The sequence below is a fragment of the Triticum aestivum genome, chromosome 6A, assembly GCF_018294505.1.
Source record: "Triticum aestivum cultivar Chinese Spring chromosome 6A, IWGSC CS RefSeq v2.1, whole genome shotgun sequence".
NCBI classification, from domain to species: domain Eukaryota; kingdom Viridiplantae; phylum Streptophyta; class Magnoliopsida; order Poales; family Poaceae; genus Triticum; species Triticum aestivum.
Genome location: NC_057809.1, coordinates 36,274,317 through 36,346,405, shown reverse-complemented (window position 1 = coordinate 36,346,405; position 72,089 = coordinate 36,274,317).

Genomic DNA, 72,089 nt, shown 5'->3' with positions numbered 1-72,089 from the left:
TGCTCTTCTCGAAGAGGTCGATCCATTACATTGATTTCTTCATTCCTCTGTTTCAGGTCCTCATGATGAAGTCGGCTCTTTTCTTCGGGAACTCCATCATATTTACGAATAGGTAATGGGGCAGCTTTACGACAATTGAATGGTATAAGGGAAAGTCATCTGGGCGGGGGTATCCCAAGAATGATCATAAGAGTATCTCTCGAGTTGAACAAATGAAAAACACCGAGAGCAAGGTAAGAAGGTACCATAAGAAGTTTCAAGCGGATAGACAATCGTTCGATACCCGTTATAGGGCGTGAAAGCGGTTCAAAGCAATCGGGAATAAGTATTGCGTCTTATACCAGAATAGATCAACAGGCAGGAGGCCCATGAATTACATACAAAGTCAAGCACGAGGAATAACTTTGACAACAGGGTGTACACGAGAGTCAGGTTTCGATCCTGTGGAACTGTGGGTTATGGGCCCACCATGTGGGTTAAAATAGGGATGGGCGTTGACATCTTGCATGATCATCTAAGCAAGGCATGTTAGAGGATAGCCTATCAGCTATGTCGGCAACAACATCGATACCAAGGGCGAGGGACGAAGAGAACCATTTTCCTGCTCGTTGAACGAGGCGGACCAATAGGCAAAGTTCTCGTCCATCGGCGGTTACCAGAAAGTCATCAACAGTAGAAACAGGGTCTCACTGACAGAGTTGTACACCGAGGTGTTTACATAAGAAGTGAATTATTACTGCTTAGATTATATAGATCACAAGAAAAGGTCAATCAAACCAATGGAAAGGAAAATATGATTATCAGATTAAACAGAACAATGGAAAGGAAAATGTGTTGAAACACATATTCCAGGGGTATATCTTTCCCAAGGATAAGCAGAGCATGATATCCACGACATGATATAACGTAGAAAACCCTTTTAGATAAGGGGAGAGGAATTTCATGACATTACCCATACAACGGTGTTTGGATAATTGAGCAAAAAAACATTTAGCATTGGGCTTCAAATGTTCTTGTTAAAAATCGAAGTACCAGTGACATTCTTCGAGATAGCATTGACATGGCCTTCAAGCAAGGTCAGACCTTGGATACACAAAGGACCCATCAGGAACAACTTATAGAATAAGTCTTACAATTTCCTCATGGAAGAATGGATAACCTTACTAAAATGGAAACTATAACAACAGGTCATCCGGCTAGGTGTGCTGGGCATGCCATCACCTTACCGGGTCATAAAAGACCAGTTCTATAACTCTTGGAAAAATGTTCCAACCATCATATCTGACCGAGATTCAGATTCGATTGGCGTCAGGATGCTCGAGAAGAAAAGGTGCAACGCCAACTGACAAGATGACAATGTAAGATTCTCGGGAAATGACTATGGAAGTGAGTTCCGAGACAAGGGTTCATCATCATTAAACCAAGGAGAGGATGAGGGGGGGGGGTGGCTGATAGACTCAACGACCATTCGAGGATTCTAAAAAGATGGATTTCCACAATCATGTGAACAAAGAGATAACACTTGTCAGATCAAATGATATAATGAGGTATGCTCGAGGAAAACATACCCAGTTAAACATTGGTTGAAAGGTGCACCCGAAATATGGACTTAGGTAGCATGACCAATGTTAGAATGGTGATTCGATAATCAATAGTCTAAGAATGAAATATCGACCATTAACTTCAAACAATAGGGTTGCTAGAAGTTTTGAATTCACACATCATAGTCCAGTAGTCGGTATTCCGGTTAGAAACAACAGGGAGGGACTAAGGAATGAACGGAGATGGCGAGAAGTAATAATATATCAAGAATTCTCAAGAGGTGGAGAAATTCTCATGACATTCTTGACATAACAGATGTTAATACTTCAAGGTAAAGAAAGACAATTGCTGGATAGCATGGATCTCAAGGGACAACACGAAACTCGAACAAGTTTGTGTTGAACGAAAGGCAATAAGGTGGTCGATGATAACACAAATCATCGAGGGGCAAGGATGGTATTTCCCATCATGAATTCGATTGATATGCTGGAAGAGTTCAGAAGGTTAATGATGATCGCGACACAATTGTCGAGAGATTTCATGAAGGTGTAATCGATCGATGATGGCTTCAAGTCAAACGAATGATGAAGTGAAAGGTTAATGGAACCATGGGTACGACACAAACTTGAAATCAAGTTTGTTGTTTGAGGTGAAATGATAAGACAAGGAAGATCGACGTAAGCTTAGCTCATCGTCGAAATTGTGCTCCGGAAAGAAGGACCAGGTAGCACAGGTAAAATTTGGCACGATAATGATATAGCCGAGTAGGCTCGGAATGACGTGATCGCATTCAGACTCGTAAGTAATGAAGGTTACCAAGAGTTGTTGAATCGTAGTGTGGACTCAATTCAGTTGTCGGTGTCCTTGAGGGGTTCTAACAACTGAGAACCCGTTGGAAAAATGGAATCAGCAAGAACATTGGTTGATGAAGAACTCATAAGAAGTTATGTATTCCGTGGTATCCTCGAGATACCAGGGGGTAATACTCGACGACAGATCAAAGTAGAGGTTGGACTAGGGTATTGCTCTATAGAAGACAAGTGCTCATACTTGCACGAGAAATGGAATCAAGGAGAAACATGGTCAAAACCACGTCCACAGATACAAGATGAACTTATAACAAGGGGATAATTATTTTAAGAGAAGCTTCCATGATAAGGTATACATCGTGTCCATGGGCATGAACACAGGGTTCAAGGTCGACTCCCACTTGTTCAACACATAACCTTTCACGCACCTCTCGTATTTCAAAAATGACATTAGTTCTTGAAAGTTTTTACCTAGTGCAATACCAGATACGTATGACCCGTGAAATCTTTCAGGTTCACACGGATTAGGGAAGGCGTAGGTTCAACCCATCAGGGCATCTTAGGAACATATACCACAAACTTCGGAGTAAATAATACAAGCTCGAAAGTAGAGCATGGTTGACAAAAAGGAGAGGATACAATTTACCAAAGGCATTATGTATCGGAGAAAGAACTCACAAGAATTTTGGTTGTGAAGGACATTGTCGGATAATAACCCGGCAATGGGTATGGCGATCCACAACGGGGCTGATGTGAGTATCGGTACTCAATCAAAGGAAGAAGGAATGCCATGGCATCGGGTTATAGAAACAACTGACTAATTCAAAGCTTAATGCAAAGAAACTTTATGATCTCCAAATCAAGGGATCAGAAGCAATCGTTCTGATCGAAAATGAATAAGTTCAACAGACTTGGAAGCACAAACGATCAAGGCATTGATTGGTCAAGAACCAGCTCATATCCAAATGACGTCTGAGCCGGAAGGATTGTAACGCCCCATATGTAACCTTCCCCAATTGTACTCCAACTCTTGCCGTTTCCAGCATTAAGTTATATTTAATTCTTGGGTTCGGGTCTTTGTCTCCGTGTGTTGTTTTGTTTTTCGTGCATCTCATATCATGTCGTCACGTGCATTGCATTTGCATACATGTTCATCTCATGCATTCGAGCATTTTCCCCGTTGTCCGTTTTGCATTCCGGCGCTTCGTTCTCCTCCGGTGGCCATTTCTGGCTTTCTTTCATGTGTGGGGATTAAACATTTCCGGATTGGACCGAGACTTGCCACGCAGCCTTGGTTTACTACCGGTAGACCGCCTGTCAAGTTTCGGGTCATTTGGACTTCGTTTGATACTCCAACGGTTAACCGAGGGACCGAATAGGCCTCGTGTGTGTGCAGCCCAACACCCCTCCATTTTGGCCAAACCCACCAAACTCAGCTCCATCGTCTCGGTCGTTCGATCATGATCGTGTGGGCGAAAACCGCACCTCATTTGGACTCTCCTAGCTCCCTCTATGCCTATTTATACCCCCTCCATTTTCGGATCCCGTCTCCCACCTCGAAACCCTAATTTTTCCCTCGCGACCGGCCGGACGTGTCCGACCCGGCCGGACTTTGTCCGCTCCGCTCCCTCCCGCCAGTCAGCCGCCGCCACATGGCGCTAACCACCGCCGCCGCCGCCGCCACGGGCCGGGAGGCCCAGATCCGGCCCCCGCCGCTGCCTACCCGGGCCGAGCGCCCCGCGCCTCCTCTCCCGTACGCCGCCTCCTCTTCCCCGCGGCCGGCCGCCGGCGCCGCCGCGCCCCGCCACCGCTCGCCGCTCCGGTGACCTTCGCCACCGGCCTCCTCCTCGTCGGGCGCCACCGGATCCGCCTCCCCGCCGCCCGCGCCGCCCCGGACCTCGGCGCCCGTGCCCGCCGCCGCCTCCTCGCCGTCCGGCCACCGCCCTCGTCGCCGGCCCACCTCGCCGTCGCCGGATCCGGCCGCCGCGCCATTTCCGGCGAGCCGGAGCTCGTCCTGCGACAGTGCCCGATCGCGCGAGCTACAGTAAAACCTAGATCTACGGTTGACTTTTTCCCTCTCCCGTTAATTTTTCGTGCTACCTTTGACCTGCCATATCTCCTCATCCGTAGCTCCATTTTGGGCGTATGATATGTCAAAATCTTCATCTCGACGAGTACATCATTTCATTCCATTGCATCATTTGCATTTGAGGTCATCTTGGTGTCCAAAATGCTGTTGGAAGGAGGCATCATGAGTTAAATTGCAGATCTGTTAGTTCAACATGCACTTTTGTCATTTTTGCCATGTTTAATCCGTGCATGATATGCCTGTGCCCCTTTGGGATGAATTGTTAAGCATGTTGTCTTCTTTCCAGAGGTGCCTTCCATGTATTTTTAGGATGTGTGTGTTGTCTTGTGCAAGCTTGCGAAGAGGGCTACCTGAGTTTACTGATTTCAGGGACTTAGTGAAAATCACTAAGTCTGGGACGTTTTAGTTCACGATGCTATATGTCCGGCTTGTTTCCTAGTGATCCGTGCCTCTTTTGAGGATGATCAGTCTGAAATCTGTTTTGCTTATTCAGTTTTGCCATGCTTGTTTGAAGCCCTTAATGGATGAATTTGCCTATGCCTCAGTCCTGATGATTTGTTAAGCTTCTTGAGTAAATCACTGCCATGCAATTTGTTTTCATGTTGGGTGGCTGTAGCATGTTCATTTTGTTGCATTTAGGAGCTTACTTGCTGTAAATCGCAGAACGGTTCGTTTAGTTAAACGCTTGCCATTTCTAAACCGTAGCTCCGATTGCCATGATCTTTATATCGTTTTTAGGGGATTTCTTCCCCTATATCCAGTGGCACACTTGGATTTCCAAGTTGAGGCCAGGTTCATGCATTTCCTGTTACATCTTGCATTTGCATCCCGCATCGCATCCCGCATAGCATATCATCTTTGCATCTTATTAGTTGCCCTTGCACGTGGTTGATTGTATCCTTGTTGCTTGTTTGTGTTGTTGGGTAGAGCTAGAAGACGAGTTCGCTAACGAGGAGCCCGTTGAGTTTGCTCTTGAGGATCCAGTCAATTCTGACAACTGTGTAGGCAAGATGATCACACCCTTGAAATCACTACTATGTTTGCTATGCTAGTTTGCTCGCTCTCTTGCTTTGCCAATGCTACAATGCCTACCACTTGCGTGTCAGCCTCCCAATTGCCATGATCGAGCCTCTAACCCACCTTTGTCCTAGCAAACCATTGATTGGCTATATTACCGCTTTGCTCAGCCCTTCTTATAGCATTGTTAGTTGCAGGTGGAGATTGGAGCCGTTCCTTGTTGGAACATTTATTTACTTGTTGGGATATCATTATATTGCTATGTTATCTTTACTCATCTATATACTTGGTAAAGGGTGGAAGGCTCAGCCTCTCGCCTAGTGTTTTGTTCCACTCTTGCCGCCCTAGTTTCCGTCATATCGGTGTTATGTTTCCGGATTGTTGCGTCCCTTACGCGGTTGGGCTATAATGGGAACCCCTTGATAGTTCGCCTTGATTAAAGCTTTTCCAGCAATGCCCAACATTGGTTTTACCATTTGCCACCTACCCCTTTTTCCCTTGGGTTTCCGGAGCCCGAGGGTCATCTTTATTTTTAGCCCCCCACGGGCCAGTGCTCCTCTGAGTGTTGGTCCGAACTAGAGCCCCTTGCAGCGCCACCTCGGGGGAACCCGAGGGCTGGTTTTAGTTGTACGGATTGCTTATCTGAGTGTGCCCTGAGAAAGAGATATGTGCAGCTCCTATCGGGATTTGTCGGCGCATTCGGGCGGTGTTGCTGGACTAGTTTTGACCTGTCGAATCATCTTGTTGTATCGGGATACCGAGTCTGATCGGTGGGTCCTGGGTGGAGGTCTATTCCTTCGTTGACCGTGAGAGCTTGTTATGGGCTAAGTTGGGACCCCCCTGCAGGGATTGATCTTTCGAAAGCCGTGCCCGCGGTTATGGGCAGATGGGAATTTGTTAATGTCCGGTTGTAGATAACTTGAACTTAAATAATTAAAATGAATCAACTGAGTGTGTTGCCGTGATGGCCTCTTCTCGGCGGAGTCCGGGAAGTGGACACGGCATTGGAGTTATGTTTGCGTAGTCTGCTCTATTTAGTTTTCCGCTCGTGCTTTGCCTTCTCTTCTCGCTCTCCTTTGCGAATAAGTTAGCCACCATATATGCTAGTCGCTTGCTGCAGCTCCACTTACATTACCCCTTTCCTACCTATTAAGCTTAAATAGTCTTGATCGCGAGGGTGCGAGATTGCTGAGTCCTTTGTGGCTCACAGATTACTATTACACCAGATGCAGGGACCGATGATACTCCTCCGGATGGCGCGCTCGAGCTGAAGTGGGAGTACGACGAGGACTCTCAGCGATACTATGTGTCTTTTCCTGATGATCAGTAGTGGTGCCTATTCGGGGTTCGATTCAGGGTTTAGTCGCTTGTTGGGGGTCTTTTCTATTTTGGCGCCGTAGTCGGGCCATGAGTGATTGTATGATGGATGTTATTTATGTACTTTGATGTGACGTGGCGAGTGTAAGCCAACTATTATTATTATCTCCCCTTTATATTATATTGTACATGGGTTGTGTAATGATTTCCGACTTGCGACATTGCTTTCAATGCGCCTATGTCTCTAAGTCGTGCCTCGACACGTGGGAGACATGGCCGCATCGAGGGCGTTACAAGTTGGTATCAGAGCCTTCCCCGACCTTAGGAGCCCCATTGCTTGATCGTTTTTAGCAGCCGAGTTGTGTCTAGAAACATGTTTTGAGTCCTTAGGAATTATATATCGGAGAGCTTAGGAATTCTTTTTACTTCCCAGTCTCCTCATCGCTCTGGTAAGGCATCCTGACGTAGAGTTTTGACTCTTCTCTTCTCAAATTTCACTAAATTTTTTTTAGGATCACGCGAGTATCTTAGTTTTGTTCCGATGGCTTATGATGAGAAAACTGTCTTGGTGCCTCCTGTCAGGGGTTTAGTGGAAGTGTCCCGGGGAGTTGAGCTCTGAGGTGTTGTCATCATAATTCTATCGTTGCAATTCTGGTATACTTGAGATATGTGCGCGACATCGAAAATCTCCTTTATGCAGTTCGTTGGTGAGATAACCTCGACGCCACCCAGTACTGGGGCGGGAGTTCGGGAGTATCGCCATAACTTGTATAACGGATGCTTTTCGAAGGTTGAGATAGATGGTTTCCGAAGGTTTCTTGGTTATGTGTTGAAGGATGGATGCAGCTGGATGTAGGATTTGCTAGCTTGGGTGAGATATTATGCTTCCCCTGTATCCTCAACACCTGATTGCATAACCGGAAAGTTTCGGGAGTTTCATAGGTGGGAATTCTAGTAGCCTCAGGATATCTTTCCAACAGATGTGTGATATGAAATTGGGGTTCGACGTCTAGTGGTTCGCCTATTCACGGTCGATTTTACAGTGGCCTCGTTGTGTCTTAAAGAGTCCTTGGCTATGCTGACTCGGGGACGCTTCGTATGTCATGTGCACTGCCTTGTACATGATGGTGCTGTACGGTCGAGCCCGTGTAGGTCCTACCACAAACACTTCGGACGGAATTTCTATCATGTGTTTGTTCCGGCTTATTCCGCAAGCCAACCCTTGGTTTTATTTCGAGTTGTGGTATTCGTTCTTCTTCGACGTCATATGTTGATTCCATCCCTCGTTGTTGTACCTCCTCTACCTGATTCTTCGTGGCTTCGCAATTTAGGAATATGTGACCACTTCAAGAGAAGTGCATTCGTTCATTTTGTTCGGATGTGAAGACTTTATGTTGCAATTTCATTCCGTTGTTTTCACCTTCAATATTTCTCTATTTGTGTGCTAATGGTGGTCAACCTCTTCACGATGGCTCCCGCTAAGAGCACCAGTCAGAACCAGAATCAAGATCCTCCGCCACCTCCGCCTCCTCCGGAAGCATGGCAGGCTGTGATGGCTGCTACTAATGCAAATACTCAGCTGATCATGCAAATCATCCAAGAGCGGAATCAAAGCAGTCAAGCGAATCAAGGCAACAACCAGAACCAATTTGCAACTCTGAATCAGTTCCTCGCAAATGGTCCAAAGACGTTCAGCAACTGCGTTGAGGCTACCGATGCTGATGATTGGTTAGTCGATCTGGGCAAGCATTTTGAATGTAGCAACGTCAGACCTGAAGATTTCGTCAAGTTCGTGTCTTTCCAACTCAAGGATCAGGCCGCAGAGTGGTTTCAGCAGTACCGGGATTCCAGAGGTGGACGTTTGATCACTTGGGATGATTTCCGTCGTGATTTTCGAGCTCATCACATTCCTCAAAGTGTGACTGAAAGCAAACGTGAAGAATTCCGCAATCTGAAGCAAGGCTCTTTGTACGTCTATGACTACAACAAGTTGTTCCAGAAGCTCGCCCGTTTTGCCAAGCAGGATGTTCCTGATGAGAAGAGCATGATCTATCAGTTCAGGGGTGGTCTTCGTGAAGAAATTCAGCTCGCTCTTGTCCTCTTCGAGCCGCTGAGATACGATGACTTCTACAACATGGCACTGAAGCAAGAGGCTGCTCAGCTCAGGTGTGATGCTTCCAGGAAGCGAGTCAGAGACACTACGTCTTCGTCCTCTACTCAAGTGGCCAAGCAGCAGAAGTATTGGCTTCCTCCTCCTCCGTTCCGTCAGCCGTATCAGCAGAAGAGCAAAGGTGGCAGTGGTTCGTCCCACCCACCCAACCCAGGCTTTCAGAACAAGACTTCGTCTCAAGCTCCAAGATCAAGTGCTCCATACCACCGTCCACTCTCAGAGGTCACGTGCAACAAGTGCCAACAGAAGGGTCACTATGCCAACAAGTGTTTCAACCAGAGGCGTCTTCCTCCTCCTCCTCCTGTCAGATCGGCAAGTTCAGCTATGGTCAAGCATAATCCCAAGCACGCCAAGGTCAACTTGATGAACGCAGCTCAGGCAGAGGATTCGTCAGATGTGATTATGGGTAATCTTCCTGTTAATGATATTCCTGCAAAAGTTCTTTTTGACACAGGTGCATCACATTGTTTTATGTCGAGACCTTTTGCATCTAAGCATGATTTTGTTACTCAAGTGTTGTCGAAGCCGTTGGCTATTGTTTCTCCGGCCCGTCAAATGACATCTCGAGTATGTGTTCCGGATGTCACTATCACTTTGGGCGATCATAAGTTCTTGGCTTCTCCAAATGTTCTTGGCGATTCTGATATTGATCTTATTCTTGGGATGGACTGGCTCTCTAAACACAAGGCTCACCTCGATTGTGCAGCCAAGCAGATTCAACTGACTCATTCCTCTGAAGATGTCATTGTCTTTGCTGCTCGGGATAATACCATCCGGTTGTTCTCTCTCAATGAGAAGGGTGAATTGGATGCTATTTCGCAGATTCCGGTTGTTTGTGAGTATCAAGATGTCTTCCCTGAAGAACTCCCAGGCATGCCTCCAAACCGGCCGGTTGAATTTGTTATTGAACTTGAGCCCGGTACGGAACCGGTGTGCAAACGGCCTTACAAGCTCGGCCCCGAAGAGTTGAAGGAGTTGAAGAAACAGCTCGATGTGCAAGAAAGAATGGGTCTCATTCGGCCTAGTACTTCTCCGTGGGGTTGTGGTGTTCTTTTTGTGAAGAAGAAGGATGGTACGGACCGACTTTGTGTTGATTATCGTCCATTGAACAAGAAGACCATCAAGAACAAATATCCACTTCCCAACATTAATGAGCTGTTCGAACAACTCAAGGGTGCCCAAGTATTCTCCAAGCTTGATCTCCGTATGGGTTATCATCAAATTCGCATTCGTGAACAAGATATTCCAAAGACGGCGTTCAGAACAAGCTATGGGTCATATGAATACACTGTTATGTCTTTTGGCCTCGCCAATGCTCCTCCGACGTTCTCTCGCATGATGAACTTCATCTTCAACCCCTACACCAACGACTTTGTTTTGGTCTATCTCGACGACATCCTGGTTTTCTCGAAGAACAAGGAAGATCATGCCAAGCATTTGCGTTTGGTTCTTGACAAGCTAAGAGAACATCAATTCTATGCCAAGTTCTCCAAGTGTGAGTTTTGGCTCGATGAGGTTCTTTATCTTGGTCATATTATCTCTGCCAAGGGCATTTCCATGGATCCTGAGAAGGTGTCTGCAATCGTTAATTGGGAACCTCCTCAGAATGTGAAGCAACTCCGCAGCTTCCTCGATCTTGCAAGTTATTGCCGAAGATTCGTTGAAAACTTCTCCAAGATCGCGAAGCCTCTCTCAAATCTTCTTCAGAAGCACGTCAAGTACGTTTGGTCTCCGGAGTGTGATGTTGCTTTCAACGCTTTGAAAGAGAAATTGATCACTGCTCCAGTTCTAACTCCGCCTGATGAAACCAAGCCGTACGAGGTCTTTTGTGATGCCTCTCTCCAAGGTCTCGGTGCAGTACTGATGCAAGAGAAGAAAGTTGTTGCTTATACCTCTCGCCAGTTGAAGCCTAATGAGAAGAACTACCCCACTCATGATCTCGAGTTGGCGGCAGTTGTGCACGCATTGTTGACTTGGAGACATCTTCTCTTGGGAAGGAAAGTGGACATTTTCACTGATCACAAGAGTCTCAAGTACATCTTCACTCAGCCTAATATCAACCTCAGGCAGACTCGATGGGTCGAGATGATTCAAGAGTACAATCCGAGTATCGAGTATACTCCAGGCAAGGCTAATGTGATTGCTGACGCTTTGAGCAGAAAAGCATATTGCAACAGTCTGATTCTCAAGCCTTTTCAACCCGAGCTTTGTGAAGCCTTCCGCAAACTTAATCTGCAAGTTGTTCCTCAAGGTTTCCTCGCCAACCTTCAAGTTTCTCCTACCTTGGAAGACCAGATTCGCCAAGCCCAGCTTCTTGATGCTATGGTGAAAAAGGTGAAGATTGGTATTGCAAAGAGTCAGTCCAAGTACAAGTGCTACCGACTTGATGACAAGGACACTCTCTTCTTCGAGGATCGAATTGTTGTGCCCAAAGGTGAACTTCGTAAAGTGATCATGAATGAGGCTCACAACTCTCTCCTCTCCATCCACCCTGGGAGCACGAAGATGTATCAAGATCTGAAGCAAACTTATTGGTGGACTCGAATGAAGCGCGAGATCGCTCAATTCGTGAATGAATGTGATGTCTGCAGAAGAGTGAAAGCAGAACACCAAAGGCCAGCAGGTCTCCTCCAACCTCTCGCCATTCCAGAATGGAAGTTTGACCACATTGAAATGGACTTCGTGACTGGGTTTCCAAAGTCCAAGCGTGGCAATGATGCTATATTCGTTGTCATCGACAAGCTCACCAAAGTGGCTCATTTCCTGCCTATCAAAGAGTCAATCACTGCAGCTCAATTGGCGGAGCTCTACACCTCTCGCATTGTCTCTCTGCACGGTATTCCTCAAGTGATATCTTCAGACCGTGGCAGCATCTTTACCTCCAAGTTCTGGGATTCTTTTCAGAAGGCCATGGGCACCAACATTCGCTTCAGCACTGCTTTCCATCCTCAAACAAGCGGTCAAGTCGAGCGTGTCAACCAGATTCTTGAAGATATGCTCAGGGCTTGTGTTATCTCCTTCGGCATGAAGTGGGAGGATTGCCTTCCTTATGCTGAATTCTCGTACAACAACAGTTTCCAAGAAAGTTCCGGCAAGGCCCCGTTTGAAATTCTGTATGGCAGGAAGTGCCGTACACCTCTCAACTGGTCTGAAACCGGTGAACGTCAGCTGCTGGGTAATGACCTGATCACAGAGGCAGAAGAAATGTGCAAGGTCATTCGTGATAACCTCAAAGCAGCCCAATCTCGTCAGAAGAGCTACTACGACAGCAAGCACCGTGATTTGGCCTTCGAGATCGGAGATCATGTCTACCTCCGCGTCTCTCCTATGAAAGGGACTCGTCGCTTCGGTATCAAAGGGAAGCTTGCCCCCAGATACGTCGGGCCTTTCAAGATTGTCAGCAAGAGAGGTGACCTCGCCTATCAACTCGAGCTTCCTGCAACCTTTGCCAATGTTCATGATGTGTTCCATGTCTCGCAACTCCGAAAGTGCTTCAAGACGCCTGAGCGCACCGTCAACTTCGAGGACATTGAGCTCCAAGAAGATCTCTCCTACCGTGAGCACCCAGTTGCAATCCTTGAAGAGACTGAACGCAAAACTCGCAACAAGTCAATCAAGTTTCTCAAAGTCAAGTGGTCACACCATTCCGACCGTGAAGCTACCTGGGAACGCGAGGATCACCTCCGTTCTGAGTACCCGGAGTTCTTTCAGTCCTAGATCTCGGGACGAGATCTTTTCGTAGTGGTGGAGTGTTGTAACGCCCCATATGTAACCTTCCCCAGTTGTACTCCAACTCTTGCCGTTTCCGACATTAAGTTATATTTAATTCTCGGGTTCGGGTCTTTGTCTCCGTGTGTTGTTTTGTTTTCGTGCATCTCATATCATGTCGTCACGTGCATTGCATTTGCATACATGTTCATCTCATGCATTCGAGCATTTTCCCCGTTGTCTGTTTTGCATTCCGGCGCTTCGTTCTCCTCCGGTGGCCATTTCTGGCTTTCTTTCGTGTGTGGGGATTAAACATTTCCGGATTGGACCGAGACTTGCCACGCGGCCTTGGTTTACTACCGGTAGACCGCCTGTCAAGTTTCGGGTCATTTGGACTTCGTTTGATACTCCAACGGTTAACCGAGGGACCGAAAAGGCCTCGTGTGTGTGCAGCCCAACACCCCTCCATTTTGGCCCAAAACCCACCAAACTCAGCTCCATCGTCTCGGTCGTTCGATCACGATCGTGTGGGCGAAAACCGCACCTCATTTGGACTCTCCTAGCTCCCTCTATGCCTATTTATACCCCCTCCATTTTCGGATCCCGTCTCCCACCTCGAAACCCTAATTTTTCCCTCGCGACCGGCCGGACGTGTCCGACCCGGCCAGACTTTGTCCGCTCCGCTCCCTCCCGCCAGTCAGCCGCCGCCACGTGGCGCTAACCACCGCCGCCGCCGCCACGGGCCGGGAGGCCCAGATCCGGCCCCCGCCGCCGCCTACCCGGGCCGAGCGCCCCGCGCCTCCTCTCCCGTACGCCGCCTCCTCTTCCCCGCGGCCGGCCGCCGGCGCCGCCGCGCCCTGCCACCGCTCGCCGCTCCGGCGACCTTCGCCACCGGCCTCCTCCTCGCCGGGCGCCACCGGATCCGCCTCCCCGCCGCCCGCGCCGCCCCGGACCTCGGCGCTCGTGCCCGCCGCCGCCTCCTCGCCGTCCGGCCACCGCCCTCGTCGCCGGCCCGCCTCGCCGTCGCCGGATCCGGCCGCCGCGCCATTTCCGGCGAGCCGGAGCTCGTCCTGCCACAGTGCCCGATCGCGCGAGCTACAGTAAAACCTAGATCTACGGTTGACTTTTTCCCTCTCCCGTTAATTTTTCGTGCTACCTTTGACCTGCCATATCTCCTCATCCGTAGCTCCATTTTGGGCGTATGATATGTCAAAATCTTCGTCTCGACGAGTACATCATTTCATTCCATTGCATCATTTGCATTTGAGGTCATCTTGGTGTCCAAAATGCTGTTGGAAGGAGGCATCATGAGTTAAATTGTAGATCCGTTAGTTCAACATGCACTTTTGTCATTTTTGCCATGTTTAATCCGTGCATGATATGCCTGTGCCCCTTTGGGATGAATTGTTAAGCATGTTGTCTTCTTTCCAGAGGTGCCTTCCATGTATTTTTAGGATGTGTGTGTTGTCTTGTGCAAGCTTGCGAAGAGGGCTACCTGAGTTTACTGATTTCAGGGACTTAGTGAAAATCACTAAGTCTGGGACGTTTTAGTTCACGATGCTATATGTCCGGCTTGTTTCCTAGTGATCCGTGCCTCTTTTGAGGATGATCAGTAAGAGTGATTTGTTATGCTTGTTGTGCTTAATCCATCCATGTCTTTACTTGTTATGTTGGAGCACCCTAGGTTGACTCAATCGAGCTCAACTTTTGGATAGTTGTTGTTTTGGGCAGATCGTGAACTCTTTTGCGATTTTGCCGGAGTTATTGCTAGTGATCCATGCGTGCTATGCCATTGTTCTTGCCATGTCTAGCTAGCATTTTGTGCCTTCTTAATGGATATATGCTTGCCTTGCCATGACTTGCATCGTAGTGAGAGCATCGAGCTCGTTTACATGCCTCTGTGAGTTATTATTTCAGCATGTCCCAGTTTTCACTAAGTCTGAAAACTGATTGTGTTTCATCGATGTTTGTGTGCTCGGTAGAGTATTTTGTGAACCCTTTTGGCCCCAGGTCATTTTGGGTGTTTTGTTAAGCTTGTTGAGTAGCTCCCTGCCATGCTCTTACTTGCCATTTTCAGGTTTTGCATCATGTTGTTTTGCTGCTCCGAAGAGAGCATCGTGGTCTGAAATTTCAGACTAGCGTTAATTTCGCCAAGTCTGAAATCTGTTTTGCTTATTCAGTTTTGCCATGCTTTTTTGAAGCCCTTAATGGATGTATTTGCCTATGCCTCAGTCCTGATGATTTGTTAAGCTTCTTGAGTACATCACTGCCATGCAATTTGTTTGCATGTTGGGTGGCTGTAGCATGTTCATTTTGTTGCATTTAGGAGCCTACTTGCTGTAAATCGCAGATCGGTTCGTTTAGTTAAACGCTTGCCATTTCTAAACCGTAGCTCCGATTGCCATGATCTTTATATCATTTCCAGGGGATTTCTTCCCCTCTATCCAGTGGCACACTTGGATTTCCAAGTTGAGGCCAGGTTCATGCATTTCCTGTTACATCTTGCATTTGCATCCCGCATCGCATCCCGCATAGCATATCATCTTTGCATCTTATTGGTTGCCCTTGCACGTGGTTGATTGTATCCTTGTTGCTTGTTTATGTTGTTGGGTAGAGCCGGGAGACGAGTTCGCTAACGAGGAGCCCGTTGAGTTTGCTTTTGAGGATCCAGTCAATTCTGACAACTGTGCAGGCAAGATGATCACACCCTTGAAATCACTACTATCTTTGCTATGCTAGTTTGCTCGCTCTTTTGCTTTGCCAATGCTACGATGCCTACCACTTGCTTGTCAGCCTCCCAATTGCCATGATTGAGCCTCTAACCCACCTTTGTCCTAGCAAACCATTGATTGGCTATGTTACCGCTTTGCTCAGCCCTTCTTATAGCGTTGTTAGTTGCAGGTGAAGATTGGAGCCGTTCCTTGTTGGAACATTTATTTACTTGTTGGGATATCATTATATTGCTATGTTATCTTTACTCATCTATATACTTGGTAAAGGGTGGAAGGCTCGGCCTCTCGCCTAGTGTTTTGTTCCACTCTTGCCGCCCTAGTTTCCGTCATATCGGTGTTATGTTCCCGGATTGTTGCGTCCCTTACGCGGTTGGGCTATAATGGGAACCCCTTGATAGTTCGCCTTGATTAAAGCTTTTCCAGCAATGCCCAACATTGGTTTTACCATTTGCCACCTACCCCTTTTTCCCTTGGGTTTCCGGAGCCCGAGGGTCATCTTTATTTTAGCCCCCCACGGGCCAGTGCTCCTCTGAGTGTTGGTCCGAACTAGAGCCCTTGCAGCGCCACCTCGGGGAACCCGAGGGCTGGTTTTAGTTGTACGGATTGCTTATCTGAGTGTGCCCTGAGAAAGAGATATGTGCAGCTCCTATCGGGATTTGTCGGTGCATTCGGGCGGTGTTGCTGGACTAGTTTTGACCTGTCGAATCATCTTGTTGTACCGGGATACCGAGTCTGATCGGTGGGTCCTGGGTGGAGGTCTATTCCTTCGTTGACTGTGAGAGCTTGTTATGGGCTAAGTTGGGACCCCCCTGCAGGGATTGATCTTTCGAAAGCCGTGCCCACGGTTATGGGCAGATGGGAATTTGTTAATGTCCGGTTGTAGATAACTTGAACTTAAATAATTAAAATGAATCAACTGAGTGTGTTGCCGTGATGGCCTCTTCTCGGCGGAGTCCGGGAAGTGGACACGGCGTTGGAGTTATGTTTGCGTAGTTTGCTCTATTTAGTTTTCCGCTCGTGCTTTGCCTTCTCTTCTCGCTCTCCTTTGCGAATAAGTTAGCCACCATATATGCTAGTCGCTTGCTGCAGCTCCACTTACATTACCCCTTTCCTACCTATTAAGCTTAAATAGTCTTGATCGCGAGGGTGCGAGATTGCTGAGTCCTTTGTGGATCACATATTACTATTACACCAGATGCAGGGACCGATGATACTCCTCCGGATGGCGCGCTCGAGCTGAAGTGGGAGTACAACGAGGACTCTCAGCGATACTATGTGTCTTTTCCTGATGATCAGTAGTGGTGCCTATTCGGGGTTCAATTCAGGGTTTAGTCGCTTGTTGGGGTTCTTTTCTATTTTGGCGCCGTAGTCGGGCCATGAGTGATTGTATGATGGATGTTATTTATGTACTTTGATGTGACATGGCGAGTGTAAGCCAACTATTATTATTATCTCCCCTTTATATTATATTGTACATGGGTTGTGTAATGATTCCCGACTTGCGACATTGCTTTCAATGCGCCTATGTCTCTAAGTCGTGCCTCGACACGTGGGAGACATGGCCGCATCGAGGGCGTTACAAGGATGAATCCTAGGATTCGACTGAGAAATGCGAGCATCCTCAACATATTGAATCAACGGACTTAAAATGATAAAGACAAGGGAGGCCAATAAGATTACGAAACTTATGGGATTAACCATAATGCAAGAAAGCGAGAATTTCAAGAGCAATAGGCTGCTCGGGATTTTCGGAAGATCGATTGATATTCTGAAGTCTTTGGCGAAACACCTGAACAACTGGTAATGAGCGGATACCCGATAAGTGCGAGAATTATTCGTAGGGGGTGTATATGTGGAAAATGAACTGCAAGGCAGTAGGCACAAAGTATTCTTGTAACAATAGAACGAATTTCGATGTTTCTTGTAATAACAAGACCAACTGGGGATGAATGTAAGAATAACAACTGTAAGTAGTTATCCTTAAGGGTTTACGGTGGAAGGGGAATTGCCAGAGGGATGGCACAAAGTCTCGAGAGGAATAGCAAAGAGTATCTTCGGAACCTTCTGGTGAAGCAGGCCATCATCTGGAATGAAGGGGCTCTCTGGGAGAAAGTATTTACGAGATCCTAGAGTCAGAGTTAGTAAATTCATTTTAACCCGAATAGAAGAGAGATCAGAGCCCCAGAGTAATGATCGAGGAGTAAAAGATCCTATTACCTCCCAAATGGCGACGTGGGTCCGTAAGGCACACAGCCATGTTAGCAGAAAGTTTTGCAATGTCTAGACTCGACTTCGGCCAAGGAGTATGGAAGGGGGATTCCTACAGGCAGTCGGCTCTGATACCAACTTGTGACGCCCCCGATTTGACCGTACACTAATCATGCACGCAAATGTGTACGATCAAGATCAAGGACTCACGGGTAGATATCACAACACAACTCTACAAATAAAATAAGTCATACAAGCATCATATTACAAGCCAGGGGCCTCGAGGGCTCGAATACAAGAGCTCGATCATGGATGAGTCAGCGGAAGCAACAATATCTGAGTACAGACATAAGTTAAACAAGTTTGCCTTAAGAAGGCTAGCACAAACTGGGATACAGATCGAAAGAGGCGCAGGCCTCCTGCCTGGGATCCTCCTAAACTACTCCTGGTCGTCATCAGCGGGCAGCACATAGTAGTAGGCACCTCCGGTGTAGTAGGAGTCGTCATCGACGGTGGCGTCTGGCTCCTGGGCTCCAACATCTGGTTGCGACAACCAGGTAGAAGGGATAGAGGGAAAAGAAGGAGAAAGCAACCGTGAGTACTCATCCAAAGTACTCGCTGTTGGGGAATGTAGTAATTTCAAAAAATTTCCTACGCACACGCAAGATGATGGTGATGCATAGCAACGAGGGGGAGAGTCTGATCTACGTACCCTTGTAGATCGCAACGGAAGCGTTGACACAACGTAGAGGAAGTAGTCGTACGTCTTCTTCCCGATCCGACCGATCCAAGCACCGTTACTCCGGCACCTCCGAGTTCTTAGCACACGTTCAACTCGATGACGATCCCCGGGCTCCGATCCAGCAAAGCTTCAGGGAGGAGTTCCGTCAGCACGACGGCGTGGTGACGATCTTGATGTACTACCGACGTAGGGCTTCGCCTAAGCACTGCAACAATATGATCGAGGTGGAATTTGGTGGCAGGGGGCACCGCACACGGCTAAGGAACGATCACCAAGGATCAACTTGTGTGTCATGGGGTACCCCCTGCCTCCGTAAATAAAGGAGCAAGGGGGAGGGGCCGGCCGGCCTAGGAGGAGGCGCGCCAAGGGGAGTCCTACTCCCACCGGGAGTTGGACTCCCTCCTTCCTTGTTGGAGTAGGAGAAGGGGAAAGAGGTGGAGAGGAATAAGGAAAAGGGGGCTGCGCCCCTTGTTCAATTCGGACCAGAGGGGGGGGGGGCGCAGGCCTCCTTCCTTTTGGCCTCTCTCCTCTATTCCCGTATGGCCCAATAAGGCCCATATACTTCTCGGCGAATTCCCGTAACTCTCCGGTACTCCGAAAAATACCCGAATCACTCGGAACCTTTCCGAAGTCCGAATATAGTCGTCCAATATATCGATCTTTACGTCTCAATCATTTAGAGACTCCTCGTCATGTCCCCGATCTCATCCGGGACTCCGAACTCCTTCGGTACATCAAAACACATAAACTCATAATATAACTGTCATCGAAACCTTAAGCGTGCGGACCCTACGGTTCGAGAACAATGTAGACATGACCGAGACACGTCTCCGGTCAATAACCAATAGCGGGACCTGGATGCCCATATTGGCTCCGACATATTCTACGAAGATCTTTATCGGTCAGACCGCATAACAACATACGTTGTTCCCTTTGTCATCGGTATGTTACTTGCCCGAGATTCGATCGTCGGTATCCAATACCTAGTTCAATCTCGTTACCGGCAAGTCTCTTTACTCGTTCCGTAATACATCATCTCGCAACTAACTCATTAGTCACAATGCTTGCAAGGCTTATGTGATGTGTATTACCGAGAGGGCCCAGAGATACCTCTCCGACAATCGGAGTGACAAATCCTAATCTCGAAATACGCCAACCCAACATCTACCTTTGGAGACACCTGTAGTACTCCTTTATAATCACCCAGTTACGTTGTGACGTTTGGTAGTACCCAAAGTGTTCCTCCGGTAAACGGGAGTTGCATAATCTCATAGTCATAGGAACATGTATAAGTCATGAAGAAAGCAATAGCAACATACTAAACGATCGGGTGCTAAGCTCATGGAATGGGTCATGTCAATCAGATCATTCAACTAATGATGTGACCTCGTTAATCAAATAACAACTCTTTTGTCTATGGTTAGGAAACATAACCATCTTTGATTAATGAGCTAGTCAAGTAGAGGCATACTGGTGACACTCTGTTTGTCTATGTATTCACACATGTATTATGTTTCCAGTTAATACAATTCTAGCATGAATAATAAACATTTATCATGATATAAGGAAATAAATAATAACTTTATTATTGCCTCTAGGGCATATTTCCTTCAGTCTCGCACTTGCACTAGAGTCAATAATCTAGATCACATCACCATGTGATTAACATAGATAGTTCACATCATCATGTGATTAACACCCATATTTCACATCGCCATGTGACCAATACCCAAAGGGTTTACTAGATTCAGTAATCTAGTTCACATCGCTATGTGATTAACAACCAAAGAGTACTAAGGTGTGATCATGTTTTGCTTGTGAGAGAATCTTAGTCAACGGGTCTGCCACATTCAGATCCACATGTATTTTGCAAATTTCTATGTCAACAATGCTCTGCATGGAGCTACTCTAGCTAATTGCTCCCACTTTCAATATGTATCTAGACCGAGACTTAGAGTCATCTAGATTAGTGTCAAAACTTGCATCGGCGTAACCCTTTACGACGAGCCTTTTGTCACGTCCATAATCGAGAAACATATCCTTATTTCACTAAGGATAATTCTGACCGCTGTCCAGTGATCTACTCCTAGATCACTATTGTACTCCCTTGCCAAATCAGTGTAGGGTATACAATAGATCTGGTACACAGCATGGCATACTTTATAGAACCTATTGCTGAGGCATAGGGAATGACTTTCATTCTCTTTCTATCTTCTGCCGTGGTCGGGCTTTGAGTCTTACTCAACTTCACACCTTGTACTACAGGCAAGAACTCTTTCTTTGACTGCTCCATTTTTGAACTACTTCAAAATCTTGTCAAGGTATGTACTCATTGAAAAAAAACTTATCAAGCATCTTGATCTATCTCTATAGATCTTGGAGCTCAATATGTAAGCAGCTTCAACGAAGTCTTTTTTTTAAAAACTCCTTTCAAACACTCCTTTATGCTTTACAGAATAATTCTACATTATTTCCGATCAACAATTCACATATACTTTATCAGAAATGTTGTAGTGCTCCCACTCACTTTCTTGTAAATACAGGCTTCACCGCAAGTCTGTATAAAACTATATGCTTTGATCAACTTATCAAATCATGTATTCCAACTCTGAGATGCTTGCACCAGTCCATAGATGAATCGCTGGAGCTTGCATATTTTGTTAGCACCTTTAGGATTGACAAAACCTACTGGTTGCATCATATACAACTCTTCTTTAAGAAATCCATTAAGGAATGCAGTTTTGTTTATCCATTTGCCAGATTTCATAAAATGTGGCAATTGCTAACATGATTCGGACAGACTTAAGCATAGATACGGGTGAGAAACTCTCATCGTAGTCAACACTTTGAACTTGTCGAAAACCTTTTGCGATAATTCTAGCTTTGTAGATAGTAACACTACTATCAGCGTCCGTCTTCCTCTTGAAGATCCATTTATTTCTCATTGCTTGCTGATCATCGGGCAAGTCAACCAAACTCCAAAGTTTGTTCTCATACATGGATCATATCTCAGATTTCATGGCCTCAAACCATTTCGCGGAATCTGGGCTCATCATCGCTTCCTCATAGTTCGCAAGTTCGTCATGGTCTAGTAACATGACTTCCAGAACAGGATTACCGTACCACTCTGGTGCGGATCTCACTCTGGTTTACCTACGAGATTCGGTAGTAACTTGATCTGAAGTTACATGATCATCATCATTAGCTTCCTCACTAATTGGTGTAGGTGTCACAGAAACTGGTTTCTATGATGTACTACTTTCCAATAAGGGAGAAGGTACAATTACCTTATCAAGTTTTCCACTTTCCTCCCACTCACTTCTTTCGAGAGAAACTCCTTTTCTGGAAAGGATCCATTCTTGGCAACGAATATCTTGCCTTCGGATCTGTGATAGAAGGTGTACCCAACAGTCTCCTTTTGGGTATCCTATGAAGACATATTTCTCCGATTTGGTTTTGAGCTTATCAGGATGAAACTTTTTCACATAAGCATCACAACCCCAAACTTTAAGAAACGACTACTTTGGTTTCTTGCTAAACCACAGTTCAGATTGTGTCGTCTCAACGGACTTAGATGGTGCCCCTTTTTTTAACGTGAATGCAGCTGTCTCTAATGCATAACCCCAAAACGATAGTGGTAGATCGGTAAGAGACATCATAGATCGCACTGTATCTAATAAAGTACGGTTATGACGTTCGGACACACCATTACACTATGGTGTTCCATGTGGCGTGAGTAGTGAAACTATTTCACATTGTTTTTAACTGAAGGCCAAACTTGTAACTCAAATACTCTTCTCTACGATCAGATCATAGAAACTTTATTTTCTTGTTACGATGATTTTTTTTCACTTCACTCTGAAATTCTTTGAACTTTTCAAATGTTTCAGACTTTATGTTTCATCAAGTAGATATACTCATATCTGCTCAAATCATCTGTGAAGATCAGAAAATAATGATACCTGTCGCGAGCCTCAATATTCATCGGACCACATACATCAGTATGTATGATTTCCAACAAATATGTTGCTCGCTCCATTGTTCCGAAGAACAGAGTCTTAGTCATCTTGCTCATGAGGCATGGTTCGCAAGCATCAACTGATTCATAATCAAGTGATTCCAAAAGCCCATCAGCATGGAGTTTCTTCATGCGCTTTACACCAATATGACCTAAATGGCAGTGCTACAAATAAGTTGCACTATCATTATTAACTTTGCATCTTTTGGTTTCAATATTATGATTATGTTTATCACTACGATCGAGATCCAACGAACTATTTTCATTAGGTGTGTAACCATATAAGGTTTTATTCATATAAACAGAACAACAATTTATTCTCTTAAATGAATAACTGTATTACAATAAACATGATCAAATCATATTCATGCTCAACGCAAACACCAAATAACACTTATTCAGGTTCAACACTAATCCCGAAAGTATAGGGAGTGTGCGATGATGATCATATCAATCTTGGAACCACTTCCAACACACATCGTCACTTCACCCTTAACTAGTCTCTGTTCATTCTGCAACTCCCGTTTCGAGTTACTAATCTTAGCAACTGAACTAGTATCAAATACTGAGGGGTTGCTATAAACATTAGTAAAGTACACATTAATAACATGTATATCAAATATACTTATGTTCACTTTGCCATCCTTCTTATCTGCCAATCACTTGGGGTAGTTCCGCTTCCAGTGACCAGTCCCTTTGCAGTAGAAGCACTTAGTCTCAGGCTTAGGATCAGACTTGGGCTTCTTCACTTGAGCAGCAACTTGCTTGCTGTTCTTTTTGAAGTTCCCCTTCTTCCCTTTGCCCTTTTCTTGAAACTAGTGATCTTGTCAACCATCAACACTTGATGCTCTTTCTTGATTTCTACCTTCATTGATTTCATCATCATGAAAAGCTCGGGAGTCTTTTTCGTCATCCCTTGCATACTATAGTTCATCACGAAGTTCTACTAACTTGGTGATGGTGACTGGAGAATTCTGTCAATCACTATCTTATCTGGAAGATTAACTCCCACTTGATTCAAGTGATTGTAGTACCCAGACAATCTGAGCACATGCTCACTAGTTGAGCGATTCTCCTCCATCTTTTTGCTATAGAACTTTGTTGGAGACTTCATATCTCTCAACTCAGGTATTTGCTTGAAATATTAACTTCAACTCCTGGAACATCTCATATGGTCCATGACGTTCAAAACGTCTTTGAAGTCCCGATTCTAAGCCGTTAAGCATGGTGCACTAAACTATCAAGTAGTCATCATATTGAGCTAGCCAAACGTTCATAACGTCTGCATCTGCTCCTGCAATAGGTCCATCACCTAGCGGTGCATCAAGGACATAATTCTTCTATGCAACAATGAGGATAAACCTCAGATCACGGATCCAATCCGCATCATTGCTACTAACATCTTTCAATATAATTTTCTCTAGGAACATATCAAAGTAAACACAGGGAAGCAACAACGCGAGCTATTGATCTACAACATGATTTAAAAAATACTACCAGGACTAAGTTCATGATAAATTTAAGTTCAATTAATCATATTACTTAAGAACTCCCACTTAGATAGACATCCCTCTAATCCTCTAAGTGATCACGTGATCCAAATCAACTAAACCATGTCCGATCATCACGTGAGATGGAGTAGTTTCAATGGTGAACATCACTATGTTGATCATATCTACTATATGATTCACGCTCGACCTTTCGGTCTCCGTGTTCCGAGGCCATATCTGTATATGCTTGGCTCGTCAAGTATAACCTGAGTATTCCGCGTGTGCAACTGTTTTGCACCCGTCGTATTTGAACGTAGAGCCTATCACACCCGATCATCACATGGTGTCTCAGCACGAAGAACTTTCGCAACGGTGCATACTCAGGGAGAACACTTCTTGATAATTAGTGAGAGATCATCTTAAAATGTTACCGTCGAACTAAGCAAAATAAGATGTATAAAAGATAAACATCATATGCAATCAAAATATGTGACATGATATGGCCATCATCATCTTGCTTCTTTGATCTCCATCTCCAAAGTACTGTCATGATCTATATCGTTACTGGCATGACACCATGATCTCCATCATCTTGATCTATATCAATGTGTCGTCACGTGGTCGTCTTGCCAACACTTGCTCTTGCAACTATTGCTATCACATAGCGATAAAGTAAAGCAATTATTGGGTGCTTGCATCTTATGCAATAGACAGACAACCATAAGGCTTTTGCCAGTTGCCGATAAGTTCAACAAAACATGATCATCTTATATAACAACTTATAACTCATCACGTTTTGACCATATCACATCACAACATGCCCTACAAAAACAAGTTAGACGTCCTCTACTTTGTTGTTGCAAATTTTATGTGGCTGCTACGGGCTTAAGCAAGAACCAATCTCACCTACGCATCAAAACCACAATGATAGTTTGCCAAATAGACTCCGTTTTAACCTTCGCAAGGACCGGGCGTAGCCATACTCGGTTCAACTAAAGTTGGAGAAACAGTCACCTGCGAGTCACCTATGTGCAAAGCACGTCGGGGAAACCGGTCTCGCGTAAGCGTACGCGTAATGTCGGTCTGGGCCGCTTCATCCAACAATACCGCCGAACCAAAGTATGAGATGCTGGTAGGCAGTATGACTTATATCGCCCACAACTCACTTGTGTTCTACTCATGCATATAACATCAAACAATAAAACCTAGGCTCGGATGCCACTGTTGGGGAACGTAGTAATTTCAAAAAATTTCCTACGCACACGCAAGATCATGGTGATGCATAGCAACGAGGGGGAGAGTCTGATCTACATACCCTTTTAGATCGCAATGGAAGCGTTGACAGAACGTAGAGGAAGTAGTCGTACGTCTTCTTCCCGATCCGACCGATCCAAGCACCGTTACTCCGGCACCTCCGAGTTCTTAGCACATGTTCAGCTCGATGACGATCCCCGGGCTCCGATCCAGCAAAGCTTTAGGGAGGAGTTCCGTCAGCACGACGGCGTGGTGACGATCTTGATGTACTACCGACGCAGGGCTTCACCTAAGCACTACAACAATATGATCGAGGTGGAATTTGGTGGCAGGGGGCACCGCACACGGCTAAGGAACGATCACCAAGGATCAAATTGTGTGTCATGGGGTGCCCCCTGCCTCCGTATATAAAGGAGCAAGGGGGAGGGGCCGGCCGGCCTAGGAGGAGGCGCGCCAAGGGGAGTCCTACTCCCACCGGGAGTAGGACTCCCTCCTTCCTTGTTGGAGTAGGAGAAGGGGAAAGAGGTGGAGAGGAATAAGGAAAAGGGGGCTGCGCCCCTTGTCCAATTCGGACCAGAGGGGGGGGGGGGGCGCAGGCCTCCTTCCTTTTGGCCTCTCTCCTCTATTCCCGTATGGCCCAATAAGGCCCATATACTCCCCGGCGAATTCCCATAACTCTCCGGTACTCTGAAAAATACCCGAATCACTCGGAACCTTTCCGAAGACCGAATATAGTCGTCCAATATATCGATCTTTACGTCTCGACCATTTCGAGACTCCTCGTCATGTCCCCGATCTCATCCGGGACTCCGAACTCCTTCGGTACATCAAAACTCATAAACTCATAATATAACTGTCATCGAAACCTTAAGCGTGCGGACCCTACGGTTCGAGAACAATGTAGACATGACCGAGACACGTCTCCGGTCAATAACCAATAGCGGGACCTGGATGCCCATATTGGCTCCTACATATTCTACGAAGATCTTTATCGGTCAGACCGCATAACAACATACGTTGTTCCCTTTGTCATCGGTATGTTACTTGCCTGAGATTCGATCGTCGGTATCCAATACCTAGTTCAATCTCGTTACCGGCAAGTCTCTTTACTCGTTCCGTCATACATCATCTCGCAACTAACTCATTAGTCACAATGCTTGCAAGGCTTATGTGATGTGTATTACCGAGAGGGCCCAGAGATACCTCTCCGACAATCGGAGTGACAAATCCTAATCTCGAAATACGCCAACCCAACATCTACCTTTGGAGACACCTGTAGTACTCCTTTATAATCACCCAGTTACGTTGTGACGTTTTGTAGTACCCAAAGTGTTCCTCCGGTAAATGGGAGTTGCATAATCTCATAGTCATAGGAACATGTATAAGTCATGAAGAAAGCAATAGCAACATACTAAACGATCGGGTGCTAAGCTAATGGAATGGGTCATGTCAATCAGATCATTCAATTAATGATGTGACCTCGTTAATCAAATAACAACTCTTTTGTCTATGGTTAGGAAACATAACCATCTTTGATTAACGAGCTAGTCAAGTAGAGGCATACTGGTGACACTCTGTTTGTCTATGTATTCACATATGTATTATGTTTCCGGTTAATACAATTCTAGCATGAATAATAAACATTTATCATGATATAAGGAAATAAATAATAACTTTATTATTGCCTCTAGGGCATATTTCCTTCACTCGCAAGCAAGGAGCTATACTACATATGTATGCATTGGTATCAACTGGAATAAGGCTATCATATGTGGACTGAACTGCAGAATGCCAGAATAAGAGGGGGATAGCTAGTCCTGTCGAAGACTACGCTTCTGGCAGCCCCCGTCTTGCAGCATGTAGAAGAGAATAGACTGAAGTCCTCCAAGTAGCATCGCATAGCATAATCCTAACCGATGATCCTCCCCTCGCCGCCCTGTTAGAGAGCGATCACCGGGTTATATCTGGCACTTGGAAGGGTGTGTTTTATTAAGTATCCGGTTCTAGTTGTCATAAGGTCAAAGTACAACTTCGGGTCGTCCTTTTACCGAGGGACACGGCTATTCGAATAGATAAACTTCCTTGCAGGGGTGCACCACATACCCCAACACACTCGATCCCATTTGGCCGGACACACTTTTCTGGGTCAAGCCCGGCCTCGGAAGATCAACATGTCGCAGCCCTACCTAGGCACAACAGAGAGGTCAGCACGCCGGTCTAAATCCTATGGCGCAGGGGTCTGGGCCCATCGCCCTTTGCACACCTGCACGTTGCGAACGCGGCCGGAAGCAGAACTAGCCCCCTTAATACAAGAGCAGGCTTACGGTCCAATCCAGCGCGCGCCACTCAGTCGCTGACGTCACGTAGGCTTCGGCTGATACCACGACGCCGGGATACCCATAACTACTCCCGCGTAGATGGTTAGTGCATATAAGCCAGATGGCCAGACTCAGATCAAATACCCAGATCTCGTTAAGCGTGTTAAGTATCCGTGAACGCCGAAGAGGGCCAGGCCACCTCTCCTAGGTGGTCTCAACCTGCCCTATCGCTCCGCCACAAAGTAACAGTCGGGGGCCGTCGGGAACCCAGGCCCACCTCTACCGGGATGGAGCTACCTGTCCCTTCAGCCCCCATCTCCAAACAGTTTCTCCGGTAACGTAACAGTGTAAAGTATATGGTATATGCCCGTGATCACCTCCCGAAGTGATCACGGCCCAGTAGTATAGCATGGCAGACGGACAAGAGTGTAGGGCCACTGATGGAACACTAGCATCCTATACTAAGCAGTAGGATAGCAGGTAAAGGTAACAACAGTAGTAGCAAGGACAGGCTATGCAGTAGTATAGGATTAACGGAAAGCAGTAACATGCTACACTACTCTAATGCAAGAAGTAGAGAGAAGAGTAGGCGATATCTGGTGATCAAAGGGGGGGGGGCTTGCCTGGTTGCTCTGGCAAGAGAGAGGGGTCGTCAACACCGTAGTCGTACTGGGTAGCAGCGACGTCGCTCTCGGTGTCTAGCGAGAGAAGAGGGGGAACAAACAATAAATATAATGCAAACATAAGCATGACAATGCGTGACGTGACAATGAGCGGTGCTAGGTGTGCCCTAACGCGGTACGAGGTGGTACCGGTGAAAGGGGGAAACATCCGGGAAAGCATCCTCGGTGTTTCGCGTTTTCGGGCAGAGGAGCCGGAGGGGGAAAGTTGCGTGTTCGCTATGCTAGGCATGCGTGGCGGACGAACGGGCTGCGTATCCGGATTCTTCTTGTCGTTCTGAGCAACTTTCATGTTGAAAATAATTTAATCCGAGTTACAGATTAAAAGATATGATTTTCTAAAGATTTTATTAATTTTTGGAATTTAATTAATTATTTAATTTAATCAAAAATAGATTTATGACATCAGCATGAGGTCATGCGGACGTTAGCAGTCAACCGAGTTGACTGGTCAACCTGACCAGTGGGTCCCACTTGTCATACCCTGTTAGTTAATTAACAGTAGTTATTTAGGTTAATTAGTCATTAGGTTAATTAACCTTAATTAGTTAATTTAATCAGAATTAATTAAGTTAATTATTTAGTTAATTAATTAATTAATTAATTAATTATAGTATTATTTATTTATTTATTATACATATATTTTTTTAAAAATTCTTTTTTTTAAAACGTTCTGGGCAGGGGGCCCACTTGTCATTGGCCCTGGGGGCCTAGTGGGTTTGCGGGTGCGGGCGCTGGGCGTCGACGCCCGACTGGGCGAGCGCCCAGATCGACGGAAGGGGGGGGGCAGCCACGGGCATGGCGAGGCCTGGGGCCAGGCGCGCGACGGTGGTCGACGGCGGCGACCGGGGCGGCTTGAACGGTGTCGAGGAGGGGTACAGGCGCGGCTGGGGGCGGCAAGGGCCATGGTGGCCGTGAGCGGGAGCTCGTGCGGCGGCAGAAGCAGATGCAGCAGAGCCGCGGGCGAGCGCGGCGCACGGGCACGGGGAGGAGGACCGGGGAGCGAGGCGCTGGGGGGGGGCGCCTAACGCGGCCAGTGGGCGCGGGGCCATAGTGAGCGTGGCTGCTGGGGCGCACGAGCTCGCGCGGTGGCGCGTCGAGCAGGGGAGGGAAGGAGAAGGGGGGGGCTCACGGCGCGGAGCAGGGTCTGGGGCAGTGGGGGTCGAGGAGGAGTCGGGGATGACTGGCAGCGACGAAGTCGTGGCGCGCGGTGGTTCCGGTGAGCGGCAACGGCGGCCTGGGATGGCACCAGCGACGGGGTCGGGGAGGCGACGAGCAACGGCGTCGGCGGGCAACGGCAAGCGGCGTCGGGAAGCACCGGGGGGCGGGGCGCGACCGTCGGGGCGGCGTCAGGGGCAGCGGCCCCAGGCGCTGGGGGGGGGGGGCAGTTCGATCCCGCCCCCCGATCGGATCGAGAGAGGGGGAGAGGAGTGGGGATCGAGAGGAGTGGGGGGTTAGGGTTTCGGTCGGGTGCGGGGGAATAGGCCTATAGGCCAGGGGGGTGAGGGGGCGGCCGGTTGGGCCTGGCCTGGCTAATAGCTGGGCTGGCTGGCCGAGGGGGGGGGGTCTGCTTCTCCTCTTTTTTTTGTTAGTTTTGTTTTCTGTTTTGTATTTTCTTTTCTTTTATTTATTATCCTTTTCTGTTTTAATTCGTTCCTCATTGTATTTTAGTTTTGTAAAGTACAAAATGATCCCTAAATTGGTAATAGGAATTATACCACTGCCACAATTAACTTGGCAACTAAATATATTAGTTTGTAATAGTTTATCATTTTAAAAGCATTTAAATAATTGTTTTTGCTACTGTTTAAATTGTTTTAGAGTATTTGAACATTTTATAAAAGTGTAGTTCCAATGCCATAATTACTTATGTATTATTTGGCTCACTCTGATCATTATAGTTTTAATTTTTGAAAACTTTTGTTGTTTGCCTGATTTTTAAATTGAACTTGAAATGATTTTGAACTAACGCGAGATTATCAACAGTAATCGGAGTGACGTGACATCGTTAATGTGGGATTACTATAGCCTAATTATCCGGGCGTCACAACGTACCAACGCAGACCGACTGCGGAAGCGATCACACAACGTAGAGGAAGTAGTCGTACGTCTTCCCGATCCGACCGATCCAAGCACCGTTACTCCGGCACCTCCGAGTTCTTAGCACACGTTCAGCTCGATGACGATCCTCGGGCTCCGATCCAGCAAAGCGTCGAGGAAAAGTTCCGTCAGCGGACGGCGTGGTGACGATCTTGATGTACTACCGACGCAGGGCTTCGCCTAAGCACTGCAACAATATGATCGAGGTGGAATTTGGTGGCAGGGGGCACCGCACACGGCTAAGGAACGATCACCAAGGATCAACTTGTGTGTCTAGAGGTGCCCCCTGCCCCCGTATATAAAGGATCCAAGGGGGAGGGCTGGCCGGCCAAGGAGGAGGGCGCAGGAGGAGTCCTACTCCAACCGGGAGCAGGACTCCCCCCTCAATCCTATTCCTAATAGGATTCCTCGAGAGAGAGAGAGAGAAGGGGGCCGGCCACCTCTCCTAGTCCTAATAGGACTAGGGGAGGGGGGAGGCGCGCAGCCCACCTTGGGCTGCCCCTTTCACCTTTCCACTAAGGCCCAATAAGGCCCATATGGTTCCCGGGGGGTTCTGGTAACCTCTCGGTACTCCGGTAAAATCCCGATTTCACCCGGAACACTTCCGATATCCAAATATAGGCTTCCAATATATCAATCTTTATGTCTCGACCATTTCGAGACTCCTCGTCATGTCCGTGATCACATCCGGGACTCCGAACAACCTTCGGTACATCAAAATGCATAAACTCATAATAACTGTCATCGTAACGTTAAGCGTGCGGACCCTACGGTTCGAGAACAATGTAGACATGACCGAGACACGTCTCCGGTCAATAACCAATAGCGGGACCTGGATGCCCATATTGGCTCCTACATATTCTACGAAGATCTTTATCAGTCAGACCGCGTAACAACATACGTTGTTCCCTTTGTCATCGGTATGTTACTTGCCCGAGATTCGATCGTCGGTATCCAATACCTAGTTCAATCTCGTTACTGGCAAGTCTCTTTACTCGTTCCGTAATACATCATCTCACAATTAACATCTTAGCTATAATGCTTGCAAGGCTTATGTGATGTGTATTACCAAGAGGGCCCAGAGATACCTCTCCGACAATCGGAGTGACAAATCCTATTCTCGAAATACGCCAACCCAACATCTACCATTGGAAACACCTGTAGTACTCCTTTATAATCACCCAGTTACATTGTGACGTTTGGTAGCACCCAAAGTGTTCCTCCGGCAAACGGGAGTTGCATAATCTCATAGTCATAGGAACATGTATAAGTCATGAAGAAAGCAATAGCAACATACTAAACGATCGGGTGCTAAGCTAATGGAATGGGTCATGTCAATCAGATCATTCAACTAATGATGTGACCTCGTTAATCAAATAACAACTCTTTGTTCATGGTTTAGGAAACATAACCATCTTTGATTAACGAGCTAGTCAAGTAGAGGCATACTAGTGACACTCTATTTGTCTATGTATTCACACATGTATTATGTTTCTGGTTAATACAATTCTAGCATGAATAATAAACATTTATGATGATATAAGGAAATAAACAATAACTTTATTATTGCCTCTAGGGCATATTTCCTTCAGCAATAGTACTCATAAGAATAGGCAGAATAGTTCTTGGTCATATGAACATGACGGTTTGAAGAACCGCTCTCATATGCCTGAGTATGGTTTCCCTGCAAAACATTTGCGTTAGTGCGACTCAGGCGAGTCCTCTGTCTGTATGAAGCCTTTGGACCATATGAAGCCTTTGGTCTGAGGTTTGTCTTCTTCATGTGAGGTGTCATGAGGACATTCACAGGAAGATTCTCCAGACACGTTTTTGGAACCCAGATCTTCTTCATAGGCGGTCCATTCCTGCAGTTAGTACCAATGTACCTGGCAAACACTTCACCATTCTGATTTCTAAACAGCTTATAGTTTGCATCAAAGGATTCATCAATGATAATTGGGTTAGCACAGGTGAAGCCAGATAGATTGGATGGATCTGCTGAGGATTCCTTTGCAGCAACCCATGTGGTTTTGGGGTACTGCTCAGGTTTCCAGTAAGAGCCATCAGCATTTATTTTCCTCACGAACCCAACACCCTCTTTCCTAGGGTTTCGGTTCAGAATCTGCTTCTTGAGGACATCACATAATGTCTGATGTCCTTTGAGACTTTTGTACATCCCTGTTTCAAGCAGTGTCTTCAACCTAGCATTCTCATTAGCAATAGCAGTGGTATCCTCAGCAGAGGGGTTAGTTACCACTTCAACAGTTGAAGATATTGCAACAACAGTAGCAGTGGAACATTCAGCAACAGAAGTAGCATTATCACGCTCAATGCATTTAAGGCATGGTGGTTCAAATCCTTCCTGAGCGGAACTGATCTGTTCGGTGCGAAGCGACTCGTTTTCCTTTTGAAGATCTTCATGAGCCGCTCTCAAAATCTCAAGATCTTGCTTCCTTTGAAGATAATCATAGGAGAGCTTTTCATGAGTTGTTGAGAGAGTATCATGACGATCTTCAAGTTCCTGATACTTAACGTGAAGATTTTTTATGTCTTCAATTAAGGATTCAGACCGAGTCATTTCAGCACCCAACAGATCATCGCTTCTGTCTAACAATTTTTGAATATGTTCCATGGCTTTCTGTTGTTCAGTTGCAATTTTAGCAAGTGTTTTGTAGCTGGGTTTTGAATCACAATCAGAATCATCATCACTGGATGTTTGATAGTGAGTAGTGCGTGTGTTTACCTTGGCACCGTGTGCCATGAAGCAGTAGGTAGGAGTGGAGTCGTCCTTGTCATTTGCATCGGTGTTGGTGATGAAGTCATTGTCTTCTGTGTTGAAGATGGACTTGGCGACGTAAGCTGTAGCCAGACTCGCAATGCCAGAATCAGATTCCTCCTCAGACTCCACCTCTGCCTCCTCAGAAGCGGATTCCTCCTCTGAATCCATTTCCTTGCCAACAAACGCATGAGCCTTGCCAGTTGAGCTCTTCTTGTGTGATGAAGACTTTGAGGAAGACTTGGAAGAAGACTTTGAGTATTTCTTATTCTTCTTGTCGTCAGAGTCATATTCCTTGCTCTTCTTCTTCTTTCTGCTCTCATTGTCCCATTGTGGACACTCAGAGATGAAGTGTCCAGTTTTCTTGCACTTGTGACATGTTTTCTTCTTGTAGTCATGAGCAGAAGCTTCATCATTCCTTGATCTTGATCGTGAAGACTTTCTGAAGCCTTTCTTCTTGGTGAATTTCTGGAACTTCTTCACTAGCATTGCAAGTTCCCTTCCAATGTCTTCAGGATCATCAGAACTGCTGTCAGATTCTTCTTCAGATGAGGACACAGCTTTTGCCTTCAAGGCACGAGTTTGCCCATAGTTTGGACCGTAGATATCTCTTTTCTCAGAAAGCTGAAACTCATGTGTGTTGAGCCTCTCAAGTATGTCAGACGGATCGAGTGTCTTGAAGTCTGGACATTCTTGAATCATCAGGGCTAGGATGTCAAACGAACTGTCAAGTGATCTCAGCAGCGTCTTGACGATTTCATGTTTGGTGATCTCAGTGGCGCCGAGGGCTTGAAGCTCATTTGTGATGTCAGTGAGCCAGTCAAATGTGTGCTGGACATTCTCATTGTCATTTCGCTTGAAGCGGTTGAAGAGGTTGCGAAGAACACTGATTCTATGATCTCTCTGGGTTGAGATGCCTTCATTGACTTTGGAGAGCCAGTCCCAGACTAGCTTGGATGTCTTCAAGGCACTCACACGGCCGTACTGTCCCTTGGTCAGATGACCATAGATGATATTCTTGGCAGTAGAGTCCAGTTGAGTGAACTTCTTGACATCAGCAGCAGTGACACCTTCTCCAGCCTTGGGAACGCCGTTTTCGACGACATACCATAGGTCGATGTCAATGGCTTCAAGATGCATGCGTATCTTATTCTTCCAGTAGGGATATTCAGTTCCATCGAAGACGGGGCACGCAGCGGAGACTTTAATTATCCTTGCAGTCGACATAGCTAAAACTCCAGGTGGTTAAACCGAATCACACAGAACAAGGGAGCACCTTGCTCTGATACCAATTGAAAGTGCGTTATATCGACTAGAGGGGGGGGGGGTGAATAGGCGATTTCTATGAAAGTCTTCAAAACGTGAAGGTTATGAAGACAAACAGTACAGATATGCCTATCACTTAATCAGCGAAAGTTAGATTACACTAGGCAAGCCATGGTCAAGTATTCAATAGAGTGAAAGCACAAGACAAGTAGCTGCAGTGTAATAAGGATCAGGTAGGAAGAAGTTATGAAGCCAAACAAATCATACAGTTATGATGTGAAGACAGAAGATACAGCAAGCATGCAATGGCTTCACAATGTGTAACAATAAGTAAAAGGAAGTGAAGATGAAACTAGTGACACGCTGAAGACAATGATTTGTTGGACCAGTACCAGTTGCTGTGACAACTGTACGTCTGGTTGGAGCGGCTAGGTATTTAAACCAAAGGACACACAGTCCTGGACACCCAGTCCTGAACACGCAGCTCAGGACACCCAGTCCTCACCGTTTTCTCCTTGAGCTAAGGTCACACAGACCTCACCCAATCACTCTGGTAAGTCTTCAAGGTAGACTCCCAAACCTTCATAGACTTCGTTCACTGGCAATCCACAATTTCTCTTGGATGCTCAGAACGCGACGCCTAACCGGCTGGAGGATGCACAGTACTCAAGTGTAATAAGTCTTCAGATCACTGAGACAAGAAGACTTAAGTGATGCCCAATTTACTCTGGCTCTGGGTGGTTAGGGCTTTTCTCCTCGCTAGGAATTTTCTCTCAAAGGCTTCGAGGTGGGTTGCTCTCAAACGACAAAAGCCGTGCATTGAAATCTGAGCAGCCAACCGTTTATGGTTGTAGGGGGTGGACTATTTATAGCCACTGGGCAACCTGACCTAATTTGTCCGAAATGACCCTGGGTCACTAAGGAACTGACACGTGTACCAACGGTCAGATTTCAAACTCACACGGCAACTTTACTTGGGCTACAAGTGAAGCTGACTTGTCCGACTCTGGACAAGATTTGCTCTCATAGTCTTCGCTCGAAGATATAGGTTTTGAATTAGGCATCACTTCAGTCATTCTGACTGGTTCTCTTGGACCCCACTTAACAGTACGGTGGTTCCTATGACTCAACACAAATGAAATAAAACTACGAAGGATCTAAGTCTTCGAGTTCCATAGGCTTCACATAGTGTCTTCTCTTGTCATAGTCTTCAATGTGAATATCTTCATATACCACCATTGTCTTCAATGTCTTCGTACATTTTTAGGGGTCATCTCTGGTAGTAAAACCGAATCAATGAGGGACTTCTACCTGTGTTATCCTGCAATTCTCACAAACACATTAGTCCTTCAACTAGGTTTGTCGTCAATACTCCAAAACCAACTAGGGGTGGCACTATATGCAGTTACACCTTAAAAAGGATGAAAGGAGGCAAGGCGATGGGCCCTGATTGTGTCCCCATTGAGGTGTGGAAAGGCCTCGGGGACATAGCGATAGTATGGCCAACCAAGCTTTTCAACCTCATTTTTTGAGCAAACAAGATGCCAGAAGAATGGACACGGAGTATATTAGTACCAATCTTCAAGAACAAGGGGGGGGGGGGGTGTTCAGAGTTCTACTAATTACTGTGGAATTAAGCTGATGAGCCATACAATGAAGCTATGGGAGAGAGTCATTGAGCACCACTTAAGAAGAATGACAAGCGTGACCAAAAATCAGTTTGGTTTCATGCCTGGGAGGTCGACCATGGAAGCCATTTGCTTGGTACGACAACTTATGGAGAGATACAGGGAGCAAAAGAAGGACTTGCATATGGTGTTCATTGATTTGGAGAAGGCCCGTGATAAGATACCGAAGAATGTCATGTGGTGGGCCTTGGAGAAACACAAAGTCCCAGCAAAGTACATTACCCTCATCAAGGACATGTACGACAATGTTTTGACAAGTGTTCGAACAAGTGATGTCGACACTGATGACTTCCCGATTAAGATAGGACTGCATCAGGGGTCAGTGAGGGAGTCCTGGATTAGGGGGTGTCCGGATAGCCGGACTATACCTTCGGCCGGACTCCTGGACTATGAAGATACAAGATTGAAGACTTCGGCCCATGTCCGGAGGGGACTTTCCTTGGCGTGGAAGGCAAGCTTGGCGATACGGATATGTAGATCTCCTACCATTGTAACCGACTCTATGTAACCCTAGCCCTCTCCTGTGTCTATATAAACCGGAGGGTTTTAGTCCGTAGGAACAACAATCATACCATAAGCTAGCTTCTAGGGTTTAGCCTCTTTGATCTCGTGGTAGATCTACTCTTGTACTACCCATATCATCAATATTAATCAAGCAGGACGTAGGGTTTTACCTCCATCAAGAGGGCCCAAACCTGGGTAAAACATCGTGTCCCCTGCCTCCTGTTACCATCCGGCCTAGACACACAGTTCGGGACCCCCTACCCGAGATCCGCCGGTTTTGACATCGACATTGGTGCTTTCATTGAGAGTTCCTCTGTGCCGTCGCCATCAGGAAGGATGCCTCATCCCGTCTTTAAAGATGGCACCGTTGCTAAGGGAGCTTTGGCTGTCGGCCAAACTCTCCGGCTAGGTGGTTTCCTTATGACCGCCTGTTCGGCTGTTGCGCCGACGATGACCTCTCGGGTCATCGAAAGCAATCTTCACGTCAGCTCAGAATTCGCCGAGCAGCTAGATCCAATGGAGCTCTCTTCCCTAAAAGAGCTCTTGGATCACATCGCCGCCCTAGGAGTCGCTACGGATTACGACCAGATTGGGCCTAAACCCAATCTGAGAGAGATTAACTCTCCCGAGGTCACCCATCATGTTGTCGTGGTAGAGGGACAGTGCGGCGACCCTTCATCTATCTTAAGGACTAGCTATGTCCGGATTCCCGATCCCTCCAAGACGGATACCCGCGGAGGGGAGGACATCACTCAAGACCTGAACTTAAAGTCAGGCGATGGGCTAGATTCATTGGACAACATCCAAGAATCCAAACTTCCGAGTTCGGAAACTCCTTGGCCCCTGGGTCTCAGATTGGGTGAGGTTTTGGATTTGATTCCACCCACCCACCCGTACATAAGTGATCTATCCCAAATTAGGCAAGAGCCCGAAGAAACAATACATCATTACTGGGCAAGATTCCTCCTGGTTATGAACAGGATAAAGGACTGCCGCGAGGAAGACGCAATTTCATTCTTCTGCAATAATTGCACGGACAAGGGAATCCTCAATGCCATAAGTCGCCGTGATATTACACGCTTCGCTGACTTGGCGTCCATAGTACGAAAGTACTGTGCGATGGAAAGTGCCTGGAAAACCGAAATAAAATTTTGGGACAATCTGGCCCTGAATACAAACCCAATCCGAAATAAAAGGGTGCATCATCGCCAGACACCCGAGTTCAATACCAAAAAGCAAAAGCCCTCTATAGGGCACGGAACCGTACTGGAAGGATGGCTTAATGGACCCTGTAAAATTCACAGTGCACAGGGCGCCACACCAACTCACAGCCTTAGAGCATGTTGGATACTCCGGCAGGTGGCAAAAATTGGCGAAGATTTTCTAATTCCAGAAGCCACAGAAAGCCATCCCAGAGAAACCAGTACGGTATTAACAGTCTTCGAGACTTTCGCATCAAATAATATGCAAAAAAGAACACTCCGCAGCCTTGCCGAAGTCTACCAAGTAGCAACAATAAACCCATGGAGTGACACAGCTATTACTTTTAACGCCAGTGATGAACCTAAATTCCGAACAGCCCGAGCACCAGCCGCATTGGTCCTCAGTCCAATAGTGGATGACTTTCGTCTGACCAAGGTACTCATGGATGGCGGCAGCGGATTGAACCTCATTTATGAGGAAACCCTTCAAAAAATGGAAATAGACTGGAACTGCATTGAGCAAAGCAGCACAACCTTTAGAGGAATAATCCCAGTCGGGAAGCGTGCCGTACAGGAAAAATCACACTAGATGTGGTGTTCGGCACGCCGGATAATTACAGGTCCGAAGAGGTCACGTTCCAAGTGGCCCCGTTCAGTAGCGGATATCACGCTCTGCTAGGGCGGGAAGCGTTTACAATCTTCCAAGCAATACCCCATTACGGGTACATGAAGCTCAAGATGCCCGGGCCTAACGGAATCATCACTCTTGCTAGTGATCCGGACATAGCACTCCGCGCCGAAAACAAGACAGCCGCACTGGCCCTCGAGGCGCTATCCGAAGCCCTAGCGGCTGAGGAACTGACTGCGCTGCGCTCCACGGTGAATAGGGACGATGTGATACTCGACAAAAGATCCAAGTCCACCTCCTTTAAACCGGCGGACGAAATAGTCAAATTCCAGGTCCATCCAACGGACCCCAATAAAACAGCTTCCATCGGGGCACAGTTAAACCCTGATGTAGACGCCGCACTGCGAGAGTTCCTACGAGAGAACTGGGACATTTTCGCCTGGCACCCTTCAGACATGCCAGGAATCCCACGCAGGCTGGCCGAACACAGCTTAAATATCCTAAAAGGATTCAAGCCAGTCAAACAGGCTCTTCGGCGTTTTTTCCGAACCTAAGAGACAGGCCATGGGAGAGGAACTAGCCAAGCTATTGGAGGCCAGATTCATCAAAGATATAAAACACCCGGACTGGCTAGCAAACCTGGTGATGGTACCAAAGAAGGACAAATCCTGGCGCCTGTGCGTTGATTTCAAAGACCTTAACAAGGCTTGCCCAAAGGATCCCTTCCCTCTCCCCCGCATCGATCAAATTATCGACGCTACCGCAGGACACGATTCGTTGTGTTTCCTCGACGCATACTCCGGCTACCATCAAATAAAGATGGCAGAGTCAGACCAAGCCGCAACGGCATTCATCACACCATACGGCCCATTCTGCTTCAACACAATGCCCTTCGGGCTCAAAAACACCGGCGCAACATATCAGCGCATGATTCAGACATGTCTGGCAAACCAGATCGGCAAAACAGTGGAGGCATACGTAGATGATGTGGTCGTTAAAACAAGACATGTCGAATCTCTAGTAGACGACTTGAGGCTAACATTCGATAACCTCCGAACATACGACATCAAGCTCAACCCGGAAAAATGCGTTTTCGGCGTTCCAGCCGGAAAGCTCTTGGGCTTCATTGTATCCGGTAGAGGAATTGAAGCAAATCCAGCCAAGATCCGAGCTCTGTCACAATTGGATATCCCGAAGGACCTCAAACAAATACAAAAATTAACCGGATGCGTGGCGGCTCTAAGCCGCTTTATCTCCCGCTTGGGAGAAAAGGCCCTACCCCTTTACCGCCTCCTTCGGCGCACCGAACACTTCGAGTGGACGGATGCAGCCACGGCCGGACTCGACGAAATAAAAGCCATCTTGGCAACAAACCTAGTCCTGGCCGCGCCAAACATTGGCGAACCAATGATATTATACATTTCAGCAACCCATCAGGTCGTAAGCGCAGTGCTCGTCGTCGAACGAGAAACGGACAGACACAAATTCCCCCTTCAAAAGCCGGTCTACTATGTGTCCACTGTCCTTACTCCGTGCAAGTCACGGTACCCGCATTATCAAAAGATTGCGTACGCGGTATTTATGGCATCCCGGAAGCTGCGACACTACTTTCAAGAGTGTTCAATAACAGTAGCCTCGGAAGTGCCACTTAACGATATTATAAACAACCGCGACGCGACGGGCCGGATTGCAAAATGGGCCATTGAGCTCCTCCTGTTCGACATAACTTACAAGCCACAACGAGCTATCAAGTCGCAAGTTTTGGCTGACTTCGTCGTAGAATGGACGGAGGCCGAACTCCCTAAAGAGTACGACACATATTCAAACTGGGTCATGCACTTCGACGGCTCCAAAACGTTGGCCGGTCTAGGGGCTGGCGTCGTTTTGACGTCCCCCATAGGATACACAGTTCAATACGTACTCCAGATAATGTACACAGGCTCCAACAATGCAGCCAAATATGAGGCCCTTTTACATGGTCTCCGGATGGCAGTATCCATGGGCATTCAACGCCTAGAGGTGCGCGGGGACTCGAACCTCGCAATATCCCAAATAAATGTTGACTTTGATGCCAATGATCCAAAAATGGCAGCTTATCGCAATGCCGTCCTAAAAATGTCAGCTTGGTTCGAAGGGCTCGAATTTCACCATGTAGCCCGGGAAAATAATCAGGCGGCAGATGTCCTGGCACGCATCGGCACAAAACGCGATGTAGTGCCCCCAACATCTTCTTGGAAAGGCTGTTCAAGCCATCCGTAGTATGGGAAGGGGAACCCGGCAATAATAGCCCGGACCCAACCGCACTGCCCGACACCGAACACTCTGACATAATTGGAGGCTCTGCCAATGAAATAACACCTTCAGCCCACGTAATAATGGTCGTCATCGCCCCATGGACAGAACAATTCCTCGCCTACCTTACTAGGCATGAACTCCCTGAGGATCAAAATGAGGCACGCTACATAGTGCGGCGATCTAAAGCCTATAAAGTCCATAAGGGAGAGCTTTATAAGAAAAGCACTACCCTAGTCCTTCAAAGGTGCATCTCCGAAGAGGAAGGGCGGAACCTCCTGGCTGAAATTCATGCCGGACTCGGCAGTCATCGCGCTGCAGCTCAGTCCCTTGTAAGCAAGGCCTTCCGTACAGGCTTTTATTGGCCGACGGCCCGGGCAGACGCCCAGGACTTAGTCCAACGATGCGTCGGTTGCCAGCTTTTTGCAAACCAAAGCCATATGCCACCCACTGCCCTCAAAACTATCCCCATCACTTGGCCCTTCGCGGTCTGGGGGCTTGACATGGTTGGACCCCTTAAAGGCGGAACCCACAAGAAAAAAAATACTTACTGGTCATGGTGGATAAGTTCACCAAATGGATAGAAGCCAAGCCTGTTAAGACGGCCGAATCCGGACCGGTGATAGACTTTATATCCGGGGTTGTACACCGTTATGGCGTCCCCCACAGCATCATCACTGATAACGGCACGAACTTTACGGCCGACGAGGTAAAACTCTGGTGCAAAAACATGGGCATCAAGCTCGATTATGCTTCCGTCTATCACCCACAAACTAACGGCCAGGTCGAACGTGCAAATGGTCTTATCATGAGTGGCATCAAACCTAGATTAGTGCGGTCCCTTAAGGAATCTAATACGCATTGGGTAGAGGAGCTCGACTCCGTACTCTGGGGGTTGCGGACCACGCTGAATCGCACCACCGGATACACACCATTCTTCATGGTGTACGGCGCAGAGGCAGTTTTGCCCTGCGACATAATTCATGACTCACCTCGAGTGCGCATGTACAAAGAAAGAGAAGCCGAGCTCGATCGGCAGGACAGTTTGGACGCCTTGGAGGAAGAGCATGACATGGCAAAAGCCTGTTCCGCATTCTATCAACAGCAGGCTCGAAGATACCAAAGCAGAGAAGTACGGGCCAAAAATTACAACGTTGGCGAATTAGAAGGACAAACTCAAGCCCAAGTGGGAAGGTCCCTTCATAATTGACCGAGTCCTGACTGGTGGAGCGTACCGCCTGCGAGATGCATCGGATAACCGACTCGAGCCGAACCCATGGAACGCAGCCCGTCTCCGAAGATTCTACGCCTAGAGCCAGACTCTGTGTTCGTCTCCTTCCTCTGTCCATTTTTTATATACTTTATGTCTTACATTTCTCTCCTTCTCCTCTCTCTCTCTCTCTCTCTCTCTCTCTCTCTCTCTTATAGCCTTTAAAGGATCATAAAGTGATGCGCTATCCACGCTCATTAAACCTGGGGGCTTCTTTAAACAGAAGCTTATTTATACGGGCTTCATGCCCAACACATGTGTCACACTTCCGCATGTACCTTTTATTCACCATTATATGCATCGATATGACTTAAGTTTTGGCCAAGCTGGGTTGCCTGGCTCCTGTGCTTACCCCTACGTTCCCGATTGTTTGGCTAGGTGGTAAAGGGAGCACCTCTGCGATTGCTACTGCCGGGTCAGCCGGATGTGTACCTCAGACTGGGTGAAGCCGAAAGCTAGCATTCTTAAGGGAATATTTGGTCGGTGAACTAAAGATGATCTTTTTTTTCCACTTATTTGTCTATACGCCCCCAGATGTTTTTCCTGCGTCTCTTTTCGCAGAATGGACATGCACTTTAGGGCATGCCTCCCAGGGAAAGGAACCCCTAACGGAACTATTCTCCCCGGAAGATATTTCTTACTAACCATGTAATATAACATAACTAGTTGGGCACTTGTCTGTTCAAGCACCAATGACCCCTACGCCTGGTCTCCATGCATACCCCGGTTCTTATATAACTGCGAGGGTATTCGGACACACTCCGGACCGTTAGGTCCCGAGGTTGAAGCGAAAAGGTCGGCCATGACAAATGATCTACAATCCGGCTAGAAGGCATTACACATGTCAATTAAAATTACATAGTCAATCTGACTGATTGTATTCCTCTTCAATACCATCTAACAGGATGTCTAGCTTACAGTCCTGTTGGGAATACTTTGCGGCCAATTCTACTTGGCCGTATACTAAGCTCACAGGGATCTCCTTCGCATCGGCCCCCACGGGTCTGACCTCGGCCATGTGGTTTGGGTCAGCCTTCGTGTACCGCGTCTTCACCATGGCCCAGGCCTCCCTGGCGCCTTGACGGCAGGCCGACATCTTCCACAATCGGAAGCGCCACCGCGCTCCCTTCAGCTTCTCTACAAGCTCTCCAAGGCCTTCGGGCATGGAGACAGATGGCCACAAGGCCTGGGCAATGCCTTGCATCACCTGCCGAACTCGCTCGTGCAGTTGTGAGAGCTCGGGAAGAAGGTCACCCGTAGAACCGGGCATTTCCTCTGCAGGACGACCTGTTAGCATACCTACAGACATTACTCTGTTAGTCGACTTCCTCGCCGAACTCTTTTTTTCAAAGTTCATTTAAGCACTTACTAAATATGCCGTGTCGATGCCGCTGATTCTCCTTAACGGAGTCCAACAGCTGGGCACGAACATCCTTCAGTTCAACGCCCAGCTTGGTGTTGGCATCTTGGAGCTCGTTTTTCTCCTGCCTCACCTTTGTCAGCACACTCTCACCAGCCTTCAGCTGGCGTAGGAGTTGTTGCTTTTCCAGATTTAATCCGGCGCCATCTGCAATTTCATTTGTCAGATTCGCACCCACGCCGCACTTTGCAAAATACTTATCTTTCGAAGTGTATATTACCAGAGGGGGTCTCCTTGGGCTCCCCTGCCGCGGCTAGTGCGGCCTTAAGTTGGGCTTTGCACTCTTCCAGCTCTTGGGGCAGTAGGGTATTCTTTTTTGTAAGAACCTGCATAACAAATGATCCTTAAATCAGTTATTCTAACTATTTCAAGTCTCGGGGGCTACTAGTATATATATATAATTGCCAAAATTTTCTTACCCGTAAATCTTTCACATACTGCTCCGTGGCTCTGGCTAGACCATTTTGAGCGGCACGGAGGTACGCATCTCCCGAATTGAAGGCATCCAATGCCTCTTGGGAGAAACAAGCGTCGTGAAGAACTGTCCGGCGACGCCTATGATTCATGGCACTCTCCACCTCGGAATTGGTAGCAGATAGCCTGTCCGCATCCTCTGTCGAAGGAGCGTCCGGTGCGTGCCTTGTGTTTGCCTCTGCTTCCGGACCAGGCTTTGGAGCCTGGCTGGTGGGGGTGCGATTGGCAACCTCTCCAGATATAGTTCGGCGAGGTCTCTTCGTCCTGAAGAGAGCACGAGCGTTAATATGCCTTGAAGGAATAACACCTGGGAATAAGATGGCGCGCTATACCTTTGCGCCGGCGTCTCAGTCCGGACCGCACTTCTTTTCAGCCCGCGGGGCCTTGCCGCCCCTCGTTGGCTAGTCGCCGCAGGCTCGGCCTCCCGTCTCAAGGACCTCCCCTGCAAAACATGGTTATCATACGACAATCGAAAACACGCGAGGATAGATCCCTTTTCAAAGTGCTGGGACTTCGGTCTCAGTTACTTGTGAGGCTGGGAGTAGCCCTGGGTAATCGGTCGTAATGGCCACCAAGGCGTTGTCCTTGCTCAATTGATGAAACACCCTATCAATCAGCTCCACAGATAAGTCCGGATCCTCTTGAGAGGCCGGGTCGAGGGACCGTCCCGGATCCTCGGGTTGTGGAGGAGGGCTGTTTATTTCTTTAACAGCCTGGCACAGTTCCTGCATTGAAGTTGTTAGACTGAATATTTAACGATGGGAATATAAAACAGATGGGCAAGTAAAAGTGTCCACTTACCCAACTTGGGGGATTGTACATAGAAAATCCACCCTGTGGGTTGACGCGGAGAAATTCCTCCTCTTCTCCCTTGTACAAAGCGGACAAGATCTTTATTAGAGTAGCAGCCGAATCCGGCCCCTTACGGCCGTAGCGGGTGGCGTCGTCCTCCCCGTTGAAGTCCCACATCGGCCTCTATACTGAAGCGGCTACACCCCTCGCATGATGCATGCGGCCATGACCCCGATCATGGTCAGTCCGGAATGAGCTAACAATCTTATCCGGCCCATCAGGTAAAGAACGCCCCTGTCACTTTCCCTCTGAGGGCTCCGTGGACGCCAGCTTAGGCGCTTCTTTAGGGGAGCACTGTCGAACTCAGGGAGGCCGATCCGGACAGGATCCGGCAGCGGGACGTCCTCTATATAAAACCATTCCGAAGGCCAGTCCTCGGACGCCTTCTTTGGGGTTCCGGATAGATATCCGGTCCCGGCGATGCGCCACACTTCGGCTCCACCCACTTGATATATTGACCCCTTCTTAGAACGGGGCACGAGGCAGAATAGCCTTTTCCACAGCACGAAATGAGCCTCACAGCCCAAAAACAGCTGGCAAAGGGCTACGAAGCCCGCGATATGCAATATGGAGGCAGGCGTGAGGTTGTGCAACTGGAGGCCATAGAACTCCAGGAGCCCCCGGAGAAATGGATGAATTGGAAATCCGGGCGCTCTTATTAAGTAAGGGACAAGGCATACCCGCTCTCCTTTGGAGGGATTGGGGGCGCTCTCCGCTTGCTCTCCGCCATTATAGGTGGCAAGTACGGCTCGAACCGGGACCATATAGGCCGGGGGGAGAAATCCCTTGGTCTGGAGCGTCACTAGCTCGCTGTGCGGGATGGAGCACCTCTTCCAATCTCCAGGCTGAGGACTGGAAGGGCGAGAGGAGGAGCTGCGGCGGGCGGCCATGATAGAATGGACCTCTGTCGGATACGCTCTGATGAATACTCGCGGAGGGGAGAAGGTGTGGTTTGGATCTAAATCCTCGTCCCCTTAAATAGGCGGCTCATTCACGTGGCTAGGGGTGTAAATATAAAAAAATACCCTGACTTTTCATATTCGTTTGACACGTGGAAGACGGCCGTTATTGGGCGTGGAAGCCAAGGAGCGCTACATTTACAAGAAACCAGACACTATTCAACAGGTACACGGAATTTGGAGGAGAACCCGCCATGCAATGCCGAAGACAATTTGCGCGCCGGACTCGTCGTCATTGAAGCCTGGTTCGGGGGCTACTGAGGGAGTCCTAGATTAGGGGGTGTCCGGATAGCCGGACTATACATTTGGCCGGACTCCTGGACTATGAAGATACAAGATTGAAGACTTCGTCCCGTGTCCGGAGGGGACTTTCCTTGGCGTGGAAGGCAAGCTTGGTGATACGGATATGTAGATCTCCTACCATTATAACCGACTCTGTGTAACCCTAGCTCTCTCCTGTGTCTATATAAACTGGAGGGTTTTAGTCCGTAGGAACAACAATCATACCATAGGCTAGCTTCTAGGGTTTAGCCTCTTTGATCTTGTGGTAGATCTACTCTTGTACTACCCATATCATCAATATTAATCAAGCAGGACGTAGGGTTTTACCTCCATCAAGAGGGCCCGAACCTGGGTAAAACATCGTGTCCCCTGCCTCCTGTTACCATCCGGCCTAGACGCATAGTTCGGGACCCCCTACCCGAGATCCGCCGGTTTTGACACCGACAGTCAGCTTTGAGCCCTTATCTTTTTGCCTTGGTGATGGAGGAGGTCACAACGGATATACAAGGAGATATTCCATGGTGTAAAATATGCTCTTTGCGGATGATGTGGTGCTAGTTGACAATAGTCGGACGGGGGTAAATAGGAAGTTAGAATTATGGAGACACCTTGGAATCGAAAGTGTTTAGGCTTAGTAGAACTAAAACCGAGTACATGATGTGAGGTTTTAGTACTACTAGGTGTGAGGAGGAGGTTAGCCTTGATGGGCAGGTGGTGCCTCAGAAGGACACCTTTCGATACTTGGGTCAATGCTGTAGGAGGATGGGGGTATTGATGAAGATGTGAACCATCGAATCAAAGTTAGATGGATGAAGTGGCGCTAAGCTTCCGGCATTCTCTGTGACAAGAGGGTGCCACAAAAGCTAAAAGGCAAGTTCTATAGGACGGCGGTTCGACCTGCAATGCTGTATGGCGCTGAGTGTTAGCCGACTAAAAGGCGACATGTTCAACAGTTAGGTGTGGCAGAGATGCGTATGTTAAGATGGATGTGTGGCCACACGAGGAAGGATCGAGTCCGAAATGATGATATACGAGATAGAGTTGGGGTAGCACTAATTGAAGAGAGGCTTGTCCAACATCGTCTGAGAAGGTTTGGGCATATTCAGCGCAGGCCTCTGGAAGCTCCAATGCATAGCAGACGGCTAAAGCATGCGAAGAACGCCAAAAGAGGTTGGGGTAGACCGAATTTGACATGGGAGGAGTCCGTTAAGAGAGACCTGAAGGATTGGAGTATCACCAAAGAACTAGCTATGGACAGGGGTGCGTGGAAGCTTGCTATCCAGGTGCCAGAGCCATGAGTTGGTCGCGAGATCTTATGTGTTTCACCTCTTGCCTACCCCAACTTGTTTGGGACTAAAGGCTCATATTTTCGTTCAAGCTCCACCACTCCAGGTGGGCAACATCTAAGCAAAGTGTTGTAGAGAAAATCTGGGCACTACTAGGAAAAGGGCTATAGCTAATATAGACATTAATGGCACACCATGTATGTGGTAGCAGTGGCGCACCAGATACAGGTGCGCCATTAGTGTCCTCATTACTAATGGCGCACCAGACACATGGTGCGCCATTACTAGCAATTTTTCTCCAAATATATATGATAAAGATTAGTGTTGAGTCAAGGTCTTGATTATTTTTCCATGATCTTGAGTGAATAAAAGAAAAGAGAAAGAATAAAAAGAAACAAAGAGATCATATGGATCTTATGGAGAGTAATGAGCTCACATAGAAAGATTATGATGAATAAAAGTTGTTGAGAGTTGAAAAACATAGTTTTGGTCATCGTTGCAATTAATAGGAAGTAATAAAGAAAGAGAGGTCTTCACATATAAATACACTATCTTGGACATCTTTTATGATTATGAGCACTCATTAAAATATGACATGCTAAAGAGTTGACGTTGGACAAGGAAGACAACGTAATGGGTTATGTTTTCTTACATCTGAGATAAATTATATTGTCATGGATCATCCAACATGGTTGAGCTTGCCTTTCCCCCTCATGCTAGCCAATTCTTTGCACCAAGTAGAGATACTACTTGTGCTTCCAAACACCCTTAAACCAGTTTTGCCATGAGAGTCCACCATACCTACCTATGGATTGAGTAAGATCCTCCAAGTAAGTTGTCATCGGTGCAATCAATAAAAATTGCTCTCTAAATATGTATGACTTATTAGTGTGGGAGAAAATAAGCTTTATACGATCGTGTGATATGGAAGAAATAAAAGCGACAGACTGCATAATAAAGGTCCATATCACAAGTGGCAATATAAAGTGATGTTCTTTCGCATTAAGATTTTGTGCATCCAACCATAAAAGCGCATGACAACCTCTTCTTCCCTCTACGAAGGGCCTATCTTTTACTTGTATCTCCTTCCTTACATAAGAGTCATTGTGATCTTCACCCTTCCTTTTTACATTTTATCTTTTGGCAAGCACAACATGATGGAAAGATCCTGGCATATATGGCTAATTGGATGTGAGTTTTCATGAACTATTATTGTTGACATTACCCTTGGGGTAAAACGTTGGGAGGCAAAACTATAAGCCCCTACCTTTCTCTGTGTCCGATTAAAACTCCATACCCATAAGTATTGCGTGAGTGTTAGCAATTGTGAAAGACTATATGATAGTTGAGTATGTGGACTTGCTGAAAAGCTCTTATATTGACTCTTTCCTATGTTATGATAAATTGTAAATTTCTCCAATGACTGAGATTATAGTTTGTTAGTTTTCAATGAAGTTTATGATTCATACTTGAAATTGTGATTGAATTGTTACTCTAGCATAAGAGATCATATGACAAAAATTATATAAGTTATTGTTCTAAGAATGATCATGATGCCCTCATGTCCGTATTTCATTTTTATCGACACCTCTATCTCTAAACATGTGGACATATTTTTCGATTTCGGCTTTCGCTTGAGGACAACCGAGGTCTAAGATTGGGGGAGTTGATACGTCCATTTTGCATCATGCTTTTATATCGATATTTATTGCATTATGGGCTGTTATTACACATTATGTCACAATACTTATGCCTACTCTTATTTTACAAGGTTTACATAAAGAGGGAGAATGCCGACAGCTGGGATTCTGGGCTGGAAAAGGAGCAAATATTAGAGACCTATTCTGCACAGCTCCAAAAGTCCTGAAACTTCACGGAAGTCATTTTCAGAATATATAAAAAATACTGAGCGCAAGAAGTTCACGAGGGGGCCACACCCTGCCCACGAGGGTGGGGGCGTGCCCTACCCCCCTAGGCGCGCCCCCTACCTCGTGGGCCCCCTGGTGGCCCTCCAATGGCCATCTTCTGCTATATGGAGTCTTTCGATGAGAAAAAAAATCAGAAGCCATCTTTCCGTACGAGACTCTGGCGAAACTGTTCTGCCGGGGAAACTTCCCTCCGGGAGGGGGAAATCATCGCCATCGTCATCACCAACGCTCTTCTCGTCGGGAGAGGGAAATCTCCATCAACATCTTCACCAGCACCACCTCCTCTCAAAACCCTAGTTCATCTCTTGTATCCAATTCTTGTTTCCAAGTCCGGGATTGGTACCTATGGGTTGCTAGTAGTGTTAATTACTCCTTGTAGTTGATGCTAGTTGGTTTATTTGGTGGAAGATCATACGTTCAGATCCTTTATGCATATTAATACCTGTCTGATTATGAACATGAATATGCTTTGTGAGTAGTTACGTTTGTTTCTGAGGACATGAGAGAAGTCTTGCTATTAGTAGTCATGTGAATTTGGTATTCGTTCGATATTTTGATGAGATGTATGTTGTCTCTCCTCTAGTGGTGTTATGTGAACGTCGACTACATGACACTTCACCATTATTTGGGCCTAGAGGAAGGCATTGGGAAGTAATAAGTAGATGATGGATTGCTAGAGTGACAGAAGCTTAAACCCTAGTTTATGCGTTGCTTCGTAAGGGGCTGATTTGGATCCATATATTTCATGCTATGGTTAGGTTTACCTTAATACTTTTGTTGTAGTTGCGGATGCTTGCAATAGAGATTAATCATAAGTGGGATGCTTGTCCAAGTAAGGACAACACCCAAACACCAGTCCACCTACATATCAAATTATCAAAGTACCGAACGCGAATCATATGAACGTGATGAAAACTAGCTTGACGATAATTCCCATGTGTCCTCGGGAGCGCTTTTCTCTATATAAGAGTTTGTCCAGGCTTGTCCTTTGCTACAAAAAGGATTGGGCCACCTTGCTGCACTTTATTTACTTTTGTTACTTGTTACTCGTTACAAATTATCCTATCACAAAACTATCTGTCACCTATTATTTCAGTGTTTGCAGAGAATACCTTGCTGAAAACCGCTTATCATTTCCTTCTGCTCCTCATTGGGTTCGACACTCTTACTTATCGAAAGGACTACGATAGATCCCCTATACTTGTGGGTCATCACGCACCTTTGTGAAGTGCGCCATTACTTACTAGTTCAAACTAGTAATGGCGCACCACAACCATGGTGCGCCACTACTAACATTTGTTTTTGCAAAACTAGTAATGGCGCATCCCTAACTGGTGCACCATTAGTAACCAGGGTTACTAATGGCACATTTTTAGGTGGTGCACCATTAGTAACGTGAGACCAGCTAGATATTTTGGACAGCCACCTACCACACTCACTTTCCCCACTTCATTCTCTCCACCTCCTCCTCCAAGCTTGTCTCGACTGCCTCCTCCTCCTCACCTTGTTTGCACCATAGATTCACCCAAATTAAGTGGTTAAATTTCCTTTTTTTGATAGGTAAGTAAGGGGAAAGCTTTCTTTATGTTGTAGATCTACTTTTTTCTCCCTCCAACAACATGCACATGCACTTTTTATGGCCTAGGCAGATCTATGTATGTTTGTGGTGTTGCATATATGTTTGTGTTTGCAGGTACCGGTATTTGAAATGCGATAGTTGCCAATATTTTGCCGGAATGTTGATTCATTTCTGTTTCGGCGAGAATTTGACACTATGCATTCTTTTTGGTCCTATTTTTAGGCAAAGTCATGCCAAATTTTTTCTTGGTTCTAAAATATCGTTCTGCTCTACCCCGCAGTCGACCATGGTCCGCACGATGACCAAAGGCATCGTGAATAGGTTTTTGACCTCCACGAAGGCCGAGATGCTTCAAAAGAATGAGACGGAGATAAGATGTCCGTGTCGAAGATGCAAGCTGAAGAGCCTTATTGCGGACCCGGATTCCGGATAGGTGCGGGACCACATGCTCTTGCGTGGTTTCATGGATGGCTATCAATGGCAAGGTGATGAAGATGACTATGAAGTCGTCCATGGGGGCCGGGCAAGAAATGAGGAAGGGCAGCGAGACAACCACCGCGGCGAGGGCGGGCGAGAAGACGAAGAATCTCCAGGACATGATCATGACGGTGATGCTGTACACAGTCATCATGTAGAAGATGCCGGACATGATGATGAGGAAGATCAATACGAAGGGCATGATCATGAAGATGAAGATGCCGGAGCAGACGACGATGGACCATCGATGGGCTGGGTGCAGGACCCTCATATTCAAGAGCTGCTTCTCAAGCAGACGGATAATGCAAGAGCTGCCGCCCGAGAGAAAGCCAAGCTGGATCAACTAGAGATAGACGCGGTTACTCCATTGTATGAAGGATGCAGGCCCGATGATACCCGCCTGAAAGTAACGCTCATGGCTCCGGAGATGAAGGTAAAACACAAAATGACCGACGCATGCTTCGACGAGAACATGTCATTCTGGCACGAACGTCTTCCCAAGGGGAACAAGTGCCCGACCAGTTTTGAGGAGGCGAAGAAAATCGTGTGTCCTCTGGATTTACCGCATGTGAAATACCATGTGTGCATGAACAATTGCATCATTTATCGGGACGAACACGCGGAGTCTACCATATGTCCGGTGTGCAGCGTCACTCGATACAAGAAGAGGAAGAAAGCTCCTCGAAAAGTGGTGTGGTACTTTCCGATCGCTCCTCGTCTGCAACAGTATTTCGCGGACCCTAAGCTAGCAAAGCTCCTGCGTTGGCACGCAGATAGGGAGGAGAAGAAGTGAGAAGATGACGGAAATGATCCGAAGATAAATAAAAAAGACAAGATGCTGAGTCACCCTAAGGATGCGAGCCAGTGGCAAGTGTTGAACTTCGAACACCCAGAATTTGGGGACGATCCAATGAACATCATGCTGGGCGCGAGCACCGATGGAGTCAATCCGTTTGATAGCCAGAGAAGCACACATAGCACCTGGCCTGTGTTTGTGTGGATATACAACCTTCCCCCTGGTTGTGCATGAAGAGGAAGTACATTCACATGAGCATGCTAATTGAAGGGCCGAAACAACTACGGAACGACATCAATCTGTATCTGGGGCTGCTGAAAGAGGAGCTAGACACGCTGTGGAAGACGCCAACCAATACGTGGGCTGCCGCAGAGAAAGAATATTTTCCTATGAGAGCCACACTGCTCACGACGGTGCACGACTATCTCGGTTACAGATATGTCGCAGGGCAGGTGGTCCACGGATTTTCTAGATGCGTCAGGTGCATGGATGACACAATGTATCGCCAGCTAGATAGAGATCTCGGGTCTTCGAAAACCGTGTTCATGGGACATCAAAGGTGGCTTCGCGACGATGACCCATGGAGAAAACGCAAGGATCTGTTCGATGGTGAAACCGAACCTCGAAGACGCCCGCGTACGAGGAGCGGCGAGGAAATAGACGAGCTGTTGAAAAATTGGAAAGAGTGCCCGGAGCCGGGAAAGAAGCGAAAGGCGCCAGAGCCGCTGCTGAAGGTACAAAAAACGAGGTCTGTTTTCTGGGACTTGCCGTACTGGAAGATCCACCGTGTGCCTCATAGCCTTGATGTCATGCATATCATGAAGAATGTGTGCGAGAGTCTGCTTGGTACCCTGCTCAACATGCCAGAGAGGTCCAAAGATGGGCCGAAAGCAAGGGCAGACTTGAAATCAATGGGCATCAGGGAGGAGCTTCACGCTAATGATGATGATGACGATGAGGCGAAGCAGGACACGGAAAGTCGTCGCAAAGGCAAAAAGGCCAAGAAGACCGGAAATGACTACCCTCCCGCGTGCTTCACTCTAAGTCAAGAGGAGATCGAGCAGTTTTTCACCTGCCTCATAGGAGTAAAACTTCCTTACGGTTACACGGGTAAGATAAGCAGATACCTATACTCAGCGAAGCAGAAGTTCAGCGGGATGAAGTCTCACGACTGTCATGTGCTGATGACGCAAATACTTCTAGTTGCAATCTGTGGGATCATGGACGCGCACGTCCGTGAAACGCTATTTGGCCTATGCAACTTTTTCGGCGTCATCTCTCGGAAGTCGGTTGGCGTGAGGCAACTCAGAAGGCTACAGGAAGAGATCGTGGTGATACTATGCGAGCTTGAGATGTACTTCCCGCCCGCATTCTTCGATGTTATGGTGCATCTGCTGGTCCATATCGTGGAGGATATCATCGAACTTGTGCCGACATTCCTGCATAGCATGATGCCGTTCGAAAGGATGAATGGTTTCATCAAAGGATACGTTCGCAAAATGTCACGTCCAGAGGGAAGCATAGCCAGGGGCTTTCTGACCGAAGAGTGCATCTCCTACTGCACGAATTATCTAGGCATTGAGAACCCCGTTGGTCTGCCCGTCAACAGGCACCTCAGCAGGCTCGCTGGATGGGGTCATCGCGAAATGCATGTCGACTTCGAGGGTCGACTCGCTGACTTTGAAAGAGCAAACCTAGTCGCGCTACAACACATAGATGTGGTCGATCCTTGGGTGGTAGAGCACACAACCTTTATTGAGAAGACGTACAATGATCAAGGCCAACAGAGGACGAACGGAGATATAATCAAAGAGCACAACTCATGTTTCACGTGTTGGTTCAAGGAGAAGCTTCTGTCGTACCCTTTACATGAGGATTCTTCCGCGGAAGAAAAACTCATATTCGCCTTGTCACAGGGCGCCGAGCACAACCTAATGACCTATGAGGCGTATGATATCAACGACTACACATTCTACACCGAGGACAAGGACATGAAGAGCGATGGTTATCAGAACTCCGGGGTAATGATGGAATCCTACACTGGTAACGACAAGGACAGATACTACGGAAGGATCGAGGAGATCTGGGAGCTGAGCTATGCTAGAGAGAAGGTCCCGATGTTCCGTGTCAGATGGGCCAAGAGCGTCCTAAAAGAAGACCGGTATTTCACCACCAAGGTTATACCCGAAGCCAAATCCAAGACCGCGGACGCAAACGTCACCACGAAAAATGAGCCATGGGTACTAGCTTCCCAAGTGGACCAATGCTTCTTCATTACCGACCCGTCAAAGCCCAGTCATGTTGTTGTGAGAAGAGGCAAAAGGAAGATCATCGGAATGGATGGAGTCGCCAATGAGCAAGACTTCGACAAGTACGGCGGCCCGAAGATGGAACATGACGATGATGATGAAGTGCCATACACCACAAGAAGAAGCAGGACCAGCCTACCTAAAGGACGTTCGTTCAACAGAAGAACTCCATTTGCGAAAAAGAAGGGCAAGAAGATTGTGAAAAGATGGCTAGCTAAGATCGATTGTATTTAAATCGTAGTCTTCATTTCTCGATTGTATTTCGACATTTTGAAATGATATTTCTTCTGTTCTAGTCCTCATGAATATTTATTTATGTGTTTATTCTGGTATTGAATTTCTAACTCACAAGAAGTATTGAATTTGTTAATATTTTTTGAACTCATGAATATTCTTCCCCCCTGGGTGGTGCGTCATTGCTATTCTTCCCCCCTCTATCCCTTTTCCCCTCGCCTCCCGCGCCAGATTCCCCTCCATCTCGATCCCCCTCGCTAGATCCCCCTCGTCGCCGACGACCCCCGCACCCTCCCCCACTCCACCGCCACCGCCGACCCCCCGCACCCTCCCCCGCTCCAACCTAGGTTAGGCTAGGTCGCATCGCGCCCCAACCCCATTCGCCGCAGCCGCCCCACCCCACCCCACCGGCAGCTGCACCTCGTTCCGTCGTCGTGACGAGGAAGCCGGAGCCCGGAGGTGGAGACTTCAGCGGGGCTACTCGTAGTCCATCGATGACTGACAACGAACGCCGATGCTACGCGACGAGGCCGGCCCACGACCACGACCATGACCGGCGTCCTCCTCCTTCTACGGTCTGCATCTCCGATGCGACGCCAACCACCGCCTCGTCAATAAATGTAAATGCTCCCTCGCTCCCTCCTCTACTCTTCTCCTCTATATAGTGTAATAATTTTTATCAATAAAATAATAAAAAAAGTTACTAATGGCGCACCAGGAGAGGATGCGCCATTGTTATCAATAAAAAAAATAAAAAAGAGTTACTAATGGCGCACCCTCCTGGTGCGCCATTGTTATCAATAAAAAAGTTACTTATGGCGCACCCCTCGGTGGTGCGCCATTGCTATGGATGTACTTATGGCGCACCGTGCGCCATTGCTATGCCTTTCCCCCCTCTATCCCTTTCCCCCTCGCCCCCCGCGCCAGATCAAATCCCTAGCCCGCTCGCCCCCCGCGCCAGATCCCTTTCCCCCTCGCTGCCGATGACCCCTTTCCAGCGCACCCCGCCCCCACCTCCAGCGCTTCTCCACCCATCACCACCGCAACTCTTCCACCCCTCACCACCGTAAGCCGCCGCCACCCCCGAGCATCCACCGCCGCCGCCACTCCCAAGCATCCACCACCACCGCCGCCGCCCCCAACCAACCATCCATCGGCGCCGCCCTCCTCCCCCTCCTCCCAACCATCCACCACCCTCCACTGGACCGCAAGCCACTGCCGTCATCGCCCCGAATCGTGCGTTTCCTCCTCGAGCTAGGGTTCCAGCGCCGCCGCCGGCCCTGCCTCGCCGCCAACCTCGTCCACCTCACTCTCCAGCGCACCTGCCTCGAGCCAGCAAAAGTTCTCTACTTTCCCCCATCGGCAGGAGCAACCATCCCTGCCTTCGCCACCTAGCAAAGGTGAGGATCCAAACTATAATGTTTGACTAAAAATTTGAGTAAAACTGAAAAATTGAAGTTTCGGTTGCAATTGCAGTAGCACGGGCCTGGAGATTTGGTCACGTTCTGCAACCAAACAACCGGCCTTCTCCGTTCTCCTCCAGCAGCAGCAAAAGGTTTTTGCTCTCCCTTGTTACTGGATTTAAGATGGAGACAACATTTAAGTTCTGAACCTTGTAACTAAATCATGTTCTGAATCATTTAAGTTCTGAACCTTTGGAATTTCTGAATCATGAACTTTGTTAAGTTTAAAAAAGATGATTGTACATCTAGGACACATAGGCGACCCAAATCCAACATTTTAGTAAGATTTGTACTGTCTCAAAATTCACCCATGAACTCTGAACTCTGAAATTAGTACTGTCTCAAAGTTCAATAAGATTTGCTCATTGTTGTGCAGTACTAAATCATGGATTATATTGTGGCTCTGCAGGTCTGGCCCATCAACGACGGCGGCTCCTCCTCGTGCTCATCGGCCTCGTGCACAAGTGCTCTACAAGTCTGCATTGGGTAAAGTCTGAAATTTTCACTTTACTACCGTCAAAATTCAGTTGACAAAGAAAGTGCCCAGGTGTCTTTGTGGGTTCTAATTTAGTAAACTATATATATATATATATGTGTGTGTGTGTGTGTGTGTGTGTGTTGTCTAGATGCCATCCACAGGTCAGTGGCCATGCTAGACAGAGTTCTTATTCATGTCTAGACAGAGTTCTTATTTATGACAAAACTGGATGTCTAGACAGAGTTCTTATTCATGTCTAATTGTAAAATTGCAGTGTGATGTACTATACTATCATTATTTAGTGTGATGTACTGTACTGTCATAATTTCCAGTTTGTAAAATTGCAGTATTGAAGATGTGTATTTTCCATTTTGAAGCTGGAAGTAAACTGCCAAAACTGAAAGAAATTGGAGTGTTGAAGATCTGCTAGTGCTGAATTTTAGGAGTAGACTAAAATAAATTTTAGAATGACTGAATGTATGCAGCTTGCAGTAGTGTAGCTGTACCAAAATCACATCTTCCCTAATGTATGCAGTCATGTTTTTATGCCATTCTGACTTGTCCACTGGGACTTCTCTCCTGTGATGTCTGTTTTGGTTCTGCAAAAACCCATTCAGTAGTGTGGGACTATGGATCATTAGCAAGGAAACCGTGCTTTAGTTCAGACTTCAGAGATATTTGCCTTTGCTTCAATAGGCAGTTTGCTCACAGTCAACATATAATGGCATAATTTGTTGTCCTGCATTGGAATACATCACACTAATACTGTATACGAATTAGGGTCCTTACGTTATGTTCTATTCCATGCAGCAAAGGCAATTTTCATCCAAGTTGAGCTGATTTTGATTTTCGTATGTTATGGGGGGACAACAGATATTGCTATATGTTCATTCTTGAGGGTACAGACTTGCTAAACTATTGATGATTTTTTGTTGGGTGACCTATTAGATCTGGAATGGAAGCTCACATAAGTTGAGCTGATTTTTGTCCATATGAAAGCAGAGGACCATATGGTCGGTGGCCTTTTCATCCATATGAAAGTAGAGGTACATTGTGGTGCTAGTTTGCTGGGTTTTGTCTTCGACCATCGTGTCGTGATGATTTTGCACGTACCCCGAGAGGCCCTTGAGTTTGCCGGAATGTCGATTAACTTCCGTTCCGGCAAATTTGGGTACTCCATATGTCCTATTTTCAGCAAAGGTCATGCTGAAATTTTCCGTGAGTTTTAGCATGATTTTGCTAAAAATAGGACATATGGCGTACTTGCGACTAATGCATAGGCCGGGGTATCTTAGTACTTAATTAAGTAGGATCAACTGCCTCTTGTGTTATACATATAGAAGTGTGATATCAACTCATAGTTATTACTAATGCCAGTTGCTCGTCATCGATAAACCCTAATCTGGTAGGATGACCTACTAAAAAAGCCCATAACACCTATTCTATTTGGATGGCCCTGCTAACCCTTGACCATAAATACTTGAGATGGATGTAGCATGCTTAAAGAAAGAATTGTTTTAGGGTGCCTCGACAAACCCTAAATGATATAACCTTGGCTTTTAGGGTGCCTCGGTGTCGACAAACCCTAAATGATAAAACCTTAGCTTTTAGGGTGCCTCAGCATCGATAAACCCTAAATGATGAAAACTTAACTTAGCATTTAGGGTGCCTCAGCGTCGACAAACGCTAAATGATAAAACCTTGGCTTTTAGGGTGCCTCGGTGTCGATAAAAACCTAAATGATGAAAGCTTAGGCTTTTAGGGTGCCTCGGCGTCGACAAACCCTAAATGATAAAATCTTAGCTTTTAGGATGCATCGGTGTTGACAAACCCTAAATGATGAGACCATGATAATTCCTCACAAACCCTAAATGACGAGATCTTGTTCCTTGACAATAACCAACTTTTTAACCAAACTTTTTTCCTATTTAGAGCGAAACATGGCCCACAACGATCAGGCTGGCGGTTCGGGCGGCAAGGCATTTTGGGAGCTGTGCCAGGAGATGGAGGAAGAACATCACTGCTATGAGGACGCTGTGGAAGACACCGATACTGACTACACAACCCCTAGTGGCGTCGGGGTGACACCACTGATGGTGCCGCCGAGGATGCCACCACTAATGATGGCAGGGCACACACAGATGGCAGCCAACGGAAGAGGCAACGGAAGGACCGGCGCCCGAACGTGCTCGGCATCGTCAAGGAGGAATTTACTAAAGTGTCCTCCGAGGGGCATCCAACGACGCCCGAAGAAATAGTTAAGGGGTACGCGGGACAGCTCGGGTGCATTCTCCGGAGCACCGTCTCGATCAACACCGAGAACCTAAGGCATCGTGACCAAGGGAATTTGCGCAACCTCCTCTTCACGAAGCTGCACGAACGATACAAGTTCCCCGGTGACTTCGCAAACACACGCCTCTCAGGGAATAAAGTGAACATTGCTGCCCTCACGAAGATGAGCACGACCCTGGCTACTTGGAGAGCCACGGTGAAGAGAATGATTGAAAAAGGTGATAGTTATGAGAAGATCAAGGAGAAACATCCTTCGATCAGCGAAGATGACTACCTGGAGTTCAAGATCAAGTGCGAGAGCGACGCAACCGTGGAATCAAGTCAGTGGGGGAAAGAGATGCGGGTATTGAACTTAGTGAAGGAAATATTCCTAGAGGAAATAATAAAGTTATTATTTATTTCCTTATTTCATGATAAATGTTTATTATTCATGCTAGAATTGTATTAACCGGAAACATAATACATGTGTGAATACATAGACAAACATAGTGTCACTAGTATGCCTCTACCTGACTAGCTTGTTAATCAAAGATGGTTATGTTTCCTAACCATAGACAAAGAGTTGTTATTTGATTAACGGGATCACATCATTAGGAGAATGATGTGATTGACTTGACCCATTCCGTTGGCTTAGCACTCGATCGTTTAGTATGTTGCTATTGCTTTCTTCATGACTTATACATGTTCCTATGACTATGAGATTATGCAACTCCCGTTTACCGAAGGAATACTTTGTGTGCTACCAAACATCACAAAGTAACTGGGTGATTATAAAGGAGCTCTACAGGTGTCTCTAAAGGTATATGTTGGGTTGGCGTATTTCGAGATTAGGATTTGTCACTCCGATTGTCGGAGAGGTATATCTGGGCCCTCTCGGTAATGCACATCACATAAGCCTTGCAAGCATTGCAACTAATGAGTTAGTTGCGAGATGATGTATTACGGAACGAGTAAAGAGACTTTCCGGTAACGAGATTGAACTAGGTATTGAGATACCGACGATCGAATCTCGGGCAAGTAACATACCGATGACAAAGGGAACAACGTATGTTGTTATGCGGTCTGACCGATAAAGATCTTCGTAGAATATGTAGGAGCCAATATGAGCATCCAGGTTCCGCTATTGGTTATTGACCGGAGACGTGTCTCGGTCATGTCTACATTGTTCTCGAACCCGTAGGGTCCGCACGCTTAAGGTTTCGATGACAGTTATATTATGAGTTTATGAGTTTTGATGTACCGAAGGAGTTCGGAGTCCCGGATGTGATCACGGACATGACGAGGAGTCTCGAAATGGTCGAGACATAAAGATTGATATATTGGATGGCTATATTCGGACACCGGAAGTGTTCCGGGAGATTTCGGAGAAAACCGGAGTGCCGGAGGGTTACCAGAACCCCCCGGGAGAAGTAATGGGCCTTATGGGCCCTAGTGGAGAGAGAGGGGCGGCCAGGGTGGGCCGCGCACCCCCTCCCCCTCTAGTCCGAATTGGACTAGGAGAGGGGGGGGGGGCGACGCCCCCCTTTCCTTCTCCCTCTCCCCCTTCCTTTCCCCCTCCTAGTAGGAGTAGGAAAGAGGGGAGTCCTACTCCTACTAGGAGGAGGACTCCTCCTCCTTGGCGCGCCCACAAGGGCCGGCCGCCCCCCCTTGCTCCTTTATATACGGGGGCAGGGGGGCACCTCTAGACACACAAGTTGATCTTCGTGATCGTTCTCTTAGCCGTGTGCGGTGCCCCCCTCCACCATTATCCTCGATAATATTGTAGCGGTGCTTAGGCAAAGCCCTGCGACGGTAGAACATCAAGATCGTCACCACGCCATCGTGCTGACGGAACTCTTCCCCGACACTTTGCTGGATCGGAGTCCGGGGATCGTCATCGAGCTGAACGTGTGCTAGAACTCGGAGGTGCCGTAGTTTCTGTGCTTCATCGGTCAGGCCGTGAAGACGTACAACTACATCAACCGCGTTGTGCTAACACTTCCGCTTCCGGTCTACAAGGGTACATAGACAACACTCTCCCCTCTCGTTGCTATGCATCACCATGATCTTGCGTGTGCGTAGGAAATTTTTGAAATTACTACGTTCCCCAACAGTGGCATCCGAGCCTAGGTTTTATGCGTTGATGTAATATGCATGAGTAGAACACAAGTGAGTTGTGGGCGATATAAGTCATACTGCTTACCAGCATGTCACACTTTGGTTCGGTGGTATTGTTGGATGAAGCGGCCCGGACCGACATTACGCGTACGCTTACGCGAGACTGGTTCTACCGACGTGCTTTGCACACAGGTGGCTGGCGGGTGTCAGTTTCTCCAACTTTAGTTGAACCAAGTGTGGCTACGCCCGGTCCTTGCGAAGGTTAAAACAGCACCAACTTGACAAACTATCGTTGTGGTTTTGATGCGTAGGTAAGAACGGTTCTTGCTCAGCCCGTAGCAGCCACGTAAAACTTGCAACAACAAAGTAGAGGATGTCTAACTTGTTTTTGCAGGGCATGTTGTGATGTGATATGGTCAAGACGTGATGAGATATAAGTTTTTGTATGAGATGATCATGTTTTGTTGAAGTTATCGGCAATAGGCAAAAGCCTTATGGTTATCTCTCTATTGCATAAGATGCAAGCGCCAAATAATTGCTTTACTTTATCGCTATGCGATAGCAATAGTTGCAAGAGAAATTGTTGGCGAGACAACCATGTGACGACACATTGATATAGATCAAGATGATGGAGATCATGGTGTCATGCCGGTGAAAATGGAGATCATGACGATACTTTGGAGATGGAGATCAAAGGCACAAGATGATGATGGCCATATCATGTCACATATTTTGATTGCATGTGATGTTTTCTTTTATACATCTTATTTTGCTTAGTTCGATGGTAGCTTTATAAGATGATCTCTCACTAATTATCAAGGTACAAGTATTCTCCCTGAGTATGCACCATTGCGAAAGTTCTTCGTGCTGAGACACCACATGATGATCGGGTGTGATAGGCTCTACGTTCAAATACAACGGGTGCAAAACTGTTGCACACATGGAATACTCAGGTTAAACTTGACGAGCCTAGCATATAACAGATATGGCCTTGGAACACTGAGACCGAAAGGTCGAGCGTGAATCATATAGTAGATATGATAAACATAGTGATGTTCACCATTGAAACTACTCCATCTCACGTGATGATCGGACATGGTTTAGTTGATTTGGATCACGTGATCACTTAGAGGATTAGAGGGATATCTATCTAAGTGGGAGTTCTTAAGTAATATGATTAACTGAACTTTAATTTATCATGAACTTAGTCCTGGTAGTATTAGCATATCTATGTTGTAGATCAATAGCTCGCGTTGTTGCCTCCCTATGTTTTATATATGTTCCTAGAGAAAACTAAGTTGAAAGATGTTAGTAGCAAAGATGCGGATTGGATCCGTTATCTGAGGTTTATCCTCATTGCTGCACAGAAGAATTATGTCCTTGATGCACCGCTAGGTGACAGACCTAATGCAGGAGCAAATGCAGACGTTATGAACGTTTGGCTAGCTCAATATGATGACTACTTGATAGTTTAGTGCACCATGCTTAACAGCTTAAGAATCGGGACTTCAAAGACGTTTTGAACGTCATGGACCATATGAGATGTTCCAGGAGTTGAAGTTAATATTTCAAGCAAATACCCGAGTTGAGAGATATGAAGTCTCCAACAAGTTCTATAGCTAAAAGATGGAGGAGAATCGCTCAAGTAGTGAGCATATGCTCAGATTGTCTGGGTACTACACTCGCTTGAATCAAGTGGGAGTTAATCTTCCAGATAAGATAGTGATTGACAGAATTCTCTAGTCACCATCACCAAGTTAGTAGAACTTCATGATGAACTATAATATGCAAGGGGTAACAGATACAATTCCCAAGCTCTTCGTGATGCTAAAATCAACGAAGGTAGAAATCAAGAAAAACATCAAGTGTTGATGGTTGACGAGACCACTAGTTTCAAGAAAACGACAAATGGAAGAAGGGGAACTTCAAGAAGAACGACAAGCAAGTTGCTGTGTAACGACCCGAGACCGATGTGCCAAGTGTCCTCCGCTTATTCGCTGTTGTTGCCTTGTCATTGCTTGCGTTTCTTGCATTGCATATCATGTCATCATGTGCATTTCATTTGCATACATGTTCGTCTCATGCATCCGAGCATTTTTCCCGTTGTCCGTTTTGCATCCGGCACTCTTATCTCCTCCGGTGGTCATTTCTACCTTCTTTTCATGTGTGGGGATTAAACATTTTCGGATTGGACCGAGACTTGCCATGTGGCCTTGGTTTACTACCGGTAGACCGCCTGTCAAGTTTCGTGCCATTTGGACTTCATTTGATGCTCCAACGGTTAACCGAGGGACCGAAAAGGCCTTGTGTGTGTTGCAGCCCAACACCCTTCCAAAGTGGCCCAAAACCCACCTAAACCTCCTCCATCATCTCGGTCTTTCGATCACGATCGCGTGGCCGAAAACCGCACCTCATTTGGACTCTCCTAGCTCCCTCTACCTATAAATATGTGGCCTCCCCCGAGATTTTCGCGGATGAAACCCTAATCCTCTTCCCCTCTAGCCCACCGGACATGTCCGTCCCGGACAGATGAAATCGCGCCGCCCGCCGCAGCCAATCCGCACCTGCCACGTCATCGATCGCCGCCGTCTCCACCGCGCGGCCAGCGGAACCCAGATCGGGCCCGCACGAGCCCATCTCGCCGCCGCCTACCCGCGGCCTCCTGTTCGTGCCCCGCCGCCTCAGGAGCCGCGCCGCCGCAGAGCGCCCCATCGCCAGCCGCCGCGCCTCCCTGATGCCGGTGACCCTCGCCGCGCCGGTCGCCGTTCGCCGTCATCGTCCTCCCCTCTGCACCACCGAGCGTCCTTCCTCGACACCGCGGTCGCCGCCCGTATGCCGGAGTTACTCCGCCCTGCAACCGCCCGAATCCAGAGCCGGCCGACCGGATCCCGTCGGCCGTCGCTCTTCCCCAGGATCACCGCCGGCCGTCATCGCCATGGATCTCCGCCGCCCTGCCTCCCCGATCCAATCGGGAGGAGACGACGCCTCGTTGACCGCGCGCCGCGTGGGCCGCGCCCGAGTCCGGCCCAGCGCAGCCGCTCCCGCCTCGGCCTTCCTCCTCCTCCTTCATGGGCCGAAGCCCATGGTGAGCCAGCCTCTATCTCGCACCCGGTGCGGTGTTTAGTTTCCATCGCTCACTCTGTTTTTTACCAAGTCCCCGAGATTTCCATGTTTCAGATGCCCATGTTCATCATGTCGTAACTTTGCATCCGTAGCTCCGATTCATGCGTGTAGCATATCAAAATGTTCGCCTCAGAGAGTACATCATTGCATCTCATTGCATCATTTTCATTTGAGCTCATCTTGATGCCCGAAATGCTGCTGGAAGAGTGCTATTTGAGTTAATTGTCAGATCTGCTACACCAAATAGCTATTTGTCATTTTTGCCATGATTATTGTGTGCATGATATGCCCCTGAGCTCTACATGTGTTTTGTTATATGCTTTTCCATCTTTACAGAGGTGCCATCCATGTATTTTTGTGATGTGTGCGGTGACTAGCACAAGCTTGCAAAGTGGTGCATTCATTAATGCTGATTTCAGGGACTTAGCAATTTCACTAAGTCCTTGATCTGTTTTTATCAATATGCCATATGTTCATGTTGTTTCCTAGTGATCCGTGCCTCTTTTGAGGATGATCAGTAAGGATGATTTATTACTCTTGTAGTGCCCTATCCATCCATGTCTTTGTTTGCAATTATGGAGCACCCTAGCTTGAGTCAATCGAGCTCTACTTTTGCTATTTCGTGAATCTGGGCAGATTGTCTACTTGTTAGCGATTTTGCCGAGGATGTTGTAGTTGATCCGTGCATGCTATGTTGTTGTTCTTGCCATGCCTAGCTTGTATAATGTGTATTCTTGATGGGTGTATGCTTAGATTGTCATGACATGCTCTGTAGAGAGTGCATCGAGCTCGTGAACATGCCTACTTGATATCTTATTTGCATGCTTCAGTTTTTCACTAAGTCTGGAATCTGATTATGTTTTTGCCATGTTCACATGCTTGCAATTGTATTTTCTGATCCCTTTTGGCTCAAGGTCACTAAGGGACTTTTGTTAAGCTCTTTGAGTAGCTCCATGTCATTCTTTGCTTTGCCATGTTAAGTGCCTGTAGCATCTAGTTTTCATGCTCCAAAGTGTGCTACCCGATCTGAAATTCCAGGCTTGTGTTAATTTCACTAAGTCTGAAAGCTGTTTATCAATTGCACTTTTGCCATGCTTGTTTGAACCTGTTAATGGATGATTTAGCCGTAGCTCAGTGTTCATCTTTTGTCAAGCATCATGAGTGGATCCCTGCCATGTATTTTGTTGCCATGTTTGGGTGCTGTAGCATAATTATCTTGTTGCATTTAGGTGGCTACTTGTTGTATATCGCAGACCGGTGCCATATTTGAATTGCTTGCCATTTCCAAACCGTGCATCCGATTCCGGTGATCTTTATATCGATTTCAACTGAAATCACCTCACCTTTCCAGTGGCACTCTTGGATTTCCAAGTTGAGGCCAGGTTCATTCATTCCTTGTCAAATCATGCATATGCGTCGCATACCACATCTCGCATATCATACCATGTTCATGTGTTGGTTGTTTACTATGTTGTGTGCTTCTTTCCGGTGTTTCCTTCTTCGGGTTGGTTCCGGTAATGTTGCATTCGTGAGGACCCGTTCATCTACGTCCGTTTGTCTTCTTCACGGACTCATTCTTCTTCCTTGCGGGATTTCAGGCAAGATGATCATACCCTCGAAATCACTTCTATCTTTGCTTGCTAGATGCTCGCTCTTTCGCTATGCCTATGCTACGATGCCTACCACTTGCTTATCATGCCTCCTATATTGTTGAACCGAGCCTCTAACCCACCTTGTCCTAGCAAACTGTTGTTTGGCTATGTTACCGCTTTGCTCAGCCCCTCTTATAGCGTTGTTAGTTGCAGGTGAAGATTGAAGTTTGTTCCTTGTTGGAACATGGAGATGTTGTTCCTTGTTGGAACATGTTTACTTGTTGGGATATCACAATATCTCTTATTTAATTAATGCATCTATATACCTGGTAAAGGGTGGAAGGCTCGGCCTTATGCCTGGTGTTTTGTTCCACTCTTGCCGCCCTAGTTTCTGTCATATCGGTGTTATGTTCCCGGATTTTGCGTTCCTTACACGGTTGGGTAATAATGGGAACCCCTTGACTGTTCGCCTTGAATAAAACTCTTCCAGCAATGCCCAACATTGGTTTTACCATTCGCCAGCTAGCCTTTTCTTTTCCCTTGGAGGTCGCGCGCCCAAGGGTCATCATTATTTTAAACCCCTGGGCCAGTGCTCCTCTGAGTGTTGGTCCAACCTGTCAGCTGCCGGTGGCCACCAGGGGCAACTCTGGGCTGGCCTACCCATACCTAGGACAATCTGAGTGTGCCCTAAGAAAGAGATATGTGCAGCTCCTATCGGGATTTGTCGGCACATTCGGGCGGTGTTGCTGGTTTAGTTTTACCTTGTCAAAATGTCTTGTAACCGGGATTCCGAGTCTGATTGGGTCTTCCCGCTAGAAGGAATATCCTTCGTTGACCGTGAGAGCTTGTGATGGGCTAAGTTGGGACACCCCTGGAGGGATTTGAACTTTTGAAAGCAGTGCCCGTGGTTATGGGCAGATGGGAATTTGTTAACGTCCGGTTGTAGAAAACCTGAAGTTGACCTTAATTAAAATGCATCAACCGCATGTGTAACCGTGATGGTCTCTTTTCGGCGGAGTCCGGGAAGTGAACACGGTGTTGGAGTTATGCTTGACGTAGGTTGTTCTAGGATCACTTCTTGATCATAGTTGTTCGACCGTGCTTTTGCTTTCTCTTCTCGCTCTCATTTGCGTATATGTTAGCCACCAAATATGCTAGTCGCTTGCTGCAGCTCCACCTCATACCTTGACTTACCTATAAGCTTAAATAGTCTTGATCGCGAGGGTGTGAGATTGCTGAGTCCCCGTGACTCACATATACTTCCAAAACCAGCTTGCAGGTGCCGTTGAACCGTGCAGATGACGCAACCAAGCTCAGGAGGAGCTCGATGAAGATCTTGTCCTTTGTGTTGTTTCGTTCTAGTTGATCAGTAGTGGAGCCCAGTTGGGGTCGATCAGGGATCTGTGTAGCATTTGGGGTAGTCTTTTTTTTATTTTGGTTCCGTAGTCGGACCCTGATTGTATCTGGTTGATGTAATGCTTTATTCATGTATTGTGTGAAGTGGCGATTGTAAGCCAACTATGTATCTCTTTCCCTTATGTATTACATGGGTTGTGTGAAGATTACCTCACTTGCGACATTGCTTTCAATGCGGTTATGCCTCTAAGTCGTGCTTCGACACGTGGGAGATAGAGCCGCATCGAGGGCGTTACAAGTTGGTATTAGAGCCTTCCCCGACCTTAGGAGCCCCCACTGCTTGATCGTTTTTAGCAGCCGTTGTTGAGTCTAGAAAAATGTTTTGAGTCATTTAGGAATTATATATCGGAGAGTTTAGGAATTCTTTTACTCCCCAGTCCCTTCATCGCTCTGGTAAGGCTTCCTGACGTAGAGTTTTGACTCTTCTCTTCTCAAATTTTCACTAAATTTTTTTTAGGATCACACAGGTATCTTGGAATCGTTCCGATTGATTTGTGACGAGAACATTGTTCTTGGTGCCTCCTGTCATTTAGGGGTTGTGGCAGTGTCCCGGGGAGTTGAGCTCCGAGGTGTTGTCGTCACAATTTTATCGTTGCAGTTCTGGAATACCTGAGCTTAGTTACGCCGACATTGAAAATCTCTTTTATGCAGTTGTTGGTGAGATAACCTCGACGCCACCCAGTACTGGGGCAGGAGTTCGGGAGTATTGCCATAACTCGTATAACGGATGCTTTTAGAAGGTTGAGGTAGATGATTTCCGAAGGTTTCTTGGTTATGTGTTGAAGGATGGATACAGCTGGATGTAGGATTTGCTAGTTTTGGGTGAGATATTATGCTTCCCCTGTATCCCCAACACCTGATTGCATAACCGGAAAATTTCGGGAGTTTATAAGTGGGAATTCAAGTAGCTCTTAGGATATCTTTCCAACAGATGTATGATATGAAATTGGGGTTCGACGTCTAGTGGTCCGCCTATCCACGGTCGGTTTTACAGTGGTCTGGTTGTGTCTTGAAGAGTCCTTGGCTATGCCGACTCGGGGACGCTTCGTATGTCATGTGCACTGCCTTGTACATGATGGTGCTGTAAGATCGAGCCCGTGTAGGACCCACCACGAAAACTTCGGACGAAATCTCTATCATATGTTTGTTCCGGCTTATTCTGCAAGCCAATCCTTTGTTTTGTTTTGAGTTGTGGTATTCGAGTTGCTTCAATGTCAAGTGTTGATTCCATACCTTCCCCAAATGGTGTTCTCATACTCCGATGTGGATACCAATCCTTCTTGATCATTAAGATTGTCTTGTCAATCCTTTTCAACCGGCGTGTTTCTCTTCAAGTGGAGCCGATCATTTCAACATCCGCAAGATCAAGTATCAGTTCTTCTCAACGGTGTTCATTTCTTCCATCTCCAAGTTGCCTTTGTTTTTCCCACCCTCCCACCCTTTTTTTCTTCAAGGATTCAGATTTCTTAATCAAATATCCATCTTATTGATGCGAGGCCTCTTCATTCCTTTTCCGTCAATGTTCTTATCCGGTGGTTCTCATGAAGATTTTAACGGAGCCTCAAGGTCATCACCCTTAATTCTTATCTTCTCCGGTGGATTCAAGTCAAGCCTTGTCTATCATATATTTTTCCTCGTTCCAAATGTTTTCTCTTGCCGGTGCAATTCTTAATCATTCACCTCTCGCTATTCAATTATCCCGGAGTGCTCAAGATATCTCAGAAGGCTCGTCTTTTCTTTCAAGATCAGTTCAACCTATTTTGAGGTTGTTATCTTATTCAAGCCATTTAATTCAACCGGTGCAACCTCTCCTTCAAATCGTTCAACGGTGTTTCTTTTGAGTGGGCCCTAACCCACAGGTCTTTTCCCAGGATCTTACCTGACTCTTCTAGTTCTCCCGGAGCTATCCTCAAAAATTCTTTTCGAAGATTGACGTAAGAATGATTTGTCATCAGTCAAATGTCCTCCTCTAAGATCTTTTCAAATTCTTTTCATCGTTGGCTCAACCTTTCCATTATGCATTCCGGAGTGCCTCAACAATTCACGGTGGTGTTTCTCGTCGTCATTTGAAGACCGAAGAAGAGTTTCTCTTTAATCTTGCTCCATTCTCTTCAAGATTCGTGATTCTAGCTTGTTGCCATCCTCTCATAATTGTTTTCGATTGTGAGATTTCTTTTCACCCATCCGGAGTAATTCAGGGTATTTTCAGTTTGATTCTTCGGAGCCCATCATCTCATAATTATTCATTCCCAGCTTTCAGTTATCATTCTCCAATCTTACCGGGGCTTCGTTCAAGTGATCTCTAATCGGCTCGTGATCTCTTCGTTCTCATGTATCTAAATTCTCTGTTCATTTGCTTATTCTTCCCGGTGATTCGTTATCTTTTATTCGTTCATTTTCAATTCTTACGGTGGTTCGTTCAAGAGCTCTCGTCATTCGTTATCATATCAATTTATTCGTTGTTTCAATTCTATCGGTGGTTCGCTGGAGACCTTCTCAGGCTGTGCTATATCTATCTTAATCCTTTCTACAAGAATAAGTGTGCCAAATCCATTGTTTGTCATCAATTTAATTTGTGAAGGATAAAAATAATGTAATTCTTATTCTGGCTTCATCGAGTAAATTCAATTCCTTATTCCGGAGGTTCATCAAAATTCTTGACTTCTTTTGTTCATCTTTCTTTTCTGGAGCTCCAAGTTATTTCAATTATATCACCACGGAGATTTATCTAAATCATTACAAGGTTCCACCTTGTGTTTTCAACTACCCTTTCTTTCCGTTTGATCATTCTTTTGTTTAACGGAGTACTTCATGGAGGTCCTACATAATGGTCCATCAAGCATTTAATTCCTTCTCCAACTTTTTCATCGAGATTCTTTCCTAAGAATCTCAAGCTTTTCTTCATATTGTAATCCGGAGTGCAATTCTTTCTTCCATATCATTGGAGGTGGTATTATGTCATTCTTGATAATTTGAGTTCATGTTTCATGATTCACATGTTATTAAGAATGGGGTATTTTAAAATCCATCAATCTCGTCATTGGAGTTACCTTGAGTTATATTTCACCTAAAGCCTTCCCTAAGGATTCTTGCTATCTATGATGTTTATAAATGACCCAAGTTCTTCTTTTATCCTTCCGGTGAATAAGTTTCTCGTCTCCTTCTTGATATCAAGCCAATCTATTGTTTCGTTAGTGGCAGAATTTCACCTCATAGTTTTGAGATGTTCTCCACAAGCCCACCACAAGTTTACTCTTTTCGTTGTGGATTTTTTCCAACAACTCCGTTCGACCCTTCTCCTAAGGATGCCTTTTCAAGCTCTTTTGTGGCAGAAGTTGTCATTTTCTTCTCCATTCTTTTATTTCAATTATCTATATTCTATTCTTTCGTTCCAGAGGCATTGTGATGTTGTTCTTTTCACCCATCATCTTGTTTTGTCAAAGATCATGTTCTTCTCGTGCTTATCCTTTTAACCGGAGTGTTGTGTCTATCTTTCCTCTTCTAACCGAACTCTCATCCAAGTGCTTTCATTTTGCCAAGCTCATATTCTTTACCTTCCATTTCCAACCGGAGTGTTGTGACCTTTTTTCTCAAGCTCTTTTCGTCTTATCAAGTTTTACCTCCCTTGTCAACCGGAGTGCTGTCCGAGACCTTTCTTACCCCCTGCCCCATTCTTTTAATAGTTTTGGAGGCAGTATGTTGTGATTTCATCTAGTATCTTCTCATCTTATCAAGTTCTTATTTAATTCCTTTTTTTCTTTTCAATCGGAGTGCTGTCCGAAGTTGTTCTTCCTTGTTCCTCTTTCCTAAGGGAGTGTTTTCAACTTCGTTCATCTCCATTACATTCTTCCTTTCAATTTGTTCAACTTCTCAAGGTTCGTTGGCTTCACTCATTTGTCAAAGAAGCAACTTAGTTTTACCGCTTCTCTTTCTCTTCTGTTTTTCCCTCCGGTGCCATTCTAGATCTCGGGACGCGATCCTCTCGTAGTGGTGGAGTGTTGTAACGCCCCGAGACCGATGTGCCAGGTGTCCTCCGCTTATTCGCTGTTGTTGCATTGTCATTGCTTGCGTGTCTTGCATTGCATATCATGTCATCATGTGCATTTCATTTGCATACATGTTCGTCTCATGCATCCGAGCATTTTTCCCGTTGTCCATTTTGCATCCGGCGCTCTGATCTCCTTCGGTGGTCATTTCTACCTTCTTTTCATGTGTGGGGATTAAACATTTTCGGATTGGACCGAGACTTGCCATGTGGCCTTGGTTTACTACCGGTAGACCGCCTGTCAAGTTTCATGCCATTTGGACTTCGTTTGATGCTCCAACGGTTAACCGAGGGACCGAAAAGGCCTCGTGTGTGTTGCAGCCCAACACCCTTCCAAAGTCGCCCAAAACCCACCTAAACCTCCTCCATCATCTCGGTCGTTTGATCACGATCGCGTGGCCGAAAACCGTACCTCATTTGGACTCTCCTAGCTCCCTCTACCTATAAATATGTGGCCTCCCCCGAGATTTTCGCGGATGAAACCCTAATCCTCTTCCCCTCTAGCCCGCCGGACATGTCCGTCCCGGACGGACGAAATCGCGCCGCCCGCCGCAGCCAATCCGCACCTGCCACGTCATCGATCGCCGCCGTCTCCATCGCGCGGCCCGCGGAACCCAGATCAGGCCCGCGCGAGCCCATCTCGCCGCCGCCGCCTACCCGCGGCCTCCTGTTCGTGCCCCGCCGCCGCAGAGCGCCCCATCGCCGGCCGCCGCGCCTCCCTGACGCCGGTGACCCTCGCCGCGCCGGTCGCCGTTCACTGTCATCGTCCTCCCCTCTGCACCGCCGCGCGTCCTTCCTCGACACCGCGGTCGCCGCCCGTATGCCGGAGTTCCTCCGCCCTGCAACCGCCCGGATCCGGAGCCGGCCGACCAGATTCCGTCCGCCGTCGCTCTTCCCCAGGATCGCCGCCGGCTGTCGTCACCATGGATCTCCGCCGCCATGCCTCCCCGATCTGATCAGGAGGAGACGACGCCCCATTGACCGTGCGCCGCGTGGGCCGCGCCCGAGTCCGGCCCAGCGCAGCCGCTCCCGCCTTGGCCTGCCTCCTCCTCCTTCATGGGCCAAAGCCCATGGTGAGCTAGCCTCTATCTTGCACCCGGTGCGGTGTTTAGTTTCCATCGCTCACTCTGTTTTTTTACCAAGTCCCCGAGATTTCCATGTTTCAGA